Source organism: Hordeum vulgare, chromosome 2H (genome assembly GCF_904849725.1).
Source record: "Hordeum vulgare subsp. vulgare chromosome 2H, MorexV3_pseudomolecules_assembly, whole genome shotgun sequence".
NCBI lineage: Eukaryota > Viridiplantae > Streptophyta > Magnoliopsida > Poales > Poaceae > Hordeum > Hordeum vulgare.
Genome location: NC_058519.1, coordinates 138,611,822 through 138,683,910, shown reverse-complemented (window position 1 = coordinate 138,683,910; position 72,089 = coordinate 138,611,822). Strand labels below are relative to the sequence as shown.

General features: G+C 46.3%; 1 long non-coding RNA gene across 1 annotated transcript; it reads left to right on the top strand.

The window, feature by feature from the left end:
• Positions 1 to 39,283: 39,283 nt before the first annotated feature.
• LOC123425561 lies at positions 39,284 to 56,509 on the top strand. The gene is made up of 2 exons (XR_006621861.1): positions 39,284 to 41,224; positions 56,251 to 56,509. It is a non-coding gene; the product is annotated as an uncharacterized LOC123425561 (long non-coding RNA).
• Positions 56,510 to 72,089: the final 15,580 nt, after the last annotated feature.

Here is a 72,089-nt window from a genome sequence, read left to right as displayed (position 1 = left end):
AATTATGAGGATATGAGAAAATAATGTCTATGCAGGCATGAGTATAATTCATTTTAAGTGTGGTAGTAATCGGTAAACCCACAGGATCCACTGAGTAGGAATGTACCATAACTACCAAGGAGACTTATACATTCCTCTAAGTACCTATTTACTGAGACCTGCAGATGACAACTCTCTACGAGTCATTCCTCAAGGGCCCAGAAACGATCATGACCCTGACCAGTGATCATGATTACCTGAACATCCTAAAGCACATGATGAAGCACATTCATCTTGAAGGAGATGCAGTCTACAAAGGCTACCCATTCGTGGAAAGTGGAGTAGAACTTCGGTATGTGGAAGTACACCTCCACCATGTGAAAGGAGTTTGTCCAAAGACTATGGGGCAATACTTTTTCATTTCACGTGTACCACGAGAAACCTTCTTTGATGTTGTTCGTGAAGCTGCCATGGAAGCCATACGCAAAATTGGAGAAATACTTGAAGCAAGACTCCGTCATACCCAGGAATACCTAAGTGAAGTGCATGCGGAGATGATGGAGCTGAAGCTCGTGGCCACCATGATGAAGCAAAAGATGGATGATTTCAAGGAGCACATTGGAAAGTTCTAGTGGAACTAAAGTACCCCCAAGAGATACGAATGAATAATGTTGGCAGAAATGCTCGACCATACCGAACAATGTGGATGGCAGCATTTGTAATAGAGTACTATTGAATTGGAGTTTTTGAGAAGAAATTAAGGATGTAATAAGGGATTGATTATGAAATGAATATGAATTATGGATGAACCAATACCTTTTCATGGTAAACACACCAAAAGAAAGTATCCCACAGAGTGGAGTGTGTACCAAAAATAAGTCTGAGGATTATTATTATATGATGGTTACCCCAAGAATATGATGGATTGAAACACTATGGAATTTAAAGGCGTAGTAATTCCAAGTATGTCTACAACCCACAGACCCCGGGACTAATAAGCATCAAGTACTATCTTTTTGGAGAAGGAAACTTGTTTCAGCAAACGTTTCCTTAGGAGCATACGAAAACCTGAGAGTTGTGAAGATACGATAGATGTTTTGTTCAGCTTGAAGAACCAATGGATTATCCGAACTTCATTCGTGGACAAGAGGAATTCTGCAATGCTTGTGAGGATGCCCAAGTGTTAGAATACGAGATTCACTAAGACTTATACAAGGTAATGATTTCAGTGCGACATGGCTTGGCCACCATGACGACTTACTATTATCATTCTCTTGCTATTCGGAATGGTAAATCTGAGAGACTTACCCGTATGGAGAGACGGCGTTCTTTGAAGCTTTTGTTTAAGCCTTAGAATGGTATATGAAAAGCCCATGTACATGGCATTTGTTGTCACGCGTAGGAAATTTTACGGTGAGGATGAAGACAAGACCCCTCTCTCTGCAGGATAGCCACAAATGGTAGATCACCATGAGAATCATCGATAGGTTATTTAGAATTGACCGCAAGACTGTCAGTTAAGAAGACCCAGTAACGGAAGCAGCCTATATCAACTAAAGAACCCTCGATTTTGATGGAAACGTTATGAATAGAACGGAAGAGCATCACCAGAGGAGTTAGTATGAAGACTGTAAGGAGACAGATGCCAAAACCCGAGAGGATTTCAAAAGTTTTAAGGGACCAGTAATCTTCATTTTAAGTGTGGTAGCATCCCACTTTGCCGGAGGTTGCATTTGTTCGAAGACCCCCAAACCCTAACATTTTCTTACTATCCCTTCTGAATCTCGAGCACGAGATTCATTTTAAGTGTGGTAGGTTTGTAACATCCCAAATTTTGGAATGTTAAAATAATTATTAGACTGTTTGTTTGTTTGCTTGAGTGATTGGAGCTTGAGTGAAATTTGAAAACTTTTCAAAACTTTTGAATGAGAGGGAATAAAATGACTTTCCCCTTCTCCGGTAAATTCAAATTCAAAAGTAATGAGAGAAGATGACATGACTTCTTCAACTATAAAGAATTTGAATGGAGTTCGCATTTGAATTCTTTCAAATTTTTTGCTTTTGCTTTTCTATTTTTCTTCCCCGAGAAATACCCCGAAAATAATTCTTGCAAGCAAGAAAGATCGGAGGAAAATGACCCTCCCAAATCAGGGGTATTTTTGAAAATATTTGAGCCAAAAAAAACCAAAGTTTTATTTAAAAAATTATTTGCAAAAAGAAAATAAAGCCTTAGGGGTTTTTTTGAAAAAACATTTTTTCTGAAGTATTTATTTTGGTCGTGGAAAAATGCCCATCTTTTTGGATTTATTTTTCTAAATATTTTAATATATTATCCCCTATATTCTGAGGAATATTCCATTTCCTTTTAATCGTTTTAATTCCTGTTTTAATAAAAATGGAAAGTGATCTTTTATTTAGGAAGGTCACTTGGCCACTTTAGGAAACGCATCATGCCCAATCTCACCGTCTTCTTCCTCCTCTCGTCACTTTCCTTCTCTCGCTATGGCAGAAGCTTCCTCGCAGTTTCCCCTCCGGATTTCGCGAGCTCCATTTTCTTCCCGCGACTCCCACCACCCCTATAAGACTGCCCCCTCTCTCCTCATTCCGTTTTCCCCATCATCTCGTCCCCTCCCTGCCCGTAGCCTCGACACCACCACCTCCACCTTCCCTGCCATAACCGAACCAGCAGGAGCTTCTCTGCCAACCTCCCCATCGCCCCTACCCTCGCTGCACCCCACCCCTACGCGCCCCACCCCTCGCTGCACCCCACCCCCACCCCTGCGCGCCCCACCCTCGCCCTTGCACCCCTCCCCACCCCGCCGAAGCTCTCTCCAGGAGCTCCACATCGCCCCCACGACCAGGAAGCCCCTACTTCTCCCTCGCCTCCCCCTAGGGACTCCCTCGCCCCCTCCCAGGAGCGCCCCCCTTCCCAAGCGCCCCCCTCCTCCACCGGCCCCTTCCCCCCTGCTGGAGACCTCGCCGAAGTGCCCCCTCGCCGCTGCTCCTCCTGCCATCGTGGGTGTCCCTGTAGCGCAGCAGGTAACTCCCTTTTGTTTTTTTTCTTCTTCCTTGTCTTTTGTCTATTTAGCTCACCGTTAGATCCTAATCTACGGTCTAGATTAGATCTAGAATACCCCTTCGGTTCTTTTAAAAGAACCGGCGGTTGTTCTTATTAGTAACTTTAGCCGAAGAGGTTTTAGATAGTTTTCAGCCGTTTGTTAGATTCCCTCGCAGCAAACACCCATCAGCCAATCAGAAGCCGCCACGTGGATTCCCTGTTTGTTTTATTTTTCAGTTTTAGTTCAAAAATAGAGGCAGTTTCAGTTTTGTTTTGCTCATAACTTCTGATCCACAACTCCGATGGAGTTGATTCTTTTTCCAGTAGATCACAATTTTTCTGTAGTTTTCAAAAACATATTATTTGCCTATGTTTCAAATTTTCAAATTTGAATTAGATCAGATTTAGTTTAAACCTTGTTTTGCTTATTCTGGGAGTTTAAAAATAGATACTTAATTGATTCCTTTTGCTACTAATCACTAGTGATCTTATGTATCAGTGGTAAATATTTCAGAATTGTTTGAGTATTTTAGCTCATTATTTCTTGTGAAACAATTTCTGTTTCACCTCTTTCAGAATTGTGACTAATACTCTCTCTTTAGTTGTTTTAAATTATTTTCTTTTATATTTAATAAAGTTTATGTTTTGTTTCTGTTAGTTAACAGTAGGTTTGCAACAAGTTTTGATTTTATTTTTATATGTTACCATGAAATCAATTCTAGTTCTCTAATAACTTGCAATTGGTTTCTCTACTGTTGCAAATCCCGTTTGGAAATACCTTCAAATAGTTTTGTGAAAAAATACTTTATTTTATCTTACTTAAATTTATATCTTAGTTCCATGTTATTTAAGTATTTTATTTTCTGTTAGACAAAAACTATTTAGTGTTTGATGTAGTAGAAGACTCCCTAGTCTTATTTGAAGTTTCCTTCGGATTCTTATTCACTCTCTCTTTTGTTTTGACTGCTAGAATGATTGCTAGTATGAGTGCTTACGTGAATGATATGGTTGTTATATAGATTTCATCGGAGAGTGACGAGTAGTCTATCAAGTTATTCCTCGAGAACAAAAATTCTTCTTCGTCAACATCACCAGGCAAGTCATTTGATCATGTATCACCTATGTTTTATGCATCGTAGTTCTACCATCCTATGCCCAATTGCATGTTGAGTAGGTACTTGGAAATTATGGTTACATATTGTAGTATCATGTGGTAGGCACCCAACAACCCCATTACTTGGCCCGGGACGACAAATTTCATATTGCTATGCTTGAGTAGATGGGATTCTGGTTGAGAGTTTATCACGAGAGATGCAAGAATAATTTAATAACCAAGACCGGTTAAGTCAAGACTTTTCAAGACCTCGTGATGCAATGCAACTCTGGGTGAAGGACGGTTGATCGGCTCCCTGGAGAAACTAGTGGATGACCCGGGATGCTGGAGACGTGCCATGACATCTTGCGGAAAGCTTCACCCAGGCTCAAAGAGACGGACGGATATTTTCAAGACCCAAGGCTTACCTGCACAGCCACAAGTCATTATGGGCTCTGGCTTGGTTGGACAACGCGGCGACTCTGGACAGGCGGTGCTAGCAGATGTAGAAGAACAGTAGGATTGGATGGGCACCGACAAGGATTCAGAGGGACCCGTTGAAAGACCATGTTTTGATCATCCGGTCTTCAAACACCCTGAAGTGCGAGGACATACACGGAGGCGATCAAATCTTGTGGGGAACGTGTGCAAAACTCTGCAGAGTACTCAAACCTAATCGATTAGCCGTGTCCACGGTCATGCACAACTTGAGCCAAAGGAACTGAAGTTATCTGAAATTCTTAACACAAATAATAATATTGATGTGGGTAATATTGATAACTTGGGTATGAGAACTGGTTGGCAGAACCATCTCATTAACAACCAACAGCGTAGTAATATTTTGCTTTTAACCCCTCTTGTTGTAGGAGAAAATTTGCTTTACGCTAAAACTTACAACACCACCTGCCATATATGCATATAGTATAGATGATATTTTACCCCCTCTCATATGTGACTTGCCTGCATATTCAATATGCTGGCCTACACGGCTGCAGCGTCTTATGTTGCAGATATTTTTCTTCGACGAGTAAGAGTACGATTCAGGGTTACGGTCTACACTCAACTTGTCGTTGGTGTTTATTGGGACTCCACTCCCTTGACTGCTTCCCCTGAGATATTTAAGGTATATATCAGTTTTACGCTATTTACATGTGATTGCACTTTGATATATACATTGATGTACTGTGTGTGCCAGCATACTGATCTAGGGATGGCACGAATACACAGAGGCTTGACTCGTTTTGAGTCAGGTCGCTACATTTGATGTGTACTTTACTAGTACTCCTAGTAGCACCGGGGTATTAGATACGAGTTAAGGTTGATAAGTGTTAGTTACTTGAAATAAAAGCTTAACTCCTGCTCGTCCTCGGGTAGGGAAGTGATAAAGAATGAATTTTTGATGCTTTCATGCTACCTAGCATAGATGTCCTTTGTAACTCCTCTTATGTGACGTGAATGTTCAGATCCATTAGATTCAAAACAATAGTTTGCTATTGACGTGGAGACAATAATAATCCAAGCAAACTAGCAAGGTAATCATGAACTTTCAAAATAACTAGGCCAAAATAAAGTTATCCCTACAAAATCATATAGTCTGGCTATGCTCTATCATCATTGCACAACGAATTTAAATGATACACAACCCCGGTATTGGCCAAGTAATTGTTTTCACACCTTTACTTTCTCAAACTTTTTCAACTCTCACGCAATACACGAGCGTGGGCCATGGTTTTAGCACTATAAGTGGTGTGGAGTGTGGTGGAGGTTGCAAGATAAACAAGGAGAGGATGGTCACATTGACTAGGCATATCAATGAGCTATGGAGATGCTCATCAATAGATATCAACGTGAATGAGTAGGGATTTCCATACAAATGATGCACTAGAACTAAGAGTATCTGAAAGCTTTTAAAGAAAACTAGTTTGTGTGCATCCAACTTGCTTGCTCACGAAGACCTAAGGCTATTTTGAGGAAGCCTATCATTGGAATATACAAGCCAAGTTATATAATGAGAATTTCCCACTAGCTATATGGTGGTGACAAAACGAGAGACTCTCAATCATGAAGATCATGGTGCTTAATATGCACAAGTGTGGAAGGATAGTAGCATTGTCCCTTCTCTCTTTTTCTCTCATTTTTTTGGTGCGCTCTTTGGCCTCTTTTTTTTCTTTTTTCTTTTTTTTTGGTGGGCATCTTTGGCCTCTTTTTGTATATGGGCTTCGCTAGCCTCTTTTATTTCCTCACATGGGACAATGCTCCATCAATGATGATCATCACACTTACAACTCAAAACTTAGAGCAATGATGACTCTATATGGAATGCCTTCGGTAGTGTGCCGTGACAATGATCTAGCATGGCATAGACATCAATGGAAACATGAAGCTAGCTATCTTACGATCATGCAATGGCAATGTAGAAGTGGTGGCACATGTCATGGTGGTAGTTGCATGGCAATATATATCGGAATAGCTTTGAACAAGCCATAGTAGGTAGGTATGATGGCTCTTTTGAGGGAGGCTATATGGGTGGTTTTGTGCACCGGCGAAAATTGCACGACACTAAAGAAGATAGTGATGGTGGAAGGTGAATGTGCATCTAAAGCATGGACTCAACATTAGTCATGAAGAACTAATATACTTGTTGCAAAACTTTTAGTAGTAACCGAAACAAAGCATTCAACGCATACTCCTAGGGGAAGGGTTGGCAGGTATAATCCATCGCGCGATCACGACCACCACACAAAGGATGACAATCTATAGACTAATCATGCTCAGACTTCATCACATTGCGGTTCACCATACGTGCATGCTACGGGAATCAGTAACTTCAACACAAGTATTTATAGATCCACAACACCTTACTAATATAACTTCAATATTACCACAACCACAACTCAAAACTAATTGAGATGAATCAAACTTCTCTAACTATTCAATGCACATGAAGGTGGAAGTTTTCATATCTGTTTGGATAACTACCCCTTTTGAGACTACTTTCAAAGCATAGATCAACTACCAAGCCACATAGAGCAAAAGCAACTAGCTCAAAAGATATAAGTGAAGCACATGTGAGCTGAATTGTCTAACCAAAGGATATAAGTGAAGCTCGACAAACTCACGGTGAGTGCATGTCTCTCTCTCTAGGCGTGCAGCAAGGATGATTGTGACACAACAAAAATAAAATACACCTACGATACAAGACGCTCCAAGCAAAACACATATCATGTGGTGAATAAAAATATAGCCCCAAGTAACGTTACCGATGGATTGAAGACGAAAGAGGGGATGCCTTCCCGGGGCATCCCCAAGCTTAGGCTTTTACGACATCCTTGAATCAACTTGGGGTGCCTTGGGCATCCCCAAGCTTGAGCTCTTGCCACTCTTTATCTTTTTGTCCATAAGAACTTCACCCAAAACTTGAAAACTTCATAACACGAAACTTAAACAGACACTCGTGATAACATTAGTTTAAGAAAGCAAACCACCACTTCCTTAGGTATTGTAGCAAACTTAAATTCTACTTATGTTGATGTTGGGTTACTGTATTTTCAATCTTCCATGGCTAATACCCCCCGATACTATCCATAGTTTCATCAAAATAAGCAACTAACTCAACAAAAACAAAATTTGTTAACAGCAGACCAGTCTGTAGCAATCTGTATACTTCGTATACTTCTGGTACTTCAAAAATTCTAAAAAATTACGGCAGTCTGAAGAATTTGCGTAGAAATCAGCACAAAAAAGAATAAACTCAAAAGCTCTTACAGAAAAGAAAAAAAGAAAAATTATTTTCTTGAGCAGAAAGTTTCTGTCTTTTCCAGCATGACCAAACGATCATCCCCAAGACTAATCATAAAGGTTTTGCTTGGCACAAACGCAAAAAGAAACAAAAAAAACACAATAAATAGAATTATGAAAGTGTGGAAAACACAACACAGAAAGAAAAAGGATAGATTCTTTGGGTTGCCTCCCAACAAGCGCCCTTAGCTAGGCAAAATGTGATGGAATCACGTATAGTCATCTTTGGTGCTCAAACCATAAGTAGCCCTCATCATAGATTCATAAGGCAATCTTATTTTATTTCTAGGAAAATGCTCCATGCCCTTCTTTAGGGGAAACTGAAATCTAATATTCCCTTCCTTCATATCGATGATAGCACCAATAGTCCTTAGGAAAGGTCTACCAAGAATAATGGGGCATGAAGGATTACAATCTATGTCAAGTACAATGAAATCCACGGGTACATAGTTCTTATTTGCAACAATAAGAACATCATCGATCCTTCCCATGAGTTTCTTGACAGTAGAATCCGCAAGATGCAAATTAAGAGAACACTCTTCAATCTCATGAAAACCAAGAATATCACATAAAGACTTTGGAATCGCGGAAATACTAACACCCAAATGACACAAAGCATTGCATTCATAGTTTTTGATTTTGATTTTGATAGTAGGTTCCCACTCATCATGAAGTTTTCTAGGTATAGAGACTTCTAATTCGAGCTTCTCTTCAAGAGATTTCATCATAGCATCTACGATATGAGCGGTAAAGGCTTTGCTTTGGCTATAAGCATGTGGAGAATTTGCAATGGATTGCATCAAGGAACTGCATTCAAACAAGGAGCAACTATCATAATTGAATTCCTTGAAATCCAAAGTGGGAGTTTCATTACTACCCAAAATTTTGATTTCTTCTACTCCACTGTCCACACCTTTATCATCAAGATAGGTGGGCTGTGAATCATTGGGGCGTTTTTTAACCAAAGTGGATTCATATCCAGCCCCTTCATCAATAGGTTTGACACGCGAAAACAAAGATTCAAGAGGAGTCACACCAAGCACTTTAAGATCTTCATGATTTGCATCACTAGAACGCACCCTTTTAAACCATTCATGCCTAGATCGAATTCTGGCGGTTCTTTGTTTGCTCTCATTCATGGAGATACGCATAGCTTTTAAAGTTTCATCCAAGTTGACCTTGGGAGGAGCACATCTAACTTTCAAAGCATCAATATCACAAGACATCCTATCAACGTTCTTAGCCAAATCGTCAATTTTGAGAGTTGATGAACTCTTTGATATTACTCTCTAAATCAGAGGGTAATTTCTTGTGATTTCCATAAGTGTTGTTGTAGGAATTGCCATAATTGTTAGAGGAGTTACTAGGAAAAGGCCTAGGAACATAGTTTCCTCTAAAAGCATTGTTGTTGCCAAAATTGTTCCTACCAACAAAATTAACGTCCAAACTAGCGTTGCTACTCTCAATCAAGGAAGATAGTGGCATGTCATTAGGATCTAAAGGAGCATTTCTACTAGCAACCAAATTCATCAACTCGTCCATCTTAGCACTAAGAGAGTTAATTTCTTCTATAGCGTGTACCTTTTTGCTAGCAGGTGACCTTTCAGTGTGCCACTTAGAGTAGTTGGTCATGATATATTGTCTAGGAGTTTTGTAGTGTCTCCTAACGTGATTTCCATGAACGTTCCACCTGACTCGGAGTCCAAGATATTGCGAGAAGCGAAATTCAAACCAGCGTAAAATATTTGTATAATCATCCACAAACTCAAGCCATGAGCGGGACAATTTCTAATCATTAACTTCATCCTCTCCCAAGATTGTGCAACGTGTTCATGATCAAGTTGCTTGAAATTCATGATATCGTGTTACGTAAGGAGATAATCTTAACCGGCGGAAAATACTTGGATATGCAAGCATCTTTGCACTTATCCCAAGAATCGATACTATTTTAGGCAAAGAAGAAAACCAAGTTTTTGCGCAATCTCGCAACGAGAAAGGAAAAAGCTTCAACTTAATCACGGCGCCAGAAATCCTTCTGCTACTACGACAACAAACATTCCGTGGTACGGCGCCAGGAATCCTGCTGCTACGGCTACGCCTTTAGGGACTTCCTTGGCAAATATGCAAAGGATTTCCCCACGGCCTTGGAGCCTTGCGTTGGTGTTCCCTTGAATAGGAAAGGGTGATGTAGCACAGCGGCGGTAAGTATTTCCCTCAGTTTTGAGAACCAAGGTATCGAACCAGTGGAAGATCTCGGCAAGTCACCACTACCTGCACAAACACAAAGAGCTTGCACCCAACGCTATGAAGGGGTTGTAAATCCCTTATAGATTGTTTGCAAAGTGAGAACTGAAAGAAAAGAGTAAATAGAGCAAAGTAAAAGTGAAAGTGGAAATGATAGTTGTGAATAGACCCGGGGGCCGTAGTGTTCACTAGTGGCTTCTCTCATGAAATCAAGTAGACGGTGGGTGAACGAATTACTGTCGAGCAATTGATAGAACCGTGCAAAGTCGTGACGTTATCCAAGGCAATGATTATATCTATAGGCATCACGTCCAAAAGAAGTAGACCGATACTTTCTGCATCTACTACTATTACTCCACACATCGACCTCTATCCAGCATGCATCTAGTGTATTAAGTCCAAAAGAACAGAGTAACGCCTTAAGCAAGATGACATGATGTAGATGGACAATCTCATATCTACGATAAAAGCCCATCTTGTTACCCTTGATGGCAAAAACACGATGCATGCCTTGCTGCCCCTTCTGCCACTAGGAAAGGTCACCGCACGGTATGAACCCAAAACCAAGCACTTCTCCCATTGCAAGAATCATAGATCTAGTTGGCCAAACAAAACCGAAGACTCGGAGAGACTTACAAGGATATCAAATCATGCATATAAGAAATCAACAAAGACTCAAAAATAATTTATAGATAATATGATCACAAATCCACAATTCATCGAATCTCGACAAACACACCACCAAAGAGGATTACATCGGATAGATCTCCATGAAGATCATGGAGAACTTTGTACTGAAGATCCAAGAGAGAGAAGAAGCCATCTAGCTACTAACTACGAACCCGTAGGTCTGAAGTGGACTACTCACGAGTCATTGGAGAGGCGATGATGTTGATGTAGAAGCCCTCCAACTCCAAAGTCCCCTCCGGCAGGGCACTACGAAGGGCCTCCAGATGAGATCTCACGGAAACGGAAGCTTGCGGCGGCGTAAAATTGTTTTCGTGGATGCCCTAATTTTTTCTGGATTTTTAGGGAATTAATAGGCCAAAGACCTAGGGAAGGGGAGCGCCAGGGGGGGCACAAGTTTGGTTGCCGCGGCCTCCCCCCTGGCCGCGGCAACAGGGATTGTGGGCCCCGTGTGGGCCCACTACCTTAGCCCTCAAGCCTCCCGATCTTCTTCCGTTCTAGAAAAAAATATTTCGGGGATTTTATTCCATTTGGACTCCGTTCCAAAATCAGATCTGAAAAGAGTCAAAAACACAGAAAAAATATGAACTGGCACTTGGCACTGGATTAATAAGTTAGTCCCAAAAAAGATATAAAAGGTAAACAAAACATCCAAAGTTGACAAGATAACAGCGTGAAACCATCAAAAATTATAGATACGTTTGAGACGTATCAGAGTGCTACTGCTATTGTACTTAGCAGTAGCGCTTTTACCATGCCGGCGTTGCTACTACAGCTACTGTCCGTTACCTCGTTGGGCCCCTTTTAGTAGTAGCGCTGGATGCAACGCAACGCTACTGCTATGGACCTTAGCAGTAGTGCTGGATTAGGAACGGCGCTGCTACTATAGCTACTGCGGGTGGCCTCGTTGGGCCGTGTTTATCAGTAGCGCAGAATATAAGGCGAGCGCTACTGCTAAGGACATTAGCAATAGCGCGTAGTATTTTCCAGCGCTACTGCTAAGTAGCAGCAGCGCTTTCTACTTTCGAGCACTACTAATAGGCTCCTACCTATAACGTTTTTCCTAGTAGTGGATGACTGAAGGCCTCGTTTTCCATTGAGATGGAACAAGATAGTGACGTATTGGAAGTAATACATTTTGATGTATGCAGTCCAATGAGTGCATAAGCACGTGGTGGATATCGTTGTGTTCTTACTTCACAGATGATTTGAGTAGATACTCGTATATTTACTTGATGAAACACACATCTGAATTATTGAAAGGTGAAAGTAATTCCAGAGTGAAGTTGAAGATCGTCGTGACAAGAGGATGAAATGTTTATGATATGATCGTAGAGATGAATATGTGAGTTGCGAGTTTGGTACATTTAAGACAATGTAGAAATTGTTTTGCAACTAAAGCCACCTGGAACACCATAGTATGATGGTGTGTCCGAACAACGTAGTCACGCCCTACTAAGATATGGTGCATACTATGATGTCTCATATTGAATTACCACTATTGTTTCGGGGTTATGCATTAGAGACAAACACATTCACTTTAATAGGGCACCACATAGTTCCCTTCAGATGACGCCGAATGAACTATGGTGTGGAGAAACCTAAGCTGTCGTTTCTTAAAAGTTTGGGGTTGTGATGTGCTACTGCGACAACAGACCTTCGCTAGTACAGCGCCAGGAATCCTGCTACTACGACTACGCCTTTAGAGACTTCCTTGGCAAATATGCAAAGGATTTCCCCGCGGCCTTGGAGCCTTGTGTTGGTGTTCCCTTGAAGAGGAAAGGGTGATGTAGCACAGCGATGGTAAGTATTTCCCTCAGTTTTGAGAACCAAGGTATCGAACCAGTGGAAGATCTCGTCAAGTCACAAGTACCTGCACAAACACAAAGAGCTTGCACCCAACGCTATGAAGGGGTTTTCAATCCCTTATAGATTGTTTGCCAAGTGAGAACTGAAAGAAAAAAGTAAACAAAATAAAGTAAAAGTGAAAGTGGAAACGATAGCTGTGAATAGACCCGGGGGTCGTAGTGTTCACTAGTGGCTTCTCTCATGAAAGCAAGTAGACGGTGGGTGAACGAATTACTGTCGAGCAATTGATAGAACCACGCAAAGTCGTGACGTTATCTAAGGCAATGATTATATCTATAGGCTTCACGTCCAAAACAAGTAGACCGATACTTTCTGCATCTACTACTATTACTCCACACGTCGACCGCTATCCAGCATGCAACTAGTGTATTAAGTCCAAAAGAATAGAGTAACGCCTTAAGCAAGATGACATGATGTAGATGGACAGTCTCATATCTACGATAAAAGCCCATCTTGTTACCCTTGATGGCAACAACACGATGTGTGCCTTGTTGTCCCTTCTATCACTGGGAAAGGTCACCACACGGTATGAACCCAAAACTAAGCACTTCTCCCATTGCAAGAATCATAGATCTAGTTGGCCAAACAAAACCCAAGACTCGGAGAGACTTACAAGGATATCAAATCATGCATATAAGAAATCAGCAAAGTCTCAAATATAATTCATAGATAATCTGATCACAAATCCATAATTCATCGAATCTCGACAAACACACCGCCAAAGAGGATTACATCGGATAGATCTCCATGAAGATCACGGAGAACTTTGTATTGAAGATCCAAGAGAGAGAAATAGCCATCTAGCTACTAACTACGGACCCGTAGGTTTGAAGTAGACTACTCATGAGTCATTGGAGAGGCGATGATGTTGATGTATAAGCCCTCCAACTCCAAAGTCCCCTCTGGCACGGCACCGGGAAGGGTCTCTAGATGAGATCTCGCGGAAACGAAAGCTTGCGGCGGCGGAAAAGTGTTTTCGTGGATGCCCTGATTATTTCTGGATTTTTAGGGAATTTATAGGCCAAAGACCTAGGGCACGGGAGCGCGAGGGGGCACAAGCTTGGTTGTCGCGGCCTCCCCCCTGGCCGCGGCAACAGGGCTTGTGGGCTCCCTGTGGGCCCACTGCCTTGGCCCTCAAGCCTCCCGATCTTCTTCCGTTCTGGAAAAAATTATTTCGGGGATTTTATTCCGTTTGGACTCCGTTCCAAAATCAGATCTGAAAAGAGTCAAAAACACAGAAAAAACAGGAACTGGCACTTGGCATTGGATTAATAAGTTAGTCCCAAAAAAGATATAAAAGGTAAACAAAACATCCAAAGTTGACAACGTAACAACTTGAAACCATCAAAAATTATAGATACGTTTGAGACGTATCAAGCATCCCCAAACTTAACTACTGCTCGTCCTCTAGTAGGGAAGTGATAAAGAATGATTTTTTGATGCTTTCATGCTACCTAGCATATATGTCCTTTGTAACTCCTCTTATGTGACGTGAATGTTCAGATCCATTAGATTCAAAACAATAGTTTGCTATTGACGTGGAGACAATAATAATTCAAGCAAACTAGCGAGGTAATCATGAACTTTCAAAATAACAAGGCCAAAGGAAAGTTATCCCTACAAAATCATATAGTCTGGCTATGCTCTATCATCATTGCACAACGAATTTAAATCATGCACAACCCCGGTATTGGCCAAGTAATTGTTTTCACACCTTTACTTTCTCAAACTTTTTCGACTCTCATGCAATACATGAGCGTGAGCCATGGTTTTAGCACTATAAGCGGTGTGGAGTGTGGTGGAGGTTTCAAGGTAAACAAGGAGAAGATGGTCACATTGACTAGGCATATCAATGAGCTATGGAGATTCTCATCAATAGATATCAACGTGAATGAGTAGGGATTGCCATACAAATGATGCACTAGAGCTAAGAGTATGTGAAAGCTCTTAAAGAAAACTAGTGGGTGTGCATCAAACTTGCTTTCTCACGAAGACCTAAGGGAATTTTGAGGAAGCCTATCATTGGAATATACAAGCTAAGTTATATAATGAGAATTTCCCACTAGCTATATGGTGGTTACAAAACGAGAGACTCTCAATCATGAAGATCATGGTGCTTAATATGCACAAGTGTGGAAAGGTGGTAGCATTGTCCCTTCTCTCTTTTTCTCTCATTTTTTTGGTGGGCTCTTTGGCCTCTTTTTTTATTTATTTTTTATATTGGTGGGCATCTTTGGCCTCTTGTATTTCCTCACATGGGACAATGCTCCATCAATGATGACCATCACACTTACAACTCAAAACTTAGATCAATGATGACTCTATATGGAATGCCTTCGGTAGTGTACCGTGACAATGATCTAGCATGGCATAGAAATCAATGGAAACATCATGTTAGCTATCTTACAATCATGCAATGGCAATGTAGAAGTGGTGGCACATGTCATGGTGGTTATCGTATGGCAATATATCTCGGAATAGCTTTGAAAAATCCATAGTAGGTAGGTATGGTGGCTGTTTTGAGGGAGGCTATATGGGTGGTTTTGTGCATGGCGAAAGTTGCACGGCACTAAAGAAGATAGTGATGGTGGAAGGTGAAAGTGCATCTAAACCATGGACTTAAAATTAGTCATGAAGAACTCATATACTTGTTGCAAAAGTTTTAGTATTAATCAAAACAAAGCATTCAACGCATACTCCTAGGGGAAGGGTTGGTAGGTATAAACCATCGCGCGAGCCCGACCGCCACACAAAGGATGACAATCAATAGACTAATCATGCTCAGACTTCATCACATAGAGGTTCACCATACGTGCATGCTACGGGAATCACTAACTTCAACACAATTATTTCTATATTCACAACACCTTACTAATATAACTTCAATATTACCACAACCACAACTCAAAACTAATTGAGATGAATCAAACTTCTCTAACTATTCAATGCACATGAAGGTGGAAGTTTTCATATCCCTTTGGATCACTGCCACTTTTGAGACTACTTTCAAATCATAGATCAACTACCAAGCCACACACCGTCGTGCTCTAAAAGATATAAGTGAAGCACAAAGAGCAAAACGAACTAGCTCAAAAGATATAAGTGAAGCACATATGAGCTGAATTGTCTAACCGAAGGATATAAGTGAAGCTCGACAAAATCACGGTGAGTGCATGTCTCTCTCTCTCTCTCTCTAGGTGTGCAGCATGGATGATTGTGACACAACAAAAATAAAAGACTCCTACGATACAAGACGCTCCAAGCAAAACACATAACATGTGGTGAATAAAAATATAGCCCCAAGTAACGTTATCGATGGATTGAAGACGTAAGAGGGGATGCCTTCCCGGGGCATCCCCAAGCTTAGGCTTTTACGGCATCCTTGAATCAACTTGGGGTGCCTTGGGCATCCCCAAGCTTGAGCTCCTGCCACTCTTTATCTTTTTGTCCATAAGAACTTCACCCAAAACTTGAAACCTTCACAACACGAAACTTAAACAGAAACTCGTGATATCATTAGTATAAGAAAGCAAACCGCCACTTCATTAGGTACTGTTGCAAACTTAAATTCTACTTATGTTGCTGTTGGGTTACTGTATTTTCAATCTTCCATGGCTAATACCCCCCGATACTATCCATAGTTTCATCAGAATAAGCAACCAACTCAACAAAAACAGAATCTGTTAACAGCAGACCAATCTGTAGAAATCAGTATACTTCGTATGCTTCTGGTACTTCACAAATTCTGAAAAATTACGAAAGTCTGAAGAATTTCCGTAGCAATCAGAAGCTAAAAGAATCAACTCAAAAGCTCTTACAGAATAAAAATGAAAATTATTTTCGTGAGCAGAAAGTTTCTGTCTTTTCCAGCATGACCAAACGATCATCCCCAAGACTAATCATAACGGTTTTGCTTGGCACAGACGCAAAAAGAAACACAAAAAACAAAATCACAACAGAATTATGAAAGTGTGGAAAACACAAAACATAAAGAAAAAGGATAGATGCGTTGGGTTGCCTCCCAACAAGCGCTATTGTTTAACGCCCTTAGCTAGGCAAAAGGTGATGGAATCACGTATAGTCATATTTGGTGCTCAAACCATAAGTAGCCCTCATCCTAGATTCATAAGGCAATCTTATTTTCTTTCTAGGAAAATGATACATGCCCTTATTTAGGTGAAATTGAAATCTAATATTCCCTTCCTTCATATCGATGATAGCACCAATAGTCCTTAGGAAAGGTCTACCAAGAATAATGGGACATGAAGGATTGCAATCTATGTCAAGTACAATGAAATCCACGGGTACATAGTTCTTATTTGCAACAATAAGAACATCATAGATCCTTCCCATGGGTTTCTTGACAGTAGAATCCGCAAGATGCAAATTAAGAGAACACTCTTCAATCTCATGAAAACCAAGAATATCACATAAAGACTTTGGAATCGCGGAAACACTAGCACCCAAATCACACAAAGCATTGCATTCATAGTTTTTTTATCTTGATTTTGATAGTAGGTTCCGACTCATCATGAAGTTTTCTAGGTATAGAGACTTCTAATTCGAGCTTCTCTTCAAGAGATTTCATCATAGCATCTACGATATGAGCGGTAAAGGCTTTGCTTTGGCTATAAGCATGTGGAGAGTTTGCAATGGATTACATCAAATAAATGCACTCAAACAAGGAGCAACTATCGTAATTGAATTCCTTGAAATCCAAAGTGGGAGTTTCATTACTACCCAAAATTTTGATTTCTTCTACTCCACTCTCCACACCTTTATCATCAAGATAGGTGAACTCCGAATCATTGGGGCATTTTTCAACCAAAGTGGATTCATATCCAGCTCCTTCATCAATAGGTTTGACACGCGAAAACAAAGATTGAAGAGGAGTCACACCAAGCACTTTAAGATCTTCGTGATTTGCATCACTAGAAAGCACCCTTTTAAACCATTCATGCCTAGCGCGAATTTGGGCGGTTCTTTCTTTGCTCTCATTCATGGAGACACGCATAGCTTTTAAAGTTTCATCCAAGTTGACCTTGGGAGGAGCACATCTAACTTTCAAAGCATCAATATCACAAGACATCCTATCAACGCTCTTAGCCAATTCGTATATTTTGAGTAGTTTTTCCTCGATGGACGCATTGAAAATCTTTTAAGAGTTGATGAACTCTTTGATATTACTCTCCAAATCACAGGGTAATTTGTTGTGATTTCCATAAGTGTTGTTGTAGGAATTGCCATAATTATTAGAGGAGTTACTAGGAAAAGGCCTAGGAACATAGTTTCCTCTAAAAGCATTGTTGTTGCCAAAATTGTTCCTACCAACAAAATTAACGTCCAAACTAGCGTTGCTACTATCAATCAAGGAAGATAGTGGCATGTCATTAGGATCTAAAGGAGCATTTCTACTAGCAACCAAATTCATCAACTCGTCCATCTTAGCACTAAGCAAGTTAATTTCTTCTATAGCGTGTACCTTTTTGCTAGTAGGTGACCTTTCAGTGTGCCACTGAGAGTAGTTGGTCATGATATGGTCTAGGAGTTTTGTAGCGTCTCCTAACGTGATTTCCATGAACGTTCCACCTGAGGCGGAGTCCAAGATATTGCGAGAAGCGAAATTCAAACCAGCGTAAAAGATTTGTATAATGATCCACAAAATCAAGCCATGAGTGGCACAATTTCTAATCATTAACTTCATCCTCTCCCAAGGTTGTGCAACGTGTTCATGATCAAGTTGCTTGAAATTCATGATATTGTTACGTAAGGAGATAATCTTAGCTGGCTGAAAATACTTGGATATGTAAGCATCTTTGCACTTATCCCAAGAATCGATACTATTTTAGGCAAAGAAGAAAACCAAGTTTTTGCGCGATCTCGCAACGAGAAAGGAAAAAGCTTCAACTTAATCACGTCATTATCCACATCTCTTTTCTTTTGCATATCGCAAAGCTCAATGAAGGTATTGAGATGGGATGCGACATCTTCACTAGGAAGGCCAGAGAATTGCTCTTTCATAACAAGATTCAGCAAAGCTGCGTTGATTTCATATGATTCCGCACTAGTGGCGGGATTAAGCGGAGTACTAATAAAAACATTATTATTGGTACTCGAGAAGTCGCAAAGTTTGGTGTTTTCAGCCATGATGACTTCAACAAACAAACAAGCACACAAGCAAGCAAGAAAACCGGCAAAGGAAAACGGCAAAAAGGCAAAAGAAAACAGCAAAGGAAAACTGCAAAAAGGCAAAAGGAAACGGCAAAAGGGGAAAGGCAAATGAAAACGGCAAAAGGGGGAAGGCAAATGAAAATGGCAAATGTGAAGTGGGGGAGAGGAAAACGAGAGGCAACTGGCAAAAAAGGTAAATGCAAGAGATGAGTTTGTGACACCTACTTGGATAGATCTCCTCCCCGCGCCAGAAATCAGCACGTTGATGAGAGACTATTCTTGACTTGATCCTCCTCGGAAACGGCGCCAGAAATCCTTCTGCTACTACGACAACAAACATTCCGTGGTACGGCGCCAGGAATCCTGCTGCTAAGGCTACGCCTTTAGGGACTTCCTTGGCAAATATGCAAAGGATTTCCCCACGGCCTTGGAGCCTTGCGTTGGTGTTCCCTTGAATAGGAAAGGGTGATGTAGCACAGCGGCGGTAAGTATTTCCCTCAGTTTTGAGAACCAAGGTATCGAACCAGTGGAAGATCTCGGCAAGTCACCACTACCTGCACAAACACAAAGATCTTGCACCCAACGCTATGAAGGGGTTGTCAATCCCTTATATATTGTTTGCAAAGTGAGAACTGAAAGCAAAAAGTAAACAAAGCAAAGTAAAAGTGAAAGTGGAAACGATAGTTGTGAATAGACCCGGGGGCCGTAGTGTTCACTAGTGGCTTCTCACATGAAAGCAAGTAGACGGTGGGTGAACGAATTACTGTCGAGCAATTGATAGAACCACGCAAAGCCGTGACGTTATCTAAGGCAATGATTATATCTATAGGCATCACGTCCAAAACAAGTAGACCGATACTTTCTGCATCTACTACTATTACTCCACACGTCGACCGCTATCCAGCATGCATCTAGTGTATTAAGTCCAAAAGAACAGAGTGACGCCTTAAGCAAGATGACATGATATAGATGGACAATCTCATATCGATGATAAAAGCCCATCTTGTTACCCTTGATGGCAACAACATGATGCGTGCCTTCTTGCCCCTTCTGACACATGGAAAGGTCACCACATGGTATGAACCAAAAACCAAGCACTTCTCCCATTGAAAGAATCATATATCTAGTTGGCCAAACAAAACCCAAGACTCAAAGAGACTTACAAGGATATCAAATCATGCATATAAGAAATCAGCAAAGACTCAAACATAATTCATAGATAATCTGATCACAAATCCACAATTCATCGTATCTCGACAAACACAGCGCCAAAGAGGATTACATCGGATAGATCTCCATGAATATCATGGAGAACTTTGTATTGAAGATCCAAGAGAGAGAAGAAGCCATCTAGCTACAAACTACGGACCCGTAGGTCTGAAGTAGACTACTCATGAGTCATTGGAGAGGCGATGATGTTGATGTAGAAGCCCTTGGTACGTCTCAAACATATCTATAATTTTTGATGGTTTCATGTTGCTATCTTGTCAACTTTGGATGTTTATTTACATTTTATATCTTTTTTGGGACTAACTTATTAATCCAGCGCCAGTTCCTGTTTTTTCTGTGTGTTTGACTCTTTTCAGATCTGATTTTGGAACGGAGTCCAAATGGAATAAATCCCTGAAATAAATTTTTCCAGAACAGAATAAGATCGGGAGGCTTGAGGGCCAAGGCAGTGGGCCCACAGGGGGGCCACAAGCCCTGTTGCCACGGCCAGGGGGAGGCTGCGGCAACCAAGCTTGTGGCCCGCCTGGCGCTCCCCTGCCCTAGGTCTTTGGCCTATAAATTCCCTAAGAATCCAAAAAAAATCAGGGCATCCACGAAAACACTTTTCCGCCGCCGCAAGCTTCCGTTTCCGCGAGATCTCATCTAGAGACCCTTCCCGGTGCCCTGCCGGAGGGGACTTTGGAGTTGGAGGGCTTCTACATCAACATCATCGCCTCTCCAATGACTCGTGAGTAGTCCACTTCAAACCTACGGGTCCGTAGTTAGTAGCTAGATAGCTTCTTCTCTCTCTTGGGTCCTCAATACAAAGTTCTCCATGATCTTCATGGAGATCTATCCGATATAATCCTCTTTGGCGGGGTGTTTGTCAAGATACGATGAATTGTGGATTCGTGATCAGATTATCTATGAATTATATTTGAGACTTTGCTGATTTCTTATATGCATGATTTGATATCCTTGTAAGTCTCTCCGAGTCTTGGGTTTTGTTTGGCCAACTAGATCTATGATTCTTGCAATGGGAGAAGTGCTTGGTTTTGGGTTCATACCGTGTGGTGACCTTTCCCAGTGACAGAAGGGGCAGCAAGGCACGCATCGTGTTGTTGCCATCAAGGGTAACAAGATGGGCTTTTATCGTAGATATGAGATTGTCCATCGACATCATGTCATCTTGCTTAAGGCGTTACTCTGTTCTTTTGGACTTAAAACACTAGATGCATGCTAGATAGCGGTCGACATGTGGCGTAATAGTAGTAGATGCAGAAAGTATCGTTCTACTTGTTTTGGACATGATGCCTATAGATATAATCATTGCCTTAGATAACGTCATGACCTTGTGCGGTTCTATCAATTGCTCGACAGTAATTCGTTCACCCACCATCTACTTGCTTTCATGAGAGAAGCCACAAGTGAACACTACGGTCCCCGGGTCTATTCACAACTATCGTTTCCACTTTCACTTTTACTTTGCTCTGTTTACTCTTTGCTTTCAGTTCTCACTTTGCAAACAATCTATAAGGGATTGACAACCCCTTCATAGCGTTGGGTGCAAGCTCTTTGTGTTTGTGCATGTACTTGTGACTTGACGCGATCCTCCTACTGGATTGATACCTTGGTTCTCAAACTGAGGGAAATACTTACCGACGCTATGCTACATCACCCTTTCCTCTTCAAGGGAACACCAACGCAAGGCTCCAAGGCCGCGGGGAAATCCTTTGCATATTTGCCAAGGAAGTCCCTAAAGGCGTAACCGTAGCAGCAGGATTCCTGGCGCCGTACCAGGGAAGGTCTGTTGTCACAGTAGCAGCCCTCCAACTCCAAAGTCCCCTTCGGCTGGGCACCGGGAAGGGTCTCCAGATGAGATCTCGCGGAAACGGAAGCTTGCGGTGGCGGAAAAGTGTTTTCGTGGATGCCCTGATTTTTTCTGGATTTTTAGGGAATTTATAGGCCAAAGACCTAGGGCAGGGGAGCGCCAGGGGGGCCACAAGCTTGGTTGCCGCGGCCTCCCCCCATGGCCACGGCAACAGGGTGTGTGGGCTCCCTGTGGGCCCACTGCCTTGGCCCTCAAGCCTCCCGATCTTCTTCCGTTATGGAAAAATTTATTTCGGGGATTTTATTCTGTTTGGACTCCATTCCAAAATCAGATCTGAAAAGAGTCAAAAACACACAAAAAACACGAACTGGCACTTGGCACTGGATTAATAAGTTAGTCCCAAAAAAGATATAAAAGGTAAACAAAACATCCAAAGTTGACAAGTTACCAGCGTGAAACCATCGAAAATTATAAATATGTTTGAGACGTATCATGATGCTTATGTCCAAAGGCTTCGGCCTGATAAGATCAAACCCAAAGCGGATAAATGCATCTTCATAAGATACCCAAAATAGTTGGGTATACCTCCTATCTCCGATCCAGAAGCAAAGTATTTGTTTCAAGAAACGGGTCCTTTCTCGAGAAATAGTTTATCTCGAAAGAGTTGAGTGGGAGGATCGTGGAACTTGATGAGGTTTTGAACCATCACTTTAACCAAAGAGTAGAAGGGCGCAGGAAGTGGTTCATGTGGCGCCTACACCAGTTGAAGTGGAAGACAATGATGGTGATCATGAAGCTTCAAATCAAGTTACTACCAAACCTCGTAGGTCGACAACGATACGCACTGCTCCAGAGTCGTACGGTAATCCTGCCTTGGAGGTCATGTTGTTGGACAACAATGAACCTACGAGCTATGGAGAAGCGATGGTGGGCCTGAATTCCGACAATGGCTGGACGCCATGAAATCCGAGGTATGATCCATGTATGAAAACAAAGTGTAGACTTTGGAAGAACTACTTGATGGTCGTAAGGTTGTTAGGTACAAATGGATCTTTAAGAGGAAGACGGACGATGATGGTAAATGTCACCATTAAGAAAGCACAACTTGTCGCAAAGATGTTTCCGACAAAGTTCAAGGAGTTGACTACGATGAGATATTCTCACTCATAGCGATGCTAAAAGTCTGTTGCAGTTATCTTAGCAGTTCCTACATTTTTCAATTATGAAATATTGCAGATGGATGTCAAAACATTGTTTCCTCAACAGTTTCCTTGAGGAAAGTTTGTATGTGATACAACCAGAAGATTTCGTCGATCCTAAGGATGCTAATAAGTATGCAAGCTCCAGCGATCCTTCTAAGGACTAGAGTAAACATCTCGGAGCTGGAATATGTGCTTTGATTAGATGATCAAAGCTTTTGGGTTTATACAAAGTTTATGAGAAACTTGTATTTCCAAGAAAGTGAGTGGGAGCACTAAGAATTTCTGATAAGTATATGTGGTTGACATATTGTTGATCGGAAATTATGTAGAAATTCTGGAAAGCATATAGGGTTGATTGAAAAGGAGTTTTTCAAAGGAAAATCTGGATTGAGCTACTTGAACATTGATCATCAAGATCTATAGAGATAGATCAAGACGCTTGATAAAACTTTCAAATGAAATGCATGCCTTGACAAGTTTTTGAAGGAGTTCAAAATAGATCGACAAAGAAGGAGTTTTTTGTTGTGTTGTAAGGTGTGAATTTTAGTGAGACTCAAAGCCCGACCACGGTAGAAGAAAGAGAAAGGATGAAGGCCATCCCCTATGCATTAGTTGTAGGCTCTATAGTATGTTATGATGTGTACCGCACCTGATGTGTGCCTTGCCATGAATCTGTCAAGGGGTACAACAGTGATCCAGGAGTGGATTACTGGACAGCGGTCAAAAGTTATCCTTAGTAACTAGTGGACTAAGGAATTTTTTCTCGATTATGGAGGTGATAAAAGAGTTCGTCGTAAAGGGTTATGCCGATGCAAGCTTTGCACTAATCCGGATGACTTTGCATAGTAAACCGGATTCGTATAGTGGAGCAGTCATTTGGAATGGTTCCAAATGGCACGTGGTAGCAGCATCTACAGGATGACATAGATATTTGTAAAGTGCACTCAGATCTGAATGGTTCGGAACCGTTGACTAAAAAATTCTCTCACAAGCAAGACATGATCACACCCCAGAACTGTATGGATGTTAGATTCATTGCAATCACATAGTGATGTGAACTAGATTATTGACTCGAGTGCAAGTGGGAGACTATTGGAAATATGCCCTAGAGGCAATAATAAATTAGTTATTATTATATTTCCTTGTTTAAGAAAATTGTTTATTATCCATGCTATAATTGTATTGATTGGAAACTCAAATACATGTGTGGATACATAGACAAAACACTGTCCCTAGTAAGCCTCTAGTTGACTAGATCGTTGATCAAAGATGGTTAAGGTTTCCTAGCAATAGACAAGTGTTGTCACTTGATAACGAGATCACATCATTAGGAGAATGATTTGATGGACAAGACCTGATGGGGTTATAGTCCCAGGGTAGGGTCATAGGTCTGCCCTATAGGTCCTACCCAAGGACTACCCTTCATAGGGGACAAGGCCCTTAGACAGTTCCGACTGAACTAAGGACGCCCCCATCATCCAATCGGCGACGATCCACTCGGAGCATATCTAACGTACCGACTGGAATCCACTCTGTACATCGTAACCTCCCAGGTGGGCAACGGTCATACGTTTTCATACACCATAACTAGCATTTAAGGCTTACGTTACCAGTAACGCTAGCGTTTACTCGCCACTACTCCACCCTTGTCCACCGGACCATTATGAAGGGCAGCGCACTCTAAATAAGTCGCCCTTCACCACTGGTACAGGGGTTGGCACTTGCTATAATCCCTTAAGAGACTCGACACAAAGCTCCCAAGAGCACGGAGACGTAGGGCTTTTACCTCCACCGTAGAGCGGCCTGAACTCATAAATCCTCGCCGTAGCTAAGGCTCTGCCCATATACTTTCGTACCCCGTACTTCTGCTGTCAGACTTATACCCACGACAGTTGGCGCCCACCGTGGGGCAGGCGTCTAAGCGACTTCCGGCGAGTTTGCGATTTCATATTTTCATCATGTCATCTGGCGGAAATCTGTGCATGGGTCATGAGATCCTCTTCGGTGCACTCTCCTTCATCGCCGATGATTCGACATGGCTTCAGGATGCGCCCCTCGACATCGAGACGCTTCTGAGTCGCGGGGCTACGCACTTCCGTGCCAGTTCCTGCGGCGTTCTTCTTCTCCAGCCATCGACCCCGGTGTCGATCTACGCCCCTGTCACGCGCCGCAACAAGCGATCCGGTCGTTCGCGGCTCCAGTGTTGGGTGCGACACGCCCTAGCGGGACAAAACATGTCCTCTCAAGTGGCGGTGCTCTACTCGGTTTTGGTCCCGCGGTCATCCCAGTGCTTGGAGTCAGTTCCGACTGAACTACCTTCCGAGTATCAGGGTCACGGGCCTGCAGCCGAAGTACTCATTGCCGATTCCCACGAAAGTCCCTCCGGGACTGGTCGGAACGAGCATGAGATCGGAGAATCATCCGGCGCTCGTCGTCAGCACCCTCGTTCTTCCAGTCGACGCGTTCGCGAGACCAACGTCGAGGTGTTCCGCACACCCATCCTCAACTTGGCTGCAGCCGCCAGGATCGCTGATTCTCTCCAGCCGACTGATTCGGAGGCTGGTAGAGGAATCGAGCAGATCCGTGCCTTGTTATATACGGCACAGCAACAAAACTCGGCGGTCTCCCAGTCACACAACAAGATCCACAACAGTTCCGTTCAAGCGAACACACATCGGTCGGTTTTCAGTCTCGGCTCTCACCAGCGTTGCAGAGGGGGGCAGCCTCTGGAACGATCGTTCCAGGGACCAGAGTTGGAATCCGCTTTCCATTCGGTCTCATCCCGAAGATCGTCGCCGTTCGCGTACTCCTTCGCGGAGTGGGCCTTACGGACCCCGGCATTACGACGATCATCGTTCGGGCGGTAACGCGCATGATCAAAGGCCTGATGCAAGAGGGTATATCACTCAGAAGAAGGTTGATCGAAGCCGAGCCCACCGTGATGGTCATGATAGAGATCATCCGAGTGGAAGCAGGACCGTTGTTTCTGGTCCCGAGTGTTTCAGTCGGGCCATTCTCTCGGCCGACATCCCTCCCAACTTCTGATTGGCGACGGGAATCAGCAAATTCACACGAGAGTCCAAACCAGAAACTTGCTTAGACGACTACAGAGTGGCGGTCCAGATCGGTGGCGGAGATGACCATGTCGCCATGAAACATATCCCACTGATGCTCGACGGTTCGGCTCGAGCTTGGCTAAACCAGTTAGCTCCATCAAGCATTTACAATTGGGCAGATCTGTCCCGAGTCTTCATCAGGACCTTCGAGGGTACCTGCAAATGCCCTGCTGGTCTCACAGAGCTTCAGCACTGTGTCCAGAAGCAAAACGAGCCCTTGCGCGATTTCATCCAGCACTGGACAACCTCTACCAAACGGTGGAGAATGTTACAGAACACCAAGCAGTCTGCGCCTTCAAGGCAGGCGTTCGGTACAGAGATCTATACCTGAAGTTTGGTCGGATAGGCGACATCTCCATGAGCAAGATGATGGAGATAGTCGCGCGCTATGCGAATGGCGAAGAGGAGGACCGCATACGTAGCGGAAAGCTTAAGTCAGTCGCCAACGGAGATGGGAGCAGCAGTCGGAAGCAGAAACATAAAGCTGAATCCACTCCGCAAGCAAAGGCGGCAGTCGTTACAAACGCTAAGTCCAAAGGCAAGGGGAAACCACAGTACACCCCGAAGAAGAAACAGTCAGGAAATTCCATCCTGGATCAACCATGTCCAATCCACACAAAGACGGATGAAGAAGGCAATGTCATATTGCCGAAACATACCACTCGGCAGTGTCGCCTCCTGATCCAAGGATTCGGTGAAGGACAGCCGAGCGAGAAAGACACCGAGCAAGACGATGAGGACAAGGAGGATCCGTTCCCTCAAGTCCATGCAACGTTAATGATTTTTGCTAATGTAGAAAGCAAAAGTCGACTGAAGCTGGTCAACAGGGAGGTAAACATGGCAACCCCATCCACTCCCACGTTCCTCAAGTGGTCTCAGACTGCAATCACTTTTGATCAGTCAGACCACCCAGCACACGTACCCACCCCAGGGAGGCAAGCTCTGGTCGTCGACCCGGTGGTGGAAGGAGTTAGGCTGCGCAAAGTCCTCATGGACGGCGGCAGCGGCTTGAATATCATGTATGCTGATACTCTCAAGGGAATGGGCATTCCGATGTCCAGACTTAGCTAGAGCAGTATGCAATTCCATGGAGTCGTCCCAGGAAGAAAGGCCAAATCACTTGGCCAGATTGCGTTGGATGTCGTTTTCGGCTCTGACAAGAACTTCCGCAAAGAGAAGTTAACATTCGAGGTGGTAGACTTCCAGTGTGCATACCATGCCATTCTGGGCCGTCCGGCATACGTACGTTTCATGGCCCGTCCATGTTACGTATATTTGAAGCTGAAGATGCCTGGTCCCAAAGGCGTGATTACTGTCACACGCAATCGGCCGCGGGCCGAGGAGTGTATGCAGCAGGGGTCGACAATTGCACACCATCAGATGGCTGTACTCGAGTTGGATGAGTACAAGAAGATTGCCGACCCCGCCGACCTGATGCATTCAAAGAAGCCAGCTTCCGAGTCCGCATTCCAGTCGGCGGGAGACACGAAGAAAGTAAGTATCCACCCGACGGATGCCACCGCCGCCCCAACAAACATCTCCACCACCCTTGATCCAAAATAGGAAGCCGAGCTCATCCAATTCCTCCGAGAGAACTGGGACATTTTTGCATGGAAGCCTGCTGACATGCCAGGTGTACCCAGGGAGTTGGCTGAGCACCGACTGCATGTGGATCCTGCCGCTCGGCCCGCCCGAGAACGCCTGCGTCGGTCCGCCGCGCACAAGAGAAAAGCAATCGGAGAGGAGGTAGCTAAACTTCTGGCAGCCAACTTCATTCGCGAGGTACACCACTCTGAGTGGCTCGCTAATGTTGTCATGGTGCCCAAGAAGGACAAGTCTCTCCGTATGTGCATCGATTCCAAGCACTTTAATAAGGTCTGTCCGAAAGACCACTTCCCGCTCCCCCGCATTGATCAAATCGTTGATTCGACTGCGGGTTGCGAGCGCTTATCCTTCCTTGATGCCTATTCAGGCTATCATCAGATCCGTCTGTATGGTCCAGATGAATTAAAAAACATCTTTCATCACCCCAGTCGGGTGCTTCTGTTACATCACTATGCCATTCGGTTTGAAAAATGCAGGAGCAACTTTTATGCGAATGATCCAAAAATGCCTCCTAGACCAGATTGGTCGAAATGTGGAGGCATATATGGACGATATCGTAGTCAAGTAACGCAAAGGTTCCGATCTGCTGACTGACTTGGCAGAAACATTCGCCAACCTACGTAGGTACGATATCAAGCTCAACCCAGCCAAGTGTTCATTCGGCGTTCCCAGCGGGAAGTTACTCGGTCTCTTCGTTTCCGAACGAGGGATCGATGTCAACCCCGAAAAGATCGGGACCATTGTTCGAATGGAGCGGCCGGTAAGAGTACATGACGTACAAAAGCTCACAGGTTGCCTAGCGGCTTTGAGTAGGTTTATCGCTCGACTCGGCGAGATTACCTCTGTACCGACTCATGAAGAAGTCGGATACCTTCGAGTGGACAGACGAAGCCCAAACTGCATTCGACGACCTCAAAGCCCTGCTTTCCACCCAGCCGGTTCTTATTGCCCCGCTCAGTAAATAACCCCCTCTTCTATACATCGCGGCTACAAATCAAGTCGTCAGCACCGTTCTGACAGTCGAACGCGAAGAAGAAGGCAAAGCGTACAAGGTTCAGCGGCCAGTATATTATGTTTCCGAAGTCCTGACCCCTTCCAAGCAGAGGTATCCCCATTATCAGAAGGTTATTTATGGGATCTACATGACTGCAAAGAAGGTGGCTCATTATTTCCAGGACCACTCGGTATCTGTCATATCTGATGCTCCGTTGTCGGAAATTCTCCACAATCGGGACGCATCAGGCCGAGTGGCAAAGTGGGCAATGGAGATGCTATACTGCGACATCAAGTTCGAAGCCAAGAAAGCTATAAAGTCTCAAGCTCTTGCTGACTTCATAGCAGAATGGGTAGGACAACAGCAACCGACTCACATCTACTCGGCTCATTGGACCATGTTCTTCGATGGGTCCAAGATGTTGAATGGCTCCGGCGCCAGCGTAGTGCTCATATCCCCGAAAGGTGATAAACTCAAGTATGTGTTGCAGATCCATTTTGATTCTTCCAACAACGAAGCAGAGTACGAAGCTCCCCTTTACGGGTTGCGCATGGCCATCACACTCGGCGTTCGTCGCCTGATGGTCTATGGCGACTCATATCTGGTGGTTAATCAAGTAATGGAGGAGTGGGATGTAAGGAACCCCACCATGACTACATACTGCAACGCAATAAGAAAGCTTGAAAAGAAGTTCGAAGGTCTGGAACTTCACCATGTTCACCGACTGAAAAACCAAGCAGCAGATGAATTGGCAAAACTTGGATCCACACGGAGACCTGTCCCGAGTGATGTCTGCCTCGAGCACCTATACCTCCCCTCGGTAAAAGAAGATTCTTTTACAGAGGAACCTGTGCAACCAAAGAGCTCAACAGATCAGACTGAAGTCGAGGTTCCCGCTGTGGTTGACCTGGTCATGGAGATTCTAGCTATCATTCCCGAATGGACTGTGCCATTCATTGCGTACATCCTGAGGCAAGAGTTACCGGAAGACGATGTCCAAGCTAGGCAGATCGTTCGCAGGTCGAAGTCCTTCACCGTCGTTGATGACCAGTTGTACAGAGAAAGTGTTTCAGGCGTCCTTCAACGGTGTACCTCTCCTGAGGAGGGTCGGTTAATTTTGAAAGAAATTCACTCGGGAACCTGCGGCCATCATGCCTCCTCAAGGGCAATCGTCGCCAAAGCATTCAGAGCTGGTTTCTTCTGGTTGCAGGCGAATGAAATGGAAAAAGATATAGTCGACCATTGCGAAGGTTGTCAGTTCTATTCAAACAAGTCCCATAAGCCAACGTCCGCGCTGAAGACAATTCCCCTTTCTTGGCCATTCGTCCTATGGGGATTAGATACAGTCGGACCATTCAGAACAGGCCAAGGAGGATTCACCCATCTGCTGGTAGCAGTCGACAAGTTTTCCAAGTGGATTGAAGCCAAGACAATCAAGAAGCTTGACGCCCTTACGGCCGTCAAATATATCAGAGACATCATTGCCAGATACGGGGTTCCACACAGCATAATCACCGATAATGGCACAAAATTTGACTCGGACGAGTTCAAAGGTTTTTGCACTGGACAAGGTATCCGAGTGGATTTTGCACCCGTTGCACACCCCCAAACAAATGGACAAGCGGAGCGGGCGAATGGACTCATTCTTCAAGGATTGAAGCCTCGACTCCTGCGGGAAGTTGGACATGCCGCCGGCACATGGGTCACCGAGCTGCCTTCGGTGCTGTGGGGCCTCCGAACAACTCCGAATAGATCGACAGCACGATCCCCGTTTTTCCTTGTTTATGGAGCAGAGGCAGTCCTTCCGAGTGACTTGCTTCACAACTCTGCACGAGTCGAACTCTTCTCCGAAGCCGAAGCAGAGCAAGCCAGGCAAGACGGAGTAGACCTTCTAGAAGAGGAGCGTGAGATGGCATTGATCCGTTCAACGATTTATCAACAAGATCTGCGGCGATTTCATGCGCGGCACGTCAGGAGCCGCACGTTCCAAGCAGGCGACCTGGTGCTCCGAGTGGATCAACAAGGACCACACAAGTTGGCTCCCGCCTGGGAAGGACCATTCATCATTTCTAAGGTGCTGAACAATGGAGCGTATTGACTCTACAACCTCGACAGGGAGACGGACGAGCCGCGAACATGGAATGGAGACCTACTGAAGCGCTTCTACACATAACCGCCGACAGAGACAATGTAAAGAACAAATGTCATCGAAGTAATACAAAGCGGATTAATTTCTTGCTGATTCAAAATTCTTCCGCGTTTGGAGACTCCGGTCTAAAAAACTAACTTCGAGTGTGCACCAAAAGTCACACTCGGAGACTTAGCTGCGACCCAGAGTCGCCTAAGTAAACAACTTGCTCTCAGTGTGCACCAAAACACACACTCGGGGACTTAGCTGCGACCCAGAGTCGCCTAAGTAAACAACTTGCTCCGAGTGTGCACCAAAAGTCACACTCGGGGATTTAGCTGCGACCTAGAGTTGCCTAAATAAAAAATTAACTCCGAGTGTGCACCAAAAGTCACACTCGGGGACTTAGCTGTTACCCAAAGTCGCCTAAGTAAACAAATCGCTCCGAGTGTGCACCAAAAGTCACACTCGGAGACTTAGCTGCGACCCAGAGTCGCCTAAGTAAACAACTTGCTCCAAGTGTGCACCAAAAGTCACACTCGGGGACTTAGCTGCGACCCAGAGTCGCCTAAGTAAACAACTCGCTCCAAGTGTGCACCAAAAGTCACACTCGGGGACTTAGCTGCGACCCAGAGTCGCCTAAGTAAACAACTCGCTCCGAGTGTGCAACAAAAGTCACACTCGGAGACTTAGCTGCGACCCAGAGTTGCCTAAGTAAACAACTTGCTCCGAGTGTGCACCAAAAGTCACACTCGGGGACTTAGCTGCGACTCAGAGTCGCCTAAGTAAACAACTTGCTCCAAGTGTGCACCAAAAGTCACACTCGGGGACTTAGCTGCGATCCAGAGTCGCCTAAGTAAAAACTAACTCCGAGTGTGCACCAAAAGTCACACTCGGAGACTTAGCTGCGACTCAGAGTCGCTTAAGTAAACAACTTGCTCCGAGTGTGCATTTAAAGTCACACTCGGGGACTTAGCTGCGACCCAGCGTCGCCTAAGCAAAGAACTTGCTCCGAGTGTGCATTTCAAGTCACACTCGAGGACTTACCTGCGAACCAGAGTTGCCTAAGTACAGAGCTTCCTCCGAGTGGGCACACAAGTTACACTTGGAGGCTTAGCTGAGTAGCCTAAACAAAAACCACGAGAAAAACTCGTGTCAAAAAAAACTCAGCGAAAGAAGAGCAAAAGATCCGGTTCGAATTCAAATTGAGTTCAACGATCAGTCGGCTCGGTGTGAATCAAGTTTATCCACACTGAGCCACGAATGTACCGGCCAACAGTAGTGGCCAAAGTTTAATACAAACTCCACTCGGCATACCGAGGTAAATGCGCGTTCAGCATAAAGTCAATCAAGCATCGTCGTGGCTGGCAGGCTCCACGAAGGTGTCGAGGTCGATTCCATCTGCAATCCGAGTGGACGTGTCGAGGAAGGTCTCCATGAAGTCTTCAAATTGAAGCTTCTTGGTGTTGGCGACCTGCAACGTCTTCAGCTTGTCTTCACGGGCTTCCTTACAATGCACTCGGACCAGAGACAGCGCCACGTCCGCGCCACATCGAGCGGTAGACTTCTTCCATGACTGCACTCTGCTTGGAACATCCTCGAGTCGAGTCATCAACCCCTCTATCTCATTCCGAGAGTCATCTTCAGGCCACAACTCTTTGTCAATTCGGCCGACAACTTCTCTCAGGCGACCAATGAAAGGACCCACCTTGTTAAGGTGGGAATTCAGTCGGAATATGTCCCGGTTAGCTTCATCACCGAGTGGAACATTCGGTTGCCCAAGCGCCGGTTAAATTTCAAAGGTCTCGGCTTCAACGTCCCGACAGAAATCTGCAAAGAAAAGACAGGGAGAAAATAAGCGCGGAGTGAACTCCAAAGTCAAAGAGTACTCGGCAAGCAACTTACCACCAAGCAGTGCGACCATCTTCTTCGCCCAGTCGCCGACGTATTTCTCTTGTGCTTTGCACCGAGCGTTCATTGACTTCAGCTGGCCCATCCATTCAGATCTCTCCTTCTTCATATTTTCTAACTCGGCTAACAGTGCCTTGTTAGTCTCCCGAGATTCCTTCAAAGATTTTTCTCGTTCAGCGAGATCCTTCTTCATGCCAGCCATATCATTCGCAGCTACCTCCAAGTCGGCAGCAAGTTGAGTCTTCTCGGCCATCAGAGCAGTATAGGCCGATCCCACTTCACAAGTATTCTGTCAAAGAGACACAAAGGGAGGATCAGCCAGATTCAACAAGGAAAAATTCTCGACAGATATGACAAAACAATCAAAACTCAAGATTCTTCAGACCCCTGCCGATGCAAGCAATCGACAGCGGTCTCGGGGACTACACCCAGTGGGTTCACTGAGAGTGACCCCACTGGTATGAAGCTCGAACAGGTCGGTCCCATTGAGCTCCATAGCAAACTAACAACACTATGAGACTACTATTACTCGACCCGAGTAACACTACTCTCGGGGACTACACCCAATGGGTGCACTCGGCGTGCCCTCACTGGTACCATTCGGGTAGATCAGCTCTGATCTGTAGAGATTATGGAAAATACATATAAAGACAACTGCCGGTGCAAACACTCGGCGGAAGTCTCGGGGACTACACCCACTGGGTTCACTCGGAGTGAACCCACTGGAAAATTAACCTACTTTATCCGAGTATGCAGCCAAAACCCCCAGTGGGCACCAAGAGGAATGTAAACACTTACTAGCGCACTTACTCGGATATCATCCCGAAGCTCCAAGCTCTTCTTGTACAGGGACGCAACGGAGTCATATGCTCCCTTGGCTTCGCCCACCATCAGCTCCACTTGTACCATGGCGTCCTTGGCGGCTCCTACTTGATCTTCCGGGAGGCGTCGGTAGTGAACAGTCGACGGACCCGGCGTGGCAGAAGGCGCCCTAGGCATCCTGAGCTCCCTGGATATCCCGAGCTCTGCTCCAGTCAGTTCCGCCGTGAAGGCCACCGTCTCAGTCGGCGGCGCGCTCATGGAGGGGCTGGCAGCAGGTTGGACAACCCCAGGGACAGGCGCCAAAGCTGGTCCCGACCCCCTTTGGTCGTCGTCGTCCAAATGGATCACCTCCGAAGGAAGCCCGACTGAACTAAATAAAAATACAGAAAAGATCAAAGACAGCACTCGCGAAACAGTAATACAGCTCTCGGAGTCGTGACAACGTACCTTGCTGGGACGTGGCGGCGTTATCAGTGTCCATGGGATCGTCACCCTGACGCGGCAGACAGGTGGCGGAGGTAGCAGCTCTGTTGAGTGAAATCCATTCGACGGGTAAACATGAATTCCCAAAAAGAAGAGTCCAATCGGATACTGAAGGAAGATGGAAGAGCAAACACACTTACGCTGAGGCGACCGGAACAGCGATCCTCATCCGGGGCAAAGCTTTCCGAGGTTTAGACCCGCTGGGTTTAGCCACCTTGGACGGCTGATCAACGGGCTCGGCAGAAGAACCCCTGGTTCTCTTCACACTCCGAGCACTCGGGGCCACGGGAAGAGCCGACGGAACAGCGGGGTCATGATGGTGCTGGGTTCGTCGTTCTGGTGGTGAGGGTGACGAGCTCTGCTCTTCACTCTCCTCCTCCTCCTCTTCTGTTTCCTCCTCCGTCTCCCTACTGTCAGAGACGTACACGGCACTACCCGCGCTACCCTCCATGCTGCCTTCTTCTTCCTCGATCGGATCCCCACCTGAGACTGCAGAATGCCAATTCGTCCACTCCTGCACAAAACAAAGTTGGCAACGTCAGTCGGCGAGACAAGAAAAGCAATAAAACTGAGAAGGTTAAAAGCACTCAACAACATGTACTCACCTCATTCGGAGGAGGATTTTGGGCGCAGAAGGCCTTCACCCACCGAGCTCCCACGGGGTTATCACATGTGCCCGTGATGCTGCGGACCCACGCACCCACGGTCTCCTCGCTCACGTCTTCAGGATGGGACCGAGTGGTATCCGAAGGCCCCGTGTAATGCCACATTGCGTGGTCTCGGGCCTGGAGCGGCTAGATGCGTCGACCAAGAAAAGTCTCCAACAGGTCCATGCCGGTGACTCCGTTTCGGACGACGGTTACCAGCGCGTCGATTAAAGGCTGGATCTGGGCTTTTTATCCCTTAGAGAGCGCTAGCTTCCTGGGAGGGCCCGGACGGTCTAAACTAAAGGGTGGTAACCCACTCGGAGCATTCGGGCGGGGAATGTCCTAGCAATAGAACCAGGACGATTGCCAGTTCCTAACCGACTCGGATAGCTGAAGGGAGGGATAACTAATTTTTGTTTTCTTGAAATCCTAAACCCCCGCAGAGCTAGAGGATGTGTGTCTTATCATCAGACTGGCTAAGTTTCTTAACCGTTTGAGATCTAGCAGAGAAAACATATTTGAAGAGCCCCCAATGGGGAGGACATCCTATGAAACACACGCAGAGGGTGATGAATGCGGAAAGATGAGCTATCGCATTCGGCGGAAAGTGATGGAGCTGCGCCCCGAAGTAGTTCATAATACCTCAGAAGAAAGGATGGGGAAGCAGGGAGAAACCTCTGGCCACGTGGCTGAGCAGCAGGACGCGCTCCCCCTCCCTCGGCGCCGGCTCCATCTCACCTTCCGGCAGCCTCCAAGACTTATTGACGACCATTCCATGCTCCACCAGCTCCAGCACGTCGGTCTCCCTCACCGTGGAGGGGAGGAACTCCCCTTGGATCCAGCCCGCCGGCAAGGCCCGCTTCCGCTGCTGAGTGGAGGCCGCCCCCTTCTTCTTCTTCTTGGCCTCGAGCTTGCTGGTCTGCCCCTTCGTCATGGCGAGGGCGACGGATCCGCAGAGGAGGAGAGGAAGGAGGTGGCTAGAGTTGTGCAGGGAGTTGCGGGGGGGGGGGGGGGGGGGGCGAGATCAATGGGAGGAAGACAAGCAGCGCAACAGGAAGGTCCGCCGGGAAGGCTTTAAAAGGCCTCCGACTGAGTCACCTACAGGTGGGCCCAAGATCTTATCCTCCCAACCGGCCGCTGCAAGATTAGTGGAGAAGATCACGGCGCGGTAATCGAGGAGGTGAAATCTACTCGATGGCGATAACGTCATCCCCGCTGAGCGCGCGGCAACCGAAATTTGAGAATCCCAGAAAATCTGGCGTTGTCAGTATGACCGGTCACGTCGAAAGATTCCACGGAAGCAATCGGTCCCTCACGGTTCGTTTCGCTTGCATATTCACTCCGATCACTAGCTGCAAAGATAAAATGGATCGAGGCAGACAACGCTAAGATCACCTCAATACCAGTCGGCTCCAAACTCCGGAGATCACTTCATCGTTCCAGCCCCGATCCATTCGGGGACTAATGATTGGGTTATAGTCCCAGGGTAGGGTCATAGGTCTGCCCTATAGGTCCTACCCAAGGACTACCCTTCATAGGGGACAAGGCCCTTAGACAGTTCCGACTGAACTAAGGATGCCCCCATCATCCAGTCGGCGACGATCCACTCGGAGCATATCTAACGTACCGACTTGAATCCACTCTGTACATCGTAACCTCCCAGGAGGGCAATGGTCATATGTTTTCATACACCATAACTAGCATTTAAGGCTTACGTTACCAGTAACGCCAGCGTTTACTCACCACTACTCCACCCCTGTCCATCGGACCATTATGAAGGGCAGAGCACTCTATATAAGCCACCCTTCACCACTGGTACATGGGTTGGCACTTGTTGTAATCCCTTAAGACACTCGACAAGACCCAAACTATAAACGTAGCATATGATCGTGTCAGTTTACTGCTACTGTTTTCTGCATGTCAATGTACCTGTTCCTATGACCATGAGATCATGAAACTCCCGGACACCGGAGGAATACCTTGTGTGTATCAAATGTCGCAACGTAACTGGGTGACTATAAAGCTGCTCTACAGGTATGTCCAAAGGTGTTTGTTGGGTTGGCGTGAATCGAGACTGGGATTTGTCACTCCGTATGACGAAGAAATATCTTAGGGCCCACTCGGTAATATAACATCACAACAAGCCTTGCAAGCAATGTGACTACAGAGTTAGCCACGGGATCTTGTATTACGGAATGAGTAAAGAGACTTGTTGGTAACGATATTGAACTAGGTATGGAGATACCGACGATCCAATCTCGAGCAAGTAACATACCGAAAGACAAAGAGAACAACGTACGGGATTAACAGAATCCTTGACATAGAGGTTTAACCAATAAGATCATTGTAGAATATGTAGGATCCAATATGGGCATCCAGGTCCCGCTATTGGATACTTACCGGAGAGTGTCTCAGGTCATGTCTACATAGTTCTCGAACCCTCATGGTCTGCACACTTAAGTTTCGGTGACATTTCAGTATAGTTGAGTTGTAGGTGTTGGTTACCGAAGGTTGTTCGAAGTCCCGGATAATATCCAGGACGACACGAGGAGATCCGGAATGATCCGGAGGTAAATATTGATATATTGGAAGTCCTATTTTGGTCACCGGAAATGTTTCGGACTCATCAGTAGTGTACCAGGAGTGCCCGGAGGGTACCGGGGGACCACCGGGAGGGGTGTGACGACCCAAAACACCTCATGGGATGTGGGAGGACTCAACCAGCCCCTAGTGGACTGGCCTAATCAACCACTAAGTCCCATGCGGCTAGGGGCGGGAAAAACCCAAAGGTGGAAAAGGTTTCCAAAGGGAGAGGGGGAATATTCACGGTGGGAGGAGTCCTACTTGGAGTAGGATTGGAGTAGGATTCCTGCACCTCCAATTTCGTCCAAACCTTGAGGGTTTGAGGCTGCCTCCTCCCCTCCCTCCCTCCCTTATATATATACTAGAGGGTTTTAGAGTTTTTCACACAACTATTTCAGCCATGTGTTGCCCTCTCTCTCTAGATCTGTTTCTCCTCTAGTCTAGTTCCAGCGGTGCTTAGGCGAAGCCCTGCTTGAATAATTCCACCACCACCACCACCAAGCCGTTGTGTTGGAGAACTCATCTACCTCTCCGCCCCCTCTTGCTGGATCAAGAAGGCGGAGATCGTCATCGAGCTGTACGTGTGCTTAAAACGGAGGTGTCGTCCGTTCGGCACTAGATCGGGATGGATCGTGATGGGATCGCGGGACGGATCGTGATGAGATCGCGGGACGAGCTGTGATTTGGATCGCAAAGATGTTCCACTACATCAACCGCGTTATATACGCTTCCACTTAGCGATCTACAAGGGTATGTGGATTCAATCTCTCCTTTTGCACATGATCATCACTATGGATAGGTATTGCGTGCATGTAGGAAAAATTTAGTTTCCCATGCGACGTTCCCTAACAGTGGTGTAATGGAGGCGCCCACAAAGAGATCACTTTCTCCTTAGCTCACCGAGGAGCCCCTCCGTGTTGAACAAAAGCACAAAGAAGAGGTCGCCTATGGCCAGCCCGCGAGTATGCATGGATGCCCGGGCTTTGGTCAGGTTCATCTCCACAACCTCATGCAGACATGCTCTTGCACGGTGGAGGTCCTTGGGATGATTCTAGAGTGCAACTCGTCTTAGGATATCTCCTCATGGCTCCCTCATGAAGACCCCCCCCCTTTAGCAACGTCTTCTCCCCACGCATCTTCCCATTGTAGGCCACCTCTTCAAGTTTATGGTAACACCTTGTATTTTGCCCATTTCTTTTTTCTTTGAATTTGGTCTCGTTCTGCTTTTCTATGGCTTGATAGTTTTGAAACCTAAAGGGGTCACCCTTAATTCCTCTTCCCTAGTGGCTTGCCAACCTCCAAACCGTCCCAAGACCTTGTCATTTCCATCGTGAGCCAATCCCAATATTCTTTTCCCTGGGAATATTCCTTTTTCTTTTAAAGGAATAATCATGTTTGCCTTGAGTTGTGAAGAAACCCCCATTTCTATCTCTCCAAAAATTCCCAAATACTTCTCATAAATACCTTGGGTCATATCTTCCTCAGATATGACAAAATTCTTCCTTGCCATGTTCAAAAATATTTCTCAAAAATTCCTTTTCTGATTCTGCCCTATTTGTCATGTTGTGAAGCAAGTACCCTTTATATTTTCTTAATTGCTCTCAAAATTTGTGGGCACTCTTTCCTATCCATATAATTTCCTCATGCCAAAATTCAACTCAATTTAGCTAGTAAATATTTCTCGGCAAATTTCCGAAGTTTCTGATCCACGGGAAGCATTGTGAAGCAAGTGCTAGATAGGAGCGTTCAAATGAGTTGAAACTTTCCATCATCTCAATATGCTCAAATAATGCCTCTACATCAAATTTGAGCATCACTACTTCAATCATGTGACCATAGCATCAAATCTTTGTCTCTGGTCATTATTTTGGATTGTGAAGCAACTACATTTTATGTTGCTCCATAAATTCTGAAATTTTATGAGGACATTCTCCTACCTACAAAACATCTCTCAACCAATTTTGAGCTCATTTTATTTAGCCAGTTATTCCCAGTAATTCTCCTAAGATTCTGTCCAGCACGATGCTGTGTGAAGGAAGTATCACTTTGGTTTATCCAGATGATATGAAATTTAAACAGCATCTTCATAACCCTAAATTATTTATCTCCTACAAGTTTCAGATCCATCCAAGCAAGTATGTGAGTGCCACTTCATACTTTGCAATTCTGTCCAGAAGAGCCCTTTGTACTGCAAGTGCTATTTATATTCTTTCAAATGAGCTGGAAATTTGCAGAAATGATCATCCTGGCATCTGATCATCCTCAGCCAAAAACCACAGCCTTTCCTTACGTTGATCTCCCCCGCCCCACTCCAAACAGCTTGTTGTTAAATCATGTTTGAGCACCTTTCTTCCTCCCCACAGCCCTCTAGTTGATTCTACCCTCGCCTCTTATCCATCTGAGCAGTGGTAGGTTTGTTTGACATGGAGTGAGGAGCAGTGGCACACCAGAGCACGTAGTGCACGTGGTGATCATGCTGAGAGCAAGCCAAAATGGCGCTCTATGCATTGACGGCGACGGGAGCACCTCTCCAGCAAGCTCCGGCTTGTCCGCGAGCGTTAGAGAGCTCCCCACCGCACACGTGTGCCCTCCGGAGTCTTCTCCCCCTCGTCGCCTAGCCTGTGGTCGGCCCCGACGCCCTGTTGCAACGCGGTAACTGAGTCGCCGTCTCGGAGCTTCGGCTACCGTCGCGAAGAGCTTCCCCGGGCCTATATAAGGTGTGCCCCAAGATCTCCTCCGACCTACGACCTCCCAACCCTCTTCCTCGAGCTCCGGGAGCTCTTCTGTTCCACACACGGACATCCTATGCCACCGTCGATCTCGCCTTGATACCGGCAGCCAGAGGCTCCTCTCCACTCCCTAGCCCCTCCATCTCTTTCCCTGGATGTCGGTGAGCCTTTTCCCCTTTTTAGCTCGCCGTCGGAGCGTCCCTAGCGCCAGGAGCCACCGGAGACACCGACAGTCACGACCGACCCGCAGCTTCCCCGCCACCTTGGCCAGCTCATCCCTCCCGCCTCAGGCGTTCCCGGGACGCAGCGCTTTCCGGAATGCACTCCCGACCGCTCGCCGGTCGGAGTAGCTCGCCGGAGCAGCGGCCCCCTCACCGGCCGAGCCCTGCCTGGCCTCCTCTATTTCTCCTGTCGGGAGGAGGAAGGAGATAAGGAGGGAGGAAAGAGACACGGGAAAGGGTCAACGCGGGCCCCACCTGTAAGTGACCAGAAACCGGCCCCGCCACTGCCCACGTTGATAAGTGGAGGCGCCCGGCTCTAAATATGTTCCCCCTCTGGGAAACGTATTCCACCAAAGACGCTTCCTGTTTTTCAGCCAAAGACCTGTCTGTGAATAAACGTTTTACAGATTAGTCCCTAGACTTCAAATGTCCATATCTCCGCGATCCTAACTCCGATTCCAGTGATTCCAAAGCCCATGTCTTCGTCTCGCCGAGCCCGTCATGATAGTAACATTTTCACTATGTGTCCACACAGTGGAAATGATCATGCTGCTCTTGCCCATAAACAGCTCCTCTGAGGGAGAACTGTTTCCGGCAATTCCTTCCGCGAGCTTCTCGCATTTCTTCCCGGTGGATCCCTCATCCCAGGCAAGCCACAACTCTCATTTGCTTAATTTCATTGCAATATCATAGTTTAATTAACTATTTTAATCACAAGTACATCTATTTATAAGAAGTCGAAGAAAGAAGATGGCGTCTCCCTCCCACCTCCCAGGGCGGCGACCCAATGGCGATCTGGAACTCTAGCCGGCACCTCCTCCATCCTCGCCACCCCTCTGCTCAGGTGAACCTCCCCGACCCTTCTCTCGTGGTCCTGCATGGCCTGCATGGGTGGTTCTACGTTGGATCTGGATTTCTCGCACGGCTTGGCTTTCTCTCATGAGGTTTATCGCCACTCGGGTTTTACGGTGCATCCTATGAAGCATCGTCGCCCTTTCATTATGGTGATTTACTTTGGTCGTCACGTGTTCCGGCTCTCGCCTGACACAGTCGCTGCAGCTCTGGAATCGGTGATTGGAGGATCGGCTATCGAGTTTCGGGTTTCTCAAATCACAGATTCGGTTTTCTCCTTCAAGGTCTCCTGCATGCAAGTTGGTTTTCACATTCTGGAATTGCGTTCTTTCAAGTGCTCAAGTTTTAAGTGCTTCTTCCATCTTTGGGGACATGGAGGTCCTAATTGGCGTTGGGAATTTGCTCTGTGGAAGAAGCAATGTGATGCGGAGTGGATTATTGTGAGCCCCTCTAAGAGGAGAGCCTCTTTAGGTCTGATGGCCATGCATTCCAGACCACTTAAGTCTTCTCTCAAATCTGGATCTTTTGTTCGTAAGAAGCTATCTTTTGCATCCCTTCAGCAATATGAGGTTTGCAAGGGCTATAGGTATCCTGTTTCTCATGATGAGCTAGTCACTCTTGAGCAGGCTGGTTATCCGGTGCCTTCCCCCGAACGTATCATCATCTCTGCACCACCGCCGGCGGAACTCCGGTGGACGGCAGCCACGCCGCATATTACGTTTGGGACAGTTTCTTGCCAAGTTTCATCTCCCGGTTCTCCCGGCGAGGATTTTCAAACTGCCAAAATTTTCGGTACTTCCCACATGCAGCAAGAAGCCACAACTAATCCAGCCGAGATTCATGGTACTTTGAATGATGGGAATCAATTTTCGGTGGCAAGTTTGGATTCTGGACAAATTTCCTCTCTCATTAATGAGCCTGCTGAGGTTTTTTCTTCCCCTGGGCCCGAACCTAATTGCACGATGGATATTCCTTCCTCTGAGGAGGCCCATCTGGCCTTTGACGAACTCATTAATAGTATGGTTGAGGATATCTTTTCTTGCTCTATTTGCAACGCTCGGGGCCATCTAGCTGCAAACTGTACGGCTTCGCCTCGATGCTCTAACAACATGGTGGGCCACGCACGATCTAGAGGAGCCTATTTTATGCGTAATAATTGTCTTACTTGGAACTGTAAGAGACCCACCACCTCCCCTGTCGCTGATATCTCGGGAACTGCTGATACTCTTGGCGCAACAGCAACCCCTGCGGCACAGTTCCGTCCTGTCTCATCGCCGTCGCCTCCTCGAACTCCCTCAGAGACACCACCGGTCACTCCGCCACCGCCTCCAGCAATGGCGAACTTTGAGCTTGATCCCGAGTTCTTCCTCCCGCCTGGTCACAATATCATTGATGGAGGGGTCGACCGGCTGCCTCGGACATACACCACGCCGGCAGTACCCATCATCGGACGTCACGAGCGCTTTGTCATCGATGCCGTCCATCCAACGCTGCCGACTGACGAGGTGATTCAGGTACGGCAAGAAGTTGCTGCTCTTTTCTTGCATCAAGGGTTACATGTCCGGTCTGCTCAACCTTGGATTGAGGGAGTTGGTTTGTTTGAGCTCCGGGATGCTGCTGAGAGTTATGTCGCGGTCCACATGGTTCCGCAGCCAGTTGCTCAAAACTCTGTTGTGCGCTTCATGCGTCATGATCAGGGCCTTGGGTTCCGCGGCCAAGAGGGTTTTCGTCAGGGCTGCCTCATGCTTTTGGGGGTCCCGTTGGACTTCCGCAATACTGAAGATCTCAGGGCGGCTGTTAACACCTTCGGGGAGTTTCACCATTGGGTCAATGCTGACCCATATTTGGTTCGTTCTATTGTGTTTGCTGCCTTCCCAGATGACCGACTGGTACCTCGCAGTATCAGTTTTTCTGAATATTCTGCTTGGGGTGGCGCAAAGGTTTCCTGGTCTGCTCCTGTGTACATTCTGGGTACGGCGGCTGCAGAGATTCTTCCTAATGATGAGGACCCGATGCCCCTCAATGGCAACCCTCATCCGCTCCCTGGACATCTTGTTCATGACAATCTGCAGTTTGCTTTGCCCCCATATCCTGCACTTGGCTGGAATGCGGTTCCGCTCGCACCTGGAGATCCTGGGCCTGCTGTTGCTGCTGACGACGGAGGCTGGGGGTAGCCGCCTGCTGATGCTGATGATGGAGGCTGGGGTCAGCCGCCTGCTGTTGGAGGAGGTTGGGAACCTGATGCGGCACCAGCTGCACCTGCTGCTGATTCGGTTCAAGACCAAGAATCTATGGTGATTGATCAGTCGAGTCCCTCTTCCTCGGATTCGGTTCACGAGTTGGTGGACCTTGATCTGCTGCAGGGTGATATGGAGGCGGAACCGGCTGCTCAAGAACCACCAATACATAATCCTGACGCTGCTGATGCTGATGTTGATGTTCCTAATGCTGCCCCGGACAATGCTGCTGAGCCAGAGGATGATGCTAATGTTGATGTTCCTGATGCTGCCCCGGACAATGCTGCTGAGCCGGAGGAGGAAGCGCCCGTGTTGGAGGAGGTGCATGATGAAAACCCTCTCGCAATGGTTCTCTACAAACCCCCTCCACCCACTCAGTCTGGCAACCTCTTGTTGGGGCCTCTAGGGTTTTATATGGGCCTCCTCTGCCACCGGTGATGTCCTGGGCTCGCACTTTTGATGCTCTGATGGGCCCTGCTGCTGCTATGCATGTACCTCGTCAATTACAGCTGCCAATCTTTGAGCCCATTCTGATCCCCAAGCGATCCTGGGAGGTGGCTTTCGATGCTGATGCTTCAGGACCTTCCCTGTCGGAACCTGCTTCTGCCTCGCTCTCATTGCAGGAGGTAATCCCACTCAGTCCTACTTCTTCATCAGAAGACTTATCTTTTCGCTCTCCTGCTCCATCCAAGAAGGGGACCCGCAAGAAGGCCACCCCGGTGGTGGACTCCTCGGTGAGACGGTGTACTCGTGGCTCCATCAAGCGTGATGGCTTCAAGCCAATCCTGCAAGAGCTACCTGCACATGTCCCCAAGAAGAGGAAGCCCAAGGCCAAGCCTATGTCCTCTACATCCCAAGAGACTGAAGATGCTCAAGTACCTCCTGCCACTCCTATCCCAGTGATTCAGGAGGTAGGGCAGTCACTTGGCATAGCCCCTGAGAAGCTTACGGTGGATCGACTTATGGAAGATCCTGCTGACTCTGCGCCATCGTCTTCTGATGTTTAATCCATCCATGTTTAGCTGTTACTTTACTGGTTCTATGTACTGTTGAACTTCTTCTTGCACTGTCTTTTGGTGTTTGGAACTTTGGTTGCAGTGGCTATTACATAGCCTTGCTTTTGCCATATCTATGATCTGCAATGGATAGTCGTTCCACGAGAAGTTGGCGTGTGTTGTGCTGGAATGTGCGTGGCCTAAATTCGGATCATAGGCAACGGGCAGTCCGTAACAAGATTGATGAGAGCCTTGCTGTGGTGGTCTGCTTGCAGGAAACAAAAATGCAGTCTATTGAGTTTCGCGCAGTTAAAGGTTTCTGCCCCAAACGCTTTGATCAATTTGCTTACTCCCCTTCCAGGGGTGCATCAGGAGGGCTCATCACCCTTTGGAACTCATCCATTCTCACTGGTCATTTAGTAGAATGCACCCCATACGGCTTGATCATCTCCTTTACCTCAAATCACACGGGTGAATCGTGGACTTCAGTTAATGTCTATGTACCATGTCAATGGGAGGCCCGCGATCTTTTTGTGAGCTGGCTTTACAATCTTGATATCCCCACTGGGGCTAATTGGTTGCTTCTTGGAGACTTTAATTTCATTAGATCTCCTAACAACAGAAACCTCCCTGGGGCTGATGTGAATGACATGTTCATCTTCAATGAAATTATTGGGCATCTGGGATTGTTGGAGCTTCCCATCAAAGGCAGATCTTACACTTGGTCCAATATGCAGGACACCCCTCTTCTGGAGCAGCTGGACTGGTTCTTTACATCAACCAACTGGATCTCCTCCTATCCTCTTACCCAAGTGCTTCCTCTGGCAAAGACTGCATCTGATCATGTGCCCTGTGTAGTCACTGTTAACACCTCCATCCCCAAATGCAACTTATTTCGCTTTGAAAATTACTGGGTTGAAATGGAGGGCTTCACAGAATGTGTACAACAATCCTGGCTCATTCCTTCAAGAAAGACACACATCTCTGCTGTTATCATGGATAAGATGAAGCATCTTCGGCAGGCTTTGAAGAAATGGCAGACGTCTCTGTCTCAGTTAAAAAATGTTATTTCCAGATGTAATCAAGTGGTGCTATGCTTGGATGAGCTTGAAGAGTTGAGGTCCCTCTTCAGACCACAAGCTAACTTCAGGAAAATTGTCAAACTACATTTGGAACATCTTCTACACCTTCAGTGCCTATACTGGAAGAAGAGGGCCACTATCAGATTTGTTAAGGTTGGTGAGGAAAACACTAAGTTCTTTCATGCTATGGCCACTGAGAGATATAGGAAGAATTCCATTGCCTCTCTCAAGTTAAATGATGGTTCTATCATCTCTGATCATGATCAAATTGCTGCATGCTTCTGGGCATCTTTCAAGGATAGAATGGGAACTTCTCTTGGAATTAATATGGCATTTGACTTACAATCCCTGCTGAATGAGGTGGAGGGCCTAGACATTCTCACAGAACCTTTTTCCAAGTCTGAAATGGATAAGACTGTGCAGGATATGCCTATTGATAAAGCTCCAGGGCCTGATGGTTTCAATGGGCTTTTTTTCAAGAAATGCTGGCACATTATCTCCCCTGAGTTTTACCAGCTTGCTGCTGAATTTCATGCTGGACAGGCCCAGCTGGTAAACATGAACTCTTCCTATATTACACTCATTCCAAAGAAGAGATCACCTGAACATGTGGGAGATTATAGACCAATATCCCTTACTGGAATGGGTCTCAAATTTCTGTCAAAAATGCTTGCTAATAGGCTACAGTTGCAGATTGTGAAATGTCTTCACAAGAATCAATACGGTTTTATCAAATCTAGGACCATTCAAGATTGTGTGGGCTGGACTCTTGAGTATCTGCACCAATGTCATCAATCCAAGAAGCCTATAGTTATTCTTAAGCTGGATTTTGAAAAGGCATTTGATTCTGTGGAGCATGAATTCATCTTCCAGATTCTTAAGCACAAAGGCTTCAATGATAGATGGATCCTTTGGGTTAGGCAGCTACTAACCTCTGGATCTTCTTCAGTACTGATCAATGGTGTGCCTGGAAGGAAGTTCATGTGTAGGAAAGGTGTCAGGAAGGGAGATCCTATGTCCCCACTGCTTTTTTCTATTGCTGCTGATTTTCTGCAAACTCTGGTTAATCAACTGCTGGTGGAGGGGCTGATACAGCTGCCTATACCTTGTCATGATAAGGATTACCCTATAGTGCAATATGCTGATGATACTCTTATCATCCTACCAGCTGATAAATCACAATTGTTGTAGTTTAAGAAAATGCTCTTGCTTTTCTCCCAGTCCAGTGGATTACAGGTGAATTATCACAAATCTGCACTCCTACCTGTCAACACTTCTCCTCAGCATCTGCAGGACCTGGCAGACTCCATTGGTTGCAAAGTGGGTTCTCTACCCTTCACATATCTGGGACTGCCTGTTGGGACAACTAAACCTAGAATCATTGATCTCATGCCTCTGGTGGATAACATGGAAAGAAGACTCAGTGCTAGTTCCTCTTTTCTTGCTCAGGGGGGAAGACTGCAATATGTAAACTCAGCACTGTCTGTTGTTCCCATTTTCTTTCTATGCAGCCTGGATATACCACCAGGTATACTGAAGCAATTGGAGAGGATTCAAAGGCAATGTCTATGGAGAAGAAATGGGAATGATCATGCACCCTCTCTTGCTGCTTGGCCTCTGGTGTGTAGGCCTAAAAATAGAGGGGGATTAGGGATTATGAATTTAGCAGTTCAGAATGAAGCACTCCTGCTCAAACATGTTGATAAATTCCTCAATCATGCTGATATCCCTTGGGTTCATCTGATTTGGAACACTTACTATCATAACACTATACCTCAGGGCACTGCACTTTGTGGTTCCTTTTGGTGGAAGGACATCTGCAAATGTCTTGACAAATTCAGATCAGTTACCTATGTTCTGCCTAACAAGGGTGACTCCTTCCTGTTTTGGTCTGACTCCTGGTTAATTGGAAACTCCATTATGCCATTGGCTGCCAGATTCCAAAGATTGTTCTCCTTTGTGGTTGACCCTTTCTGCACAGCTCAAGAGGTCTTTGCTGCTTTTTCTGATGACAGTATGCTTTCCATGTTTCACCTCCCACTGTCTGCCCAAGCTTATCAGGAACTGACTTCGGTCCAATCTTTGTTTCTGGACCTGGACCTTGATCATCAGGCCTCTGACAGATGGGTATGGGGTAAGGATGCTAAGGTCTACACAGCCAAGGCATACTATGCTCATGTTCATAGCAGTATTGTATCTAATCCTTTACTCAACTGGATCTGGAAAAGCTGATGTACTATGAAGATTAAGATGTTTGCCTGGATGCTTATCATGGATAGGCTGAACACTCAGGATATGCTGGAAAGGCGTCACTGGAAGGTCTCTGATTCTAACCTTTGTCTTTTATGCCATGCTCGAGTCAAGGAAGACAAAGATCATTTATTCTTCAACTGCCTATTCAGCACCAGGGTCTGGAATTACCTGCAGATCACTTGGCAGGGGTCATCTATGTGGAGTGCTACTGTTGCGGCTAGAAAGGACTTCCCTAACCCTTTCTTTGCTGAGGTAGTTTTCACTGCCTGTTGGAATATCTGGACTACCAGAAATGCAAAGGTCTTCAACCAGGAGCAGCCAAAGTTCAGGAAATGGAGATCTGGATTTATTCATGATATTTCTCTGTTAGCTCATAGAATTAAGGCTAGTTTCAGGGATGATATCCTTAAATGGATTTCCTTTTTGCCTCCTTGAGGTTTGTATTCCTTTGCTCCTCCCCCCTTTGTACATTCTACATCTCCTCTTGTACATACAGCTTTCATAGTTGGGAATACAGAAAAATGGCTGTGGGGGGTTTTCCCTACAGTAGCCGGTCAAAAAAAAGTACATCTATTTATAGTCGGGAATGTGAGTATGCACTGTTTGAATAGATGACTACAATGATGAGTGCGGGATTGTCAGTGGCTAGTGACTTACACACTAGTCGATGCCATGATGTTGAGATTACTGTCTATGATTACTTTGGGTTTCAACCAACACTTTATGGATATGGATCAACAGTAGTGGCTTGATATCGGAGTGCTAGTCATGATGGAGATATTATTCGGGGATAAGCTACTTAGTTGGTTGATCGAGAGTCACCTGTCCAGGCTTATCGGTGCAGCCACATTTGCCGATATGGGACGGCCTTGACTTGGGCTGATCGCTTGACCTTTCACCGGTACCTCCAAAGAGGGAGGGTTATGGACGCGTACTACCCTGATCATATAAGCGGTGATAATCATGTGAGCCCAATTTAGTTGTTTGGGTACCCGTCCCCGGTTGAGACAGTTTAGTTTGGCCACGATGGTGGCAGGTGTCATCAGGACACGGGGCCACCCACGGCAGGACTCTGGGGGAGGAGGAATGTCGGTGGTATGATGAGAGGGTCACGGGTCAGGCAAGTTTCTTTGCAGCAATGTTGGCCCACCCGAATGGGATCACGAGGTCAGTGCTCCATGAAGTGGGTAAAGTGTGCAACGTCTGCAGAGTGTCAAATCTATTCGAATAGCCGCGTCCACGGTATAGGACAGCCCGTCCAGACCTCGGTACGTGGTCAACCATAACTATGATATTAATGATGGAAGAACTCGTTTGAGTGTGCTAGCAATTGGGCATCATGTCGATGTCAAGTCGTGGTATCCATCTTGAGGATATTCGTTGAAGGTTCTTGGTCACATCACAAGAGTTGGTATCACCAGAGTATGGTGAGAGTAGCTTGGTATAGTTGTTTTTCAACTACTCCCCTAGTGATAATAAATCTTTAACTAATCTTGATTGCTATGATGTTGTGTTCCCTTAATGCTAATGTTGTTGTGAGCTTGCGAGTACATTCAAAGTACTCACCTGGAGTGTCAAGCCAGTTTGCAGGTCATGCCATGATTGCTTGTTTGTCAAGTCTTCCAAGTTGCGAGCTAGGATGCGCGTTCCAGCTAGAGTCCTTGCGGAGTGGAGTTCATCACATTCGTTGTTGTTCCGCTGCTAGTGTAGGATTTACCATAGGCAGGTGTAGTATCGCCAAGGCGATGTAATCCATGTACCCTTGTAATCTTGTCCATATTAATAAAGAGCTGATTTATTCTATGCCAACGGTGCCGTATTCCAGAAGACTTGTCCTTGGGCTGGAATACGGGGCGTTCCGGTTTCCTCTGAGCCGGGGTGCCACAAGAGTTGGTATCAGAGCAGGTCTAGTTGTAGGACGCCCTAGACCGGGCGAGCGTTAGTAACCGGTAGTATAGAGTCTAGTTGGATTGTTGCACTTGTTTGTTGCATTTGATTGTGCATAGCATGCATATAGACTAGATATTTTATTACTAGCGATGGATCTGGTGAGTGTAGGTGGCATCGGTTTCGATTCACCACATGCGCTCTCCAGCTTGCATTCTTGTTCCTTGGTGTGGTGTCATCTTTGCCCTAGCGGAGTGATGCCAAGGTACCTGGTTGTATCGATCCCTTGATGGATTAATGCGTCGGTACCACACCAATGCATTCTCTTCAACCGCCCTATTATTTCGCTGATAGACATGCTTCTATCCCGGATCTTGGTCATCCCTCTAGTCGCGATGGAAACCCTTATGATCTTGCTTATCAAAAAAGGGCAATGCCCGCAAGCCTTCTTTCCATAGCTATCCCGCCTTGCCTTCGATCCTCTAGAAAAGTACGGTTCGCTTCCGTACGGTTGATCATGACGTGGTCGAGACCCCTGTGTTCCGACCCACGACCACCAAGTTCGTCCTAGCCATCGTGTATGTCCGGATGGAACCGGTGTAAGCCCTTATTTCGTGTAGCTTTGTTTACACCAACTCCCTTCCATGCATTGATTCACCTTCGTGCACACCGCCACAACATGTTAGACCATAATACCGGAGTTCTTGTGAGATTTTTGTGCTTAAGTAGGAATGCATATTATTGCTGTGAATAGCTGTAGAATATGACATTGCCAGTGTGTGATCTTGCTGCTTTGTGTGTTTGTCGTTTGCTTCTTTCTTTGGGCCCTTGGTGTTACCTTATTTTCCCCCTTATGGAAGTTCCTCACCGACATTGGACTTGAAGAATCAGTGAAGAGACAGTCATTTGGAAGCTCAGTTCAGCAGTATAGAATTTTGGCAGACTACGTTATATCGGGAATATCGGACCTGAGTAAAAATGATATCCTGACTGGATGAGTTATCAACATCGACTATGCATCAGTGCAACCCTTGCAACAACAATCATCGAATCAGCAAGAAGGCAAGGATGTACATTTTGAGTCAAATGTATGATTCATATACGTGGTTGAGTCTGTTATGAGCACAATTTGAGACCCGCTATGCTACGGAAGGAAGACAGAATGTGCTATGAACTCAGTGTTCAGCAAGAAGGATAGCCGAATACCCTGTTGCATACAACAAGTAACCGACAGCCAGAACATTAAGGAGATATATATGCACCTAGCTTGCATGTGAAAGCTTCGGGTATAAGCAACCCAGTCTTTCCCTGCAAGCTATCAGAAAAGCTTACGACGCAAGGTTTTTGTGACTTCCTCAATATGACACACGGATCTTTGTTCAATACACCCATGCTTCTCTAGTAATCTATCACAGCAAGCTTTCGGCGTAAGGTACCGAGTCTTACTCAGCAAGCCTTTAAGGAAGGAAGCATTTGGGATATGGTACCCAATCATCTTCAGGAAGCTAGCCGACAGAAGCTTCGAGCACAAGTTATCCAGTCTTCCTTGACACGATACTCTTGACGACTTACATGACGAACTAAGTAACCCTTCTTGGGAAGGCATCGCATTCTCACTAGTACATGTTATTCCACCGACAGTTGGCAGCATATGACTATGCATTCAAGGACCCAATCCGCAACAGTTGGTCAGAAGGCGTAAAATCAATCAGGACACAAGCCTGCTTCAGGAATCAAGCGCTCAGCCGCATATATACAATAGATATGGTGGACATGCTACCAAGGCCATAAGAGTTAATCACACAATGATGTCAGCTGGCAAGAATCCGACTATTGCATGAGTTATACAAGAAGAAGAAGAACGTCAGTTATACACTTCAGTGAGATGACCAACAACCTATGGATAACTTGTATGGGACAGGGATGAACCCTTGCTTATCTTTATTTGGTGACGGCACGACGCCCGTGTTCTGAGCTGTTTTGGCCGTCCGGGGTGGATGCCAACTTTTATTTCTCTTGTCAGCAACTCGCTCGTGTTCTGAGCTGCTTTTCGGCCGTCTCGGACAGTTGTTGAATTTCTTTCCATAGTAGTGACCCTATGCCCTGAGCTATTTCTAGGTCGTCTTAGGGAACTGCTACTTTCTTCTTATCGACACCGTCTCATGCTCTGAGCTTATTTTCAGCCATCTTGAGTCGGGGTTGTGTTACTCTAGTAATGTCCCAGATCTGAGTTGTAAAGACCGTTCTAGTGGCTACTGGTTTATTTGCCGGTTTTATCCAAGGGTTCAGACGGTTGTCACCTTACCACTACAACTTGTTAAGTAATATGCTTGCCGGAGTATTATACCTAGCAGCACCCATGGTCATCTGAGGAATCAAGAACACATCACACCAAGCTCTTTCAGCTAAGGATCCAGGTAAAGAGAACCATAATGATGGAGCAAGATTGGTCATACAGGTATAATAATGGATGCAAGATCAATATGGTACATATGCTCAAAATAGTCTGGTTCGATATCAATCGCCGTGGGAACACACCCAACGGGTCTATTCCACTTGCAAGGACCCTAGATCAAGTCAACCCACTCAGCCCAACCAGATATGCTCAGAACCTTAGAAGAGGATATTCAAACATGTGAAGACGACTCAGTAATTCGATTGTAGCGACAGTGTCAAAGCATTACACGGCCTACTATTCACTTAAAAGTGTCGACAGACGAAACAACCAGAATGTTGGACAACAACCTCAGATGCATGTGACCTCACTTATGAGAATCATTCAAAGGATAGTTTGCCGTGAATAATATCTTTCTCCAGAACCTCCGTCAGTCAAGTCAGTATGCATAAACGGATGGGAGTCGGAGTGACATATGAGGATCCAGTGAAACAAACCCCTCGGAGCCAGACAGTCAGTCAGTTGATACCGAGAGCATTATACCAAGGCAAAAAGGAAACCCGAGTTGGAAACGGTTTCCTTAAGTAAGGATATTCATGCCTGAACCCTGAGCAACCAAATCTCGAGGACGAGATTTCTTTAAGGGGGGTAGGTTTGTAACACCCTAGATTTTCCCCATTTCTTTTTCCTTTGAATTTGGTCTGGTTCTGCTTTTCTGTGGCTTGATAGTTTCGAAACCTAAAGGGATCACCCTTGATTCCTCTTCCCTAGTGGCTTGCCAACCTCCAAACCATCCCAAGACCTTGTCATTTCCATCTTGAGCCAATCCCAATATTCTTTTCCATGGGAATATTCCTTTTTCTTTTAAAGGAATAATCTGGTTTGCCTTGAGTTGTGAAGCAACCCCCATTTCTATCTCTCCAAAATTTCCCAAATAATTCTAATAAATATCTTGGGTCATATCTTCCTCAAATATGACAAAATCTTTCCTTGCCATGTTCAAAAATATTTCTCAAAAAATCCTTTTCTGATTCTGCCCTATTTCTCATGTTGTGAAGCAAGTACCCTTTATATTTGCTTGATTGCTCTCAAAATTTGTGGGCACTCTTTCCTATACATATAATTTCCTCATGCCAAAATTCAACTCAATTTATTTAGTAAATATTTCTTGGCAAATTTCCAAAGTTTCTGATCCAGAGGAAGCTTTGTGAAGCAAGTGCTAGCTAGGAGTGTTCAAATGTGTTGAAACTTTGCCATCTTCTCAATATGCTCAAATAATGCCTCTACACCAAATTTGAGCATCACTACTTCAATCATGTGACCATAGCATCAAATATTTGTCTCTCGTCATTATTTTGGATTGTGAAGCAACTATATTTTATGGTGCTCCATAAATTCTGCAATTTTACCACGACATTTTCCTACCTATAAAGAATCTCTCAACCAATTTTGAGCTCATTTTATTTAGCCACTTATTCCTAGTAATTATCCTAAGATTCTGTCCAGTAGGATGTTGTGTGAAGGAAGTATCACTTTGGTTTATCCACATGATATGAAATTTATACAGCATCTTCATAACCCTAAAATATTTATCTTCCCCAAGTTTCAGATCCATCCAAGCAAGTATGTGAGTGCCACTTCATACTTTGCAATTCTGTCCAGAAGAGCCCTAAGTACTACAGGTCTATTTATATTCTTTCAAATGAGCTGAAAATTTGCACAAATGATCATCCTAGCATGTGATCACCCTCAGCCAAAAACGAGAGCCTTTCCCCAGCTAGATCTCCCCCACCCCACTCCAAACAGCTTGTTGTTGAATCATGTTTGAGCATCTTTCTTCCTCCCTAGAGCCCTCTAGTTGATTCTACCCTCGCCTCTTATCCATTTGAGCAGTGGTAGGTTTGTTTGACATGGAGTGAGGAGCAGTGGCACACCAGAGCACGTAGTGCATTTGGTGACCATGTTGAGAACAAGCCAAAATGTCGCTTTGTGCATTGACGGCGACGGGAGCGCCTCTCCAGCAAGCTCTGACTTGTCCGCGAGCGCCGGAGAGCTCCCCACCGCACACGTGTGCCCTCTGGAGTCTTCTCCCCCTCGTCGCCTAGCCTGTGGTCGGCCCCGACACCCTGTTGCGACGTGGTCATGGAGCCGCCGCCTCGGAGCTTCGGCTACCATCGCGAAGAGCTTCCCCGGGCCTATATAAGGTGTGCCCCGATCTCTCCTCCGACCTGCAACCTCCCAGCCCTCTTCCTCGAGCTCCCGAAGCTCTTCTGTTCCACCCACAGCCGTCATGTGCCATCGTCGATCTCGCCTTGAAACCGGCCGCCCGAGCCTCCTCTCCACTCCTTGACCCCTCCATCTCTTTCCCTCGACGCCGGTGAGCCTTTCCCCTTCTTAGATAGCCGTTCGACCGTCCCTAGCGCGAGAAGCCACCAGAGCCACCGACGGCCACGACCGACCCGCAGCTTCCCCTCCACCTTGGCCAGTTCTTCCCTCCCGCCTGAGGCGTTGCCGGGACGCGGCGCTCGCTGGAGTGCACTCACGACCGCTCGCCGACCGGAGTAGCTCGCCGGAGCAGCGGCCCCCTCACCGGCCGAGCCCTGCCCGGCTTCCTCTGTTTCTCCTGTCGGGGGGAGGAAGGAGATAAGGAGGGAGGAGAGAGACACGGGGAAAGGGTCAATGCGGGCCCCACCTGTAAGTGACCAGAAACCGGCCCCACCGCTGCCACGTGGATAAGTGGAGGTGTACGGTACTAAATTGTTTCCCCCTCTGGGAAACGTATTCCACCAAAGACGCTTCCTGTTTTTCAACCAGGGACCTGTGTGTGAATAAACGTTTTACACTTTAGTCCCTCGACTTCAAACGTCCATATCTCCGCGATCCTAACTCCGATTCCGGTGATTCCAAAGCCCACGTGTTCGTCTCGCTGATCCCGTCATGATAGTACCATTTTCACTATGTGTCCAAATAGTGGAAATGACCATGTTGCCCTTGCCCGTAAACAGCTCCTCTAAGAGAGAACTGTTTCCGACAATTCCTTTCGCGAGCTTCTCGCATTTCTTCCCGGTGGATCCCTCATCCTAGGCAAGCCACAACTCTCATTTGCTTAATTGTATTGCAATATCATAGTTAATTAACTATTTTAATCACAAGTACATTTGTTTATAGTCGGGAATGTGAGTATGCACTATGTGAATAGATGACTACTATGATGAGTGCGGGATTGTCAGTGGCTAGTGTCTTACACACTAGTCGATGCCATGATGTTGAGATTACTGTCTATGATTACTTTGGGTTTCAACCGACAGTTTATGGATATGGATCAACAGTAGTGGCTTGATATCGGAGTGCCAGTCATGACAGAGATATTATTCGAGGATAAGCTACTTAGTTGGTTGACCGAGCGTCACATGTCCAGGCTTATCAGTGCAGCCACATTTGCCGATATGGGACGGCCTTGACTTGGGCTCATCGCGTGACCTTTCACTGGTACCTCGAAAGAGGGAGGGTTATGCACGTGTACTACCCTGATCAGGTAGGCGGTGAAAATCCTGTGAGCCCAGTTGAGTTGCTTGGGTACCCGTCCCCGGTTGGGACAGTTTAGTTTGGCCACGATGGTGGCAGGTGTCATAAGGACACAGAGCCACCTAGGGCAAGACTCCGGGGGAGGAGGAATGTCGGTGGTACGATGAGAGGGTCACGGGCCAGGCAAGTTTCGTTGGAGTAATGCTGGTCCACCCGAATGGGATCACGAGGTCAGTACTCCATGATGTGGGTAAAGTGTGCAACCTCTGCAGAGTGTCAAATCTATTCGAATAGCTGCATCCATGGTATTGGACAGCCCATCCAGACCTCAGTAGGTGGTCAACCATAACTATGATATATGATGGAAGAGCTCGTCTGAGTGTGATAGAAATTGGGCATCATGTCGATGTCAAGTCCTGGTATCTGTCTTGAGGATATTCATTGAAGGTTCTTGGTCAGATCACAAGGGTTGGTATCACCAGAGTACGGTGAGAGTAGCCTGGTATAGTTGTTTTTCAACTACTCCCTTAGTGATAATAATTCTTTAACTAATCTTGAATGTTATGATGTTGTTTTGCCTTAATGCTAATGTTGTTGTGAGCTTGCGAGTATATTCAAAGTACTCACTTGGCATGTCATGCCAGTTTGCAGGTCATGCCATGATTGCTTGTTTGTCGAGGCTTCTGAGTTGCGTGCTAGGATGCGCGTTCCAGCCAGAGTCCGTGCGGAGTGCAGTTCATCACATCCGTTGTTGTTCCGCTGCTAGTGTAGGATTTACCGTAGGCAAGTGTAGTATCGCCAAGGTGGTGTAATCCATGTACCCTTGTAATATTTTCCATATTAACAAAGAGCTAGTTTGTTCTATGCCAACGGTGCCGTATTATAGAAGACTTGTCCTTGGGATGGAATACGGGTTGTTCCGGTTTCCTCTGAGCCGAGGTGCCACATTTATCGCCTGTCATGGCCATGTTCTGTTGGAAATATTCCCTCAAGGCAATAATAAATTGATTATTATTATATTTCTTTGTTCATGATAATAGTTTATTGTCCATGCTATAATTGTATTGATTGGAAACTCAAATACATGTGTGGAAACATAGACAACACACTATCCCTAGTGAGCCTCTAGTTGACTAGCTCGTTCATTAAAGATGGTCAAGGTTTCCTGGCCATAGACAAGTGCTGTCACTTTATAATGGGATCACATCATTAGGAGAATGATGTGACGTACAAGACCCAAACTATGAACATAGCATATGATCATGTCAGTTTATTGCTACTGTTTTCCGCATGTCAATGTATATGTTGCTATGACCTTGAGATCATGCAACTCCCGGACACCGGAGGAATACCTTGTGTGTATCAAACTTCGCAACGTAACTCGATGACCATAAAGATTCTCTACAAGTATCACCGAAGGTGTCTGTTGGGTTGGCGTGAATCAAGACTGGGATTTGTCACTCCGTGTGACGGAGAGGTATCTCAGGGCCCACTTGGTAATACAACATCACAACAAGCCTTGCAAGCAATGTGACTAAGAAGTTAGTCACGGGATCTTGTATTATGTAATGAGTAAAGGGACTTGCTAGTAACAAGATTGAACTAGGTATAGAGATACCAACGATTGAATCTCACGCAAGTAACATACCGAAGGACAAAGGGAACAACATACGGGATTAACTGAATCCTTGACATAGAGGTTCAACCGATAAAGATCTCCGTAGAATATGTAGGAGCCAATGTGGGCATCCAAGTCCCACTATTGGTTATAGACTGGAGAGTGTCTCAGGTCATCTCTACATAGTTCTCGAACCCGCACGGTCTACACACTTAAGGTTCGGTGACGTTTCGGTATTATTGAGTTATGTGTGTTTGGTAACCAAAAGTTGTTCGGCGTCCCGGATGAGATCCTGGACATCACGAGGAGCTCCGGAATGGTCCAAAGGTAAATATTGATATATAGGAAAGTTGCATTTGGCTTCTGGAAAGTTTTCGGGAATTACCGGTGATGGGGTTATAGTCCCACGGTAGGGTCATAGGCCTGCCCTATAGGTCCTACCCAAGGACTACCCTTCATAGAGGGCAAGGCCCTTAGACAGTTCCGACTGAACTAAGGACCCCCCATCATCCAGTCGGTGACGAGCATTCGGAGCATATTTATCGTACCGACTGAATTCCACTCTGTACATCATAACCTCCCAGGAGGGCAACGGTCATACGTTTTCATACACCATTATTAGCATTTAAAGCATACGTTACCTGTAGCGTAGGCATTTATTCGCCACTATCCCACCCCTGTCCACCGGGCCGTTGTGGAGGGCAGCGCACTCTATATAAGCCGCTCTCCCCCACTGCTGCAGGGGTTGGCATTTACTGTAATCCCATATTCCACTCGACACTAAGCTCCCAAGAGGACTGAGACGTAGGGCTTTTACCTCCACCGTAGAGGGGCCTGAACTCATACAACCTCGCCGTAGCTAAGGCTCTGCCCATCCTTTCGTACCCTACACATCTACTGTCAGACTTATACCCATGATAGTTGGCGAATTTCTTCCAGGATTAACTGTCCCTCCTCAGGGGAGATGCATCGCTGAAGGACTCCTGAAACACTTTCGGGCAAGCAGCGCGGGCGAACGGACTTATTCTTCAAGGGTTGAAGCCTCGACTCCTGCGAGAAGTTGGACATGCCGCCGGCGCATGGGTCACCAAGCTGCCTTCGGTGTTGTGGGGCCTCCGCATAACTCCGAATAGATCTATAGGGCGATCCCCGTTCTTCCTCGTTTATGGAGCAGAGGCAGTCCTTCCGAGTTACTTGCTTCACAACTCTCCACGAGTCGAACTCTTCTCCGAAGCCGAAGCAGAGCAGGCCAGGCAAGACGGAGTGGATCTACTAGAAGAAGAGCGCGAGATGGCACTGACTCGCTCAACAATTTATCAACAAGATCTGTGGCGTTTTCACGCGCGGCACGTCGGGAATCGCACATTCCAAGGAGGCGACCTGCTGCTCCGAGTGGACCAGCAGAGGCCTCACAAGTTGGCTCCCGCCTGGGAAGGACCCTTCATTATCTCTAAGGTGCTGAACAATGGAGCATATCGACTCTAGAACCTCGACAGGGAAATGGACGAGCCGCGAGCATGGAACGGAGATCTCCTGAAGCGCTTCTACACGTGACCGCCGACGGAGGCAATGTAAAGAACAAGTATCATTGAAGTAATACAAAGCAGACTGATTTTTTGCAGGTCCAAAATTCTTCCGCGTCCACAGACTCCGATCTAAAAAACTCTCTCCGAGTGTGCGCTAACAGCTGCACTCGGGGACTTAGCTGCGATCCAGAATCGCCTAAGTACAAACTCTCTTCGAGTGTGCCCTCAAAGCCGCACTCGGAGACTTAGCTGCGACCCAGAGTCGCCTAAGTAAAAACTCTCTCAGAGTGTGCCCTAAAAGTCGCACTCAGGGACTTAGCTGCGATCCAGAATCGCCTAGGTACAAACTCTCTCCGAGTGTGCCCTAAAAGCCGCACTCGGGGACTTAGCTGCGACCCAGAGTCGCCTAAGTAAAAACTCTCTCCAAGTGTGCGCTAACAGCTGCACTCGGGGACTTAGCTGCGACCCAGAGTTGCCTAAGTAAAAAAACTCTCTCCGAGTGTGCCCTAAAAGTCGCACTCGGGGACTTAGCTGCGATCCAGAATCGCCTAAGTAAAAAAATTCTCTCCGAGTGTGCCCTAAAAGTCGCACTCGGGGACTTAGCTGCGATCCAGAATCGCCTAAGTACAAACTCTCTCCTAGTGTGCCCTAAAAGCCGCACTCGGAGACTTAGCTGCGACCTAGAGTCGCCTAAGTAAAAACTCTCTCCGAGTGTGCGCTAACAGCCGCACTCGGGGACTTAGCTGCGACCCAGAGTCGCCTAAGTAAACAAACTCTCTCCGAGTGTGCACTAAAAGTCGCACTCGGGGACTTAGCTGCGATCCAGAATCGCCTAAGTACAAACTCTCTCCGAGTGTGCACTAAAACTCGCACTCGGGGACTTCGCTGCGACCCAGAATCACCTAAGTACAAACTCGCTCCGAGTGCGCACCAAAAGCCGCACTCGGGGACTTAGCTGCACCCAGAATCGCCTAAGTACAAACTTGCTCCGATTGCGCACTAAAAGCTGCACTCAGAGACTTAGCTGCGATCCAGAATCGCCTAAGTAAAAAGCTTCCTTCGAGTGTATCCTTGAGATCCACTCGGAGGATTAGCAGACCCTCATTGAGGCTCATGTGGATGTGAAGACAACTTACAACTACATGAGTTCAAACTCACTCCGAGTGCGCACGAGGTGACGCACTCGGGGACTTAGCTGCGATCCAGAATCGCCTAAGTAAAAAGCTTCCTTCGAGTGTATCCTCGAGATCCACTCGGAGGCTTAGTAGACCCTCATTCAGGCTCATGTGGATGTGAAGAAAAATGACAACTACATGAGTACCAACTCACACCGAGTGCGCACGAGATGCCGCACTCGGGGACTTAGCTGCAATCCAGAATCGCCTAACTAAAAAGCTTCCTTCGAGTGTATCCTCGAGATCCACTCGGAGGCTTAGCAGACCCTCATTGAGGCTCATGTCGATGTGAAGACAACTGACAAATACATGCTCCGCATGTTTGCCATTGGCTTCACCAAGAAATTCCAAACAAAAACCACGAGCCAAAATCGTGTAAAAAAACTTGGGGAAAAAAGAGCAAAATATTCGATTCGAATTCAAAGTTGGATCGGCTCGGTGTGAAAATCAAGCTTATCCACACCGAACCACAAATGTGACGGCCAGCAGCAGTGGCCAAAGTTTGATACAGATACCACTCGGCATACCGAGGTAAAGTTTTTCAAGCGTCATCAGGACTGCACCAGGACTGGCAGGCTCCACAAAGGTCTCAAGGTCGATCCCGTCCGCGATATGAGTGGCTGTCTCCAGGAAGGTCTCCATGAAATCTTTGAATCGAAGCTTCTTGGTGTTGGCGACCTGCAACGCCTTCAGCTTTTCTTCGTGAGCTTCCTTGCAGTGCACTCGGACCAGCGATAGTGCCACGTCCGCACCACAACGAGCGGCAGACTTCTTCCATCCTGCACTCTGTTCGGGACGTCCTCCAGCCGAGTCATCAACCCTTCTATTTCCTGCCGGGAATCGTCTTTGGGCCACAGCTCCTTGTCGATCCGGACGATGACTTCTCTCAGACGGCCGATGAAAGGTCCCACTCTGCCAAGGCGAATATGTGCTCGAAGCATGTCCCGATTGGCTTCGTCGCCGAGTGGAACGTTCGGAACAACCGACCGTTCAATGTCGGCTGCTTCAGCCTCAGCGTCCAGACAAAAATCTGCAAAGAAAAGACGAGCAGAAAGTAAGCGCAGAATGAATTACAAAGTCAAGAAGCACTCGGCAAAAAGCTTACCACCGAGCAGTGCAATCATCTTCCTTGCCCAGTCGTTGACATACTTCTCCTGCGAAATGCATCGAAGGTTCATCGCCTTCATCTGACCCATTAGTTCAGTTCTTTGCTTGCCCATTTTCTCAATTTCGGCCACCAATGCCTTGGTGGTCTCCCGGGACTCCTCCAAAGACTTCTCTCGGTCAGCAAGAGCCCCCTTCACACCAGCCAAGTCATTCACATCCGCCTCCAATTCCGCAGCAAGCTGAACCTTTTCAGCCTTCAGAGCATTGTACGCGGATCCCATTTCGCAAGTCTTCTGCCAGATCAGCGCAAAGAGAAGATCAGACACATTCAACAAAGAAAACAAATAGTTCAAATCAAAGTTCTTCAGACCCCTGCCGATGCAAGCACTCGACAGTGGTCTCGGGGACTACACCCAGTGGGTTCACTAAGAGTGACCCCACTGGCATGAAGCTCGAACAGGTCGGCCCTATTGAGCTCCATGACAAACAGGAAAATCTACGAGAATGCTATTACCCGACCTGAGTAACACTACTCTCGGGGACTACATCCAGTGGATGCACTCCGAGTGCCCCCACTGGTAATATTCGGGCAAACCAGCTCTGATCTGCTCAGATAACGGGAAATACATATAAAGACAACTGCCAGTGCAAGCACTTGACAGAAATCTCGGGGACTACACCCACTGGGTTCACTCTAAGTGAACCCACTGCAAAATAATACTACTGTATCCGAGTATATCACTTAAACCCCCAGTGGGTTACAAGAGGGAAGTAAACACTTACTAGCGCACTTACCCGAATATTGTCTCGGAGCTCCAAGCTTCTTTTGTACAAAGAAGCGATGGAGTCGTACGCTCCCTTGGCATCACCCACCATCAACTCCACCTGCACCATGGCCTCTTTGGCGGCTCCCACTTGGTCTTCCGGGAGGTGTCGGGCGTCGTACTGGACGGTCGATGGACCTGGCACGACAGAAGACTCCTTGGGCATCCCAAGTCCAGCTCCAGTCGGTTCCGCCGCGAGGGGCACCGCCTCAGTCGACAGCATCGTCTCGGTCGGTGGCGCGTCCATGGTGGGAGCAGCAGCAGATGGAACAACCTCAAGGACAGGCGCCAAAGTTGACCCTGATCCCGTTTGGTCGTCCTCCTCCAGATGGATCACCTCCGAAGGAAGCCCGACTGAACAACATGAGGTTGCAGAAAAAGGGCAAGATTAAAGACAGCACTCGCGAAACAATAATGCAAACTCTCGGAGTCGTCACAACGTACCTTGCTGGGATGTGGCAGCGTTATCCGTATCCATGGGATCATCGTCCTGGCGCGGCAGAGAGGTGGCGGAGGTAGCAGCTCTGTCGAGTAAAATCCACTCGACCGATAAGCATGAGTTCAATCAAATATTGAAAGAAGATGGGAGAACAAGACACTTACGTTGAGGCAACTGGAACAGCGATCCTCATCCGAGGCAAAGCTTTCCGAGGCTTGGACCCACTCGGTTTGGCCACCATGGACGGTTGGTCCGTGGGCTCGGCAGTAGCGTCCCTGGTCCTCTTCACGCTCCGAGCACTCGGAGCCACGGGAGGAGCTGGCGGAGCACTCGGAGCCACGGGAGAAGGAGGCGGAGCACTCGGAGTTGCTGGAAGAGCCGGCGGAGCCGCGGGTTCATGACGGCGCTTAGTTCGAGGCTCTGATGGTGGAGGTGGCGAGCTCTGCTCCCCAACCTCCCCCTCCTCCTCTTCAGACTTCTCCTCCGTCTCCCCACTGTCAGAGACGTACTCGGCGCTATACACGCTGCCCTCATGGCTGTCGTCCTCTTCCTCAGCGGGATTCCCGTTCGAGACGGGAGAATGCCAGTTGGTCCACTCCTGCACAAAATACAGTCGACAACGTCACACACCAAGCGGCGACACAAGAAAAGCGATAAATCTAAGAAGATTGAAAGCACTCGACAAGATGCGCTCACCTCATTCGAAGGAGGGTTGTCGGCGCGGAAGGGCCTCACTCGCCGGGCTCCTTGGGGGTTCTCGCTTGCGCCTGTGATGCCGCGGACCCACGCTGTCACCGTCTCCCCGGTCACGCACTCTGGGTGAGTCCGAGTGGAATCCTCAGGCCCCACATAGTGCCACATGGCGTGGTGTCGGGCTTGCGGCGGCTGGATGCGCCAACCCAGAAAAGTCTCCAGCAAGTCCGTGCCGGTGACTCCCTTACGAACGGTGGCTACCAGCGCGTCGACCAGAGGCTGGATCTGGATCTTTTCCAACTTTGAGAGCGCAAGTTGCCTGGGAGGAGCCGGACGGTCTAGGCTAAAAGGCGGCAACCCAGTCGTAGCATTCGGACAAGCTATGTCCTGGCAGTAGAACAAGGTCGACTGCCAGTTCCTAACTGACTCGGACAACTAGAGAGGGGGTAGCTACTCTTCATTTTCTTTTGGAAGCCTAAGCCCCCGCAGAGCTGGAGGAGATGGCTTTTATCGTCCGACTGGCTAAGCTTTTTGACAGTCTGAGACCTAGCGGAGAAGATGTACTTAAAGAGCCCCCAATGGGGGGGACATCCAATAAAGCACTCGCACAGAGTGACGAATGCGGCGAGATGGGCTATCGCGTTGGGAGGAAAATGATGGAGTTGCGCCCCGAAGTGATTCATAATACCTCTACAGAAGGGGTGGGGAGGCAAGGAGAAGCCCATGTACACGTGGCTGAGCAGCAAGACGCGCTCTCCCTCCTGCGGCGCCGGCTCCGTCTCGCCCTCCGTCGGCAGCCTCCACAACTTGTTGGCAATCATGCCTTGCTCCACCAGCTCCAGCAGGTCGTCCGCCGTCACCGTGGAGGGGAGGAAATCCCCCTGGATCCAACCCGCCGGTAGTGCTCTCTGTCGCCGCTGAGCAGGGGCCGCCGCCTTCTTCTTCTTCTTCTGCGACTCGAGCTTGCTCGTCTGCCCCTTCGTCATGGTGAAGGCAGCAGATCCGCAGAGGAGGAGAGGAAGGAGGAGGCTTGGAACGCGCAGGGAGCTACGGGAGAAGCGGGGCGAGTGCGAGTAAGAAGGGCAGCGCAACAAGAAACCCCCGCCGGAGAGGCTTAAATAAGGTTCCGACTGGGTCACTAACAGGTGGCCCCGAAATCTTATCCCCCGACCGGCTGCTGCGATATTAGTGGAGAAGATAAAGGCGCGGTAATCGAGGCGGCAGAAACTACTCGATGACGATGTCGACATCCCCGCTGAGCGCGCGGCAACCGAAATTTGAAGATCCCAGAAAATCCACCGCTGTCAGTTTGACCGGTCACATCGAAAGATTCCGCGGAAGCACTCGGTCCCTGACGGTTCGTTTCACTGGTATATTCACTCGGATCACTGGTCGAAAGGATAAAATGGATCGAGGCAAACAACGCCAAAGTCACATCCATACCAGTCGGATCCATACTCCAGGCATCACTTCGTCATTCCAACCCCGATCCATTTGGGGACTAATGATGGTGTTATAGTCCCAGGGTAGGTTCATAGGCCTGCCCTATAGGTCCTACCCAAGGACTACCCTTCATAGAGGGAAAGGCCCTTAGACAGTTCCGACTGAACTAAGGACCCCCCATCATCCAGTCGGTGACGAGCATTCGGAGCATATTTATCGTACCGACTGAATTCCACTCTGTACATCGTAACCTCCCAGGAGGGCAACGGTCATACATTTTCATACACCATTATTAGAATTTAAGGCATACGTTACCTGTAACGTAGGCATTTATTCGCCACTATCCCACCCCTGTCCACCGGGCCGTTGTGGAGGGCAGCGCACTCTATATAAGCCGCTCTCCCCCACTGCTGCAGGGGTTGGCATTTACTGTAATCCCATATTCCACTCGACACTAAGCTCCCAAGAGCACTGAGACATAGGTCTTTTACCTCCACCGTAGAGGGGCCTGAAATCAAACAACCTCGCCGTAGCTAAGGCTCTGCCCATTCTTTCGTACCCTACACATCTACTGTCAGACTTATACCCACGACAACCGGTAAAGTACGGGGAGTGACGAATGGGTTCTGGGGTTTTACTGGGAGGGGTCACCATCCGGGAGAGAACCAAATAGTCCTAAAGGTGGTGCACCAACCCTTAGTGGTGTGGTGCCGCCAACCGAGTAAGGCTATTTCGGCCAAGGAGCAAAAGAAGGGGAAAAGGGAAAAAGGGAAGGAGGAGATAATATGGAATCCTACTAGGAGTAGGATTGGAGGTGGACTCCTCCACCTCCTCTCTACTTCGGACGAACCCTTAGGGGTTTTTGTGACTGCGTCCTCCCCTCCCTCCCTCCTATATATACTATAGGATTTTGAGGGCAGCCCCAACCCTAATAAGCCACGACTGCCCTCTCTCTCTATATATCATTTTCTCCTCCAGATTAGTTCTGCACAGCTAGGCGAAGCCCTGCTGGATTAGTTCACCACCACCACGCCGTCGTGCTAGAGAACTCATCTAACTCTCCGCCCCTCTTGCTGGACCAAGAAGGCGGTGATCGTCATCGAGCTATATGTGTGTTGAACGCAGAGGTGCCATCCGTTCGGCACTAGATCGAGATGGATCGTGATGGGATCGCGGGACAGGCTGCGATTTGGATCGGGAAGATGTTCCCCTACATCAACCTCGTTATATACGCTTCCGCTTACCGATCTACAAGGGTATGTAGATACACTCTTACCTCTCGTAGATGATCATCACCATGGACAGGTATTACGTGTGCGTAGGAAAAAATTGTGTTTCCCATGCAACGTTCCCCAACAGTGGCATCATGTGCTAGGTTCATGCATAGATGATATCTTGAGTAGAACACAAAAGATTTTGTGGGAGTTGATGTTCAATTTGCTGCCCTCCTTAGTCTTTTCTTGATTCAGCGGTATTGTTGGATTGAAGTGGCCCGGACCAACATTACTCGTACGCTTACGAGAGACCAATTTCATTGACTAACATGCAACTTGTTGCATAAAGATGACTGGCGGGTGTCTATTTCTTCAACTTGAGTTGAATCAGATTTGACCGAGACGGTCCTTGGAGAAGGTTAAATAACAACTTGCATATCACCTTTGTGGTTTTGTGTAAGATGCGATCATACTAGATACCCATAGCAACCACGTAAAAATTGCAACAACAAATTTGAGGACATCTAATTTGTTTTTGCACGGTATGCACGTGATGTGACATGGCCAAAGACATGATATGATATATTGGATGTATGAGACGATCATGTTGTAATAGTTAAATATCGACATGCACGTCGATGCTACGTTAACCGACAGGAGCCATAGGGTTGTATTTAATTATTTTGCGTGAGGTGATGCTTTGCTTTATTGCTAGTAGTAGCTTTAGTAGTAACAGCATAGTTAGCGTGACAACCTCGATGGCAGCACAATGATGGAGATCATGGTGTGGCGCCGGTGACGATGGAGATCAGGCCGGTGCTTTGGTGATGAAGATCAAGAAGCACAAGTTCATGGCCATATCATGTCACTTATGATTTTCATATGATGTTAATCCTTTTATGCACCTTGTTTTGCTTAGGATACGGTAGCATTATAAGGTAATCCCTCACTAAAATTTCAAGATAAAACTGTGTTCTCCCTGACTGTGCACCGTTGCGATAGTTCGTCGTTTCGAGACACCACGTGATGATCGGGTGTGATAGACTCTACGTTCACATACAACGGGTGCAAAACAGTTGCACACTCAGAACACTCGGGCTGAACTTGACGAGCCTAGCATGTACAAACATGGCCTCGGAACACAAGAGACCGAAAGGTCGAGCATGAGTCATATAGTGGATATGATCAACATAGAGATGTTCACCATTGAAGCTAAACTCAACTCACATGATGATCGGACTTGAGTTAGTGAATTTGGATCATTCGACACTCGAATGACTAGAGGGATGTCAATTTGAGTGGGAGTTCTTAAGTAATATGATTAATTGAACTCATTATCATGAACATAGTCAAAAGGTCTTTACTAATTACGTTGTAGCTTGAGCTGTAGCTCTATTGTTTTTGATATGTTCCTAGAGAAAATTTAGTTGAAAGATGATAGTACCAATTATGCGGAATAGGTCCGTAAACTAAGGATTGTCCTCATTGCTGCAAAAAAGGCTTATGTCCTTAATGCACCGCTCGGTGTGCTAAACCCTGAGCGTCGTATGTAGATGTTGCGAACATCCGACATACACGTTTTTTATGACTACATGATAGTTCAATGCATAATACTTAAACGGCTTAGAATTGAGGCTCCGAAGACGTTTCGAACGTCACGGGACAAACGAGATGTTCCAACAGATGAATATGGGATTTCAGGCTCATGCCCGTGTTGAGAGGTATGAGACCTCCGACAAGATTCTTTGTCTTCAAAGTAAGGGAGAAAAGCTCAACCGTTGAGCATGTGCTCAGATTCTATGGGTACTACAATCGCTTGAATCGAGTGGGAGTTGATCTACCAGATAAGATAGTGATTTTCATAGTTCTCCAAAGTCACTGCCACCAAGCTACAGAACTTCGTGATGAACTATAACATATCAGGGATAAAGATGATGATCATTGCGCTATTCACGATGTTTCACACCGCGAAGGTAGAAATCAAGTAGGAGCATCAAGTGTTGATGGTTAGTAAACCACTAGTTTCGAGAAGGGAAAGGGTTAAAAGGGACACTTCATTAAATGGCAAACCAGTTGCCACTCTAGTGAACAAACCCAAGGTTGAACTCAAACCCGAGACTAAGTGCTTCTAATATGAGGGGAACGATCACTGAAGCAGTACTAGCCTTGATACTTGGTAGATGAGAAGGCTCGCGAAGTCGCCGAAAGTATATTGGATATACATGATATTGATGTGTACCATACTAGTACTCCTAGTAGCACCGGGGTATTAGATACACGTTCGGTTGCTAAGTGTTAGTAACTCAAAATAAAAGCTACGGAATAAACAAAGACTAACTAAAGGCGAAGTGGCGATGTGTGTTGGAAGTGTTTCCAAGGTTGATTTGATCACCATCGCACGCTCCCTCTACTTTTGAGATTAGTGTTGAAACTAAATGTTGTTCGGTGTTTGCGTTGAGCATGAACATGATTTGATTGTGTTTATAGCATTACAGTTATTCATTTAAAGAGAATAATGGTTATTTTGTTTAGTTGAATAATACTTTCAATGGTCATGCACCTAATATGAATGGTTTATTGAATCTTGATCGTAGTATTACACATGTTCATTATATTTGATGCCAAAAGATACAAAGTAGTAATGATAGTACCACTAACTTGTGGCACTGCCGCTTGAGTCATATTAGTATAAAATGCATGATGAAGCTCCATACTGATGGATCTATGGACTCACTCATTTTTGAAACGTTTGAGACATGCGAACCATGTCTATTGGTGTAAACACATGAAGAAACTCCATGCAGATGGATCGTTTTGGACTCACTTTATTTTGAATCACTTGAGACATGCAAATCATGCCACATGGGCAAGATGACTGAAGGCCTCGTTTTCAAGTGAGATGGAACAAGAAAGTAACTTGTTGGAAGTAATACATTTTGATGTGTGCAGTCCAATGAGTGTTGAGGCACAAAGTGGATATCGTTATGTTCTTACTTCACACATGATTTGTAGCGACCCGACTCAAAACGAGTCAAGCCTCTTTGTATCTGTGCCATCCCTGGATCAGTATGCTGGCACACACAATATATCAATGTATATATCAAAGTGGAATCACATGGAAATAGCGTAAAACTAATATATATACCTTAAATATCTCAGCGGAAGCAATCAAGGGAGTGGAGTCCCAATAAACACCAACGGCAAGTTGAGTGTAGACCGTAACCCAGAATCGTACTCTTACTCGTCGAAGAAAAATATCTGCAACATAAGACGTTGCAGCCGTGTAGGTCAGCATATTGAATATGCCGGCAAGTCACATATGAGAGGGGGTAAAATATAGTCTATATTATATGCATATATGGCAGGTGGTGTTGTAAGTTTTAGCGTAAAACAAATTTTCTCCTACAGCAAGAGGGGCTAAAAGCAAAATATTACTACGATGTTGGTTCTTAATGAGATGGTTCCGCCAACCAGTTCTCATACCCAAGTTATCAATATTACCCACATCAAATATATATGAATGGTGTTGAGAATTCCAGATAACTTCAGTTCCTTTGGCTCAAGTTGTCCATGACCGTGGACATGGCTAATCGATTAGCTTTGAGTACTCTGCAGAGTTTTTCACACGTTCCCCACAAGATTTGATCGCCTCCGTGTATGTCCTCGCACTTCAGGGTGTTTGAAGACCGGATGATCAAAACATGGTCTTTCAACGGTTCTCTCTGAGTCCCTGTCGGTGCCCATCCAATCCTACCGTTCTTCTACATCTGGTAGCACCGCCTGTCCAGAGTCGCCGCGTTGTCCAACCAAGCCAGAGCCCATAATGACTTGTGGCTGTGCAGGTAAACCTTGGGTCTTGAAGCCTCCGTCCGTCTCTTCGGGCCTGGGTGAAGCTTTCCTCAAGATGTCATGGCACGTCTCTAGCATCCCGGTTCATCCACTGGTTTCTCCACGGAGCCGATCAACCGTCCTTCACCCAGAGTTGCATTGCATCACGAGGTCTTGAAAAGTCTTGACTTAACCGGTCTTGGTTATTAAATTATTCTCGCATCACTCGTGATAAACTCTCAACCAGAATCCCGTCTACGCAAGTATAGCAATATGAAATTTGTCGTCCCGGGCCAAGTAACGGGGTTGTTGGGTGCCTACCACATGATACTACAACATGCAACCATAATTTCCAAGTACCTGCTCAGCATGTAATTGGGCATAGGATGGTAGAACTACGATGCATAAAACATAGGTGATACATGATCAAATGACTTGCCTGGTGATGTTGACGAAGAAGAATTATCGTTCTCGAGAAATAACTTGATAGACTATTCGTCACTCTCCGATGAAATCTATATAACAAACATATCATTCACATAAGCACTCATACTAGCAATTATTCTAGCAATCAAAACAATAAGAGAGAGCGAATAAGAATCCGAAAGCAACTTCAAATAAACTAGGGAGTCTTCTACTACATCAAACACTAAATAGTTTTTGTTCTAACTGAAAATAAAACATTTACATAACAGATAACTAAGATATAAATTTAACCAAGATAAAATAAAGTATTTTTCACAAAATTATTTGAAAGTATTTCCAAACGGGATTTGAAACAGTAGAGAAACCAATTGCAAGTTATTAGAGAACTAGAATTGATTTCATGATAACATATAAAAATAAAATCAAAACTTGTTGCAAACCTACTGTTAACTAACAGAAACAAAACATAATCTTTCTGAAATATAAAAGAAAAATAATTTAAAACAACTAAAGAAAGAAATATAGTCATAATCCTAAAAGAAGTGAAACAGAAAGTGTTTTACAGGGAATAATGAGCTAAAAGACTCAAACAATTCTGAAATTTTTACCACTGATAAATAAGATCACTAGTGATCACTAGCAAAAAGAATTAATTAAAAATATATTTTTAAACTCCCAAAATAAGCAAAACAAGGTTTAAACTAAATCTGGTCTAATTCAAATTTGAAAGTTTCAAACATAGGCAAATAATATGTTTTTGAAAACTACAGAAACATTGTGATCTACTGGAAAAAGAATCAACCTCATTGGAGTTGTGGATCAAAAAGTATGAGCAAAAGAAAATTGAATCTGCCTCTGTTTTTGAATTAAAACTGAAAATAGAAAAATCTAATTTGTGAACAGGGGGTCCACGTGGCGCGTTGTGGTTGGCTCGGGGGTGTGAGCTGCTGAGGCTAACTAGCGAACGGCCGTAATATAAATAAAAGTCCCTGGCTAAATCTTAAGTGTTTCGGTTTTTCTCTAAAAACTGAAGGGTTATTGCGTTCTAATCTACACCGTTGACCTCCAATCGGACGGCCAAGGGAGAGATGGGGTTGCTCACAGGGGGTATTCTTCTCCGGCGAGAAGTCCGGCGAGGCCGAGGCGGAGGGTGGTCGGGGGGGCGTGTCCGGCGGGTCCTGGCGGCGTCCGAGGGCTTGGGGAGACAGCGACGCGGCTCCCGCGTCCAATGGCGGCGACGGTGGGGCGAGACGTGGTCGGGGGAGAGCAGGGGAGGGCTCGGGGCTTCGGGTGCAGCTCGGAGCTCCGGCGAGGTGGCTAGGCGGCGGGGGTGGCGAGGGATTCGGGCAGGGGAGGGGAACGGGGAGCGGAGGCGAGGGGCGAGCTTTATAGGGGGAGGAGAGGGCTCGGGGAGGGCAGGCGAGGGAGATCCGGGCGTGGGAAGGAAACTCCGGCGAGGGCGGGCTGGTCGGGCGCGGGGAAGGAAGGACAGGTGGGGGGTGGCCGGCTCGGGCAGGGGACGGACGGTGGGGTCGGGCAGGGGCCCGCGGGTCAGTGGGGGAGGGGGCAGCCGGTTCGGTCGGTTGACCGAAAGATAAGGGGAGGGGATCCCGGGCCAGAAGGGGAGTGGGCCGACACCGCTATAAAGCGCTCGGGCGCTTTTTTTTTTAAGATTTGTTTCTGATTTTGATATTTTTCCAAAACAGAAAGTAATTAAATATAAAAAGGAAACAAATAATTACCAAATATAGGGGTATTATATACCAAAATTTTCAGAAAAATATTTCCTATTTGTTTATCATTTTTCCAAGACCAAAATAAAAACTTTTAAAAAATGTTTTTTTCAGAAAAACCCCTAAAGGTTTTATTTTCTTTTGTAGTTATTTTCTCAATAAAATATGGTTTTCTTGGCTCAAGAATATTCAAAAATGCCCCTGATTTTGGGAGGGTCATTTTCTTCTGCTCTTTCTTGCTTGCAAGGATTTATTTTCGGGGTATTTCTCGGGGAAGAAAACTAGAAATGCAAAAGCAAAAATTTGAAGAATTCAAATGCAAACTCCATTCAAATTATTTATAGTTGAAGAAGTCATGTCATCTTCTCTCATTGCTTTTAATTGGATGAATTTGAATTTACCGGAGAAGGGGAAAGTCATTTTATTCCCTCTCATTCAAAAGTTTTGAAAAGTTTCA